Raw genomic sequence first — 72,089 nt, 5'->3', positions numbered from 1 at the left:
ATTTACATATATATAATTTTAAGCATTTCAAATACTAAATGATATTTTTAAAATCCCTATAAAACGACCTATATGCTACATCTATTTATTATCTTATGTAACAATTACATTTGACAAATTAATTTTGGGGGAATAATTTTTTTAAGATTTTATTTATTTATCTGACAGACAGAAATCACAAATAGGCAGAGGCAGGCCGAGAGAGAGGAGGAAGCACAGGCTCTGCGCTGAGCAGAGAGCCTGATGTGGGGCTCAATCCCATGGCCCTGGGATCATGACCCGAGCCAAAGACAGAGGTTTTAACCCATTGAGTCACCCAGGTCCCTGGGGGAATAATTTTAACTCAATAAAATATTTTCACTCTTTCACTTCATATTTTATATCCAAAAGCAAATATTTCTTTACACTAGAATTTATCCATTCTGCCATTTTGCCAGTTGTCCTAACCATATACAAATGAGTCGTCATCTCCTTGCAGAACAATTAACAAGATAAAATTAATAAATCTTAGAATTTAACTTAAAATTCTAGTACTATGGTAGACACTAGGGAAGATTTTCTCAACTCTTTCAGAATCACTAACTCTTTTTTAAAAATATAATGAAAGATATTGAACCTCTTGTATGGAGAAAAACTACAATATATTAATACATTAAAAATTTGTATACAGTATAGTGGATTCCCAGATTGAGTGACAGCAGTCCCTTCAGTAGAGTACCACTTATTCAGTAGTGGGATTCAATTTAAGAAAAAAAAATTTGTGTTAATGCACATGATTTTCTAAATTTTGAATAGATCTAACAGATATCCCTATTCTTCAGTGAGGGAGAATCTGTTTTAAAGCTCTTGGCCTACAGAGGAGGAGCTAAGACGGTGGAGTAGTAGGAGGACCTTAGGCTTGACTCATTCTTCAAACATAGCTATCTAAATATTAAATCATTCTGAATACCCAAGAAATCAATCTGATGATTGACAGAACAAACTGTCCAGCTAGAGGGAGCCAAGGGCCACATTGTGAAAGGTAGGAGGTGCAGAGATATGGTTTTGGGGCAGAAATAGGTTGCTGGTACTATAGAGGAGAGGGAGCTCTGGTTGCGAAGATGAGAAAGAGAGAGAGAGAAGAGTGCACAGGGGCTCACACAAGAACACATCCCCAAAGCTATTGACTGGGAAAATAAGAGGGGCTGATTTTCATGAGATTTTGCAACCAGTGGGGTTCAAAGATTGAAGTTTTAGAGGTCCCCATTGTGTCCTCCCCTGGAGGGTCCTGCAGTCCTTCTGTAGAGAGGGCAAGCTGATAGCCCCTGGGCAGATGACATGATCTGAGAATTGTCTAAGACACACTGAAAGAGGCTGTTCCCTCTTCTTGGAGCACATCTCAGAGAGGTGGCATTGCCTCTCCAGAGACAAAAGAGCTGGGACATTTCCCTCCCCCAACCCTCAACATAGGCACAGAGACAATTGCTGAGGAGAGCTAACCCAGACACTGGTTGTTTAGTCCTCTATGCTCCATGTCACACACTCCTGTACCCTGGTGCATCCACCCTTCCAGGGTCAAAAATGCATGTCCCAGCATGGTGAGATCATCCCCCAGAAGACCAGCAGAGGTCCGCGCCACACCAGTTTCCTGAAGTTTGGGAGATTTTATATATATATATATATATATATATATATATATATATATATCTCAGGCGACTATCCAACAAGAAGATCAAACAATTATAAATAATTATGCTCCCAACATGGGAGCACCCAAATATATAAAACAATTAATAACAAACATAAAAGGAACTCATTGATAATAATACAATAATAGTAGGGGATTTTAATATCCCACTTACATTGATGGACAGATCATCTAAGCAGAAAATCAACAAGAAAACAATGGCTTTGAATGACACATTTGGACCAGATGGGCTTAACAGATATATTCAGATATATTCAGGACATTTCATATTAAAGCAGCAGAATACACATTCTTTTCAAGTGCACATGGACCATTCTCCAGAAGAGATCATATACTAGGTCACAAATCAGGCCTCAAAAAGTACAAAAAGATTGAGATCATACCATGCATTATTTTCTGACAACACTATGAAACTTGAAATCAAACACAAGAAAAAATTTGGAAAAAAAATTTTGGAAAGACCACAAATATGTACAGGTTAAGGAACATCCTTAATCAATGGATTAACCAAGAAATTAAAGAAATATAAAAATACAGGGAAACAAATGAAAATGAAAACAGTCCAAAACTTTTGGGATGTAGCAAAAGTGGTCCTAAGCGGGAAGTATATAGCAATACAGGCCTACCTGAAATAAGTAACCTAATCTTATACCTAAAGAAGCTAGAGGGTAGATCTTAGAGATTTACTGCATAACATAGAGCCTATAGTTAACAACACTACTGTACACTTAAAAATCTGCTATGAAGGTGGATCTTATGTTGTGCTATCACAAGTTAATTAACTAATTAATTTAAGGGTGTTAGGAAACTTTTGAAAGTGTTGGGTAGGTTTGTGATGAGGATTTCATGGGTATATACATATCTTTAAACTCATCAAGTTGCATGCATTAAATATGCACAGCTTTTTATATGTCAACCATACCATAATAAAGTTGTTTAAAAAATACAGTTCTTGGTTTGAGACATCGGCTTGGAGAAATTAAATGTTGGCTCACAGATGAGTATAGGCTCATTCATTCTACTGTGCCTCATTGCGTGACTTGAATATATTTTGTTCCTAGTGTCAATACTGGATTAATTTTATTTATCATGTTCAAAGATAGGACTTTTCAAAGATATTCATCTTGTATATATTAATATGTGATTTATGTAAAAGAATATGCACTTAAATACCATGAGAGAAGGGAGAATTAATTTGCATCCATCGCACCTACAACAAATAGTTAAGGTTACTTTTAGATATATTGTCTCATGTATTTGTTCAAGTATTTGACAATAAAAACAGCACGTTGTATTTAACTGCTTTTTAGAAAGGATAAAGGGAGGAATTTAGCTATTCCTGGGAAAAGTTATATGAATAAAGATATGATTATTTGTTAACACATAGAAGTGCTTAAAAGTGAATGTGTGCTTTAAAGAGAAGCATATCAGTTTTGGTATATGTCTTAAATTCCTGTAATGTTCTTTACTTGTAAAATAAAATATATACATTAAATAGTTCGTTCATCAATAAAGCAAGATTATATCTAACTGTTAACAGAGTCCAAGTCATGAAGAGAAATAGAAAAACATGAATTTTCTGTATTTCCATATTATATGAAAAAATTCTTACTTCTAAAAAGGGATTAAATGTCAGATGAGAGGTAAAGTCAGTAATTTTATTCTTGGAGAAATTACTGTGTTATGCTAAGAAGATATGTTTTGAAAGAGCATAGTTTCTGTGCTTCTATGGGCTTCCATTTTTTAAGGCTATTTTTCATGGAATTGAGCTACTGATACAATTTTACTACCTGATACTGTTTTGACATTCATGGGACAAATATTTCAAATAGGACATTTTATTTTGAAAGGATAGACAGCTAAAAAAAAAGAGTATGCAGTCCTTTCTCTTCTTTTCACAATAATCACAACTTGGCCTTTGATCTGACTTGAGACCCTTTATCCTTCTCTACAACACAGTGGGAGGAGGCTTATTCTGCTGGAATTAAGTAGGCCAAGATGCATTGTGGGATTGTAATAATCACTTCTATCTCTCCTAATGTGGAGTTTTTAGATACCAACTATTTGGTAAAGACAGATGTGTAATACATTTTCTGGATTTTTTCTCCATTTTTCTGCGAGTTTACATATTATTTTTTTCTTTAAAAGCTCTAAAAATTTCATGTCAGTGAACAGGAACAGAATATTTTACAGAAAAATTTCAAAGAGTTTTTTTTTTTTTGTAAAAATGCACCCCTAGTGATGAAGTGTTTGTGCCAGGAATGATAAGGGTAGTTTCTCTATTGTTCACACAGCAGGCTGTCATCTTTTGTTTCTTAATAGGGAAAGGTCTTATCCTCAGCAATGCTGCATGAGTTTTTTCAGTTACTTGGCAACAATAATAAAAAAAAGACACAAGCAGTAAAGGACCCAACATCAACATCATGATGAATAGTTGTGCCTCAGCTAGTTTTAATGGCCATACGGAGACATTAAATTCCTTGCTTTCAAGAATTAAACCAATGCATATGATCAGGTTGAGCCATGATATGTACAGCAATGTGAAACATTTTAGCTGTTGTATGTGAATTAGTATGTAGAAAAAAGTGAATAAATATGAGGCATTCACTTGAATAAACAAACAAAGCACCCCTGGAATGCACAAGAAAGACACAGATTTTTCTGATTTAAATATCAGAATATGTATATTTTGGCACATCCTTATGATCACTTCCAGCTGATATTACAAAGCTACCTACTCTACATCATACTGCATGTATGATGATGTCTGTTGGTAAAGAATTAATAAATATAAATAAATACTCAATTAATAAATGCTGCCATTAAAAGACAAATAGTAAAAATCAATCAGAATATGGAAGAAATCCAACATGGGATATGAACACTAACAAATGAAACTACCTCTAGTAAAAAGCAATAACATAACCATACTGAATATAAGGGGGAAAAGAACTAACCTAAATAACTTCAGAAAACAATTACTTGACTGGGTACAAAAAGACAAATACTAAAAGAATTATGTACAAATGATGTTACATAGTCAGTAAATGCGTTTCTCACACAGGTATTGATAAGACATTCTGAAACTAATTTATGTGTATCCTGGAATTGAACAAATAAGTAAATAGGTAATAAATAATAAAACTAAGATTCATTACTGGTGGAGAAAGAAATTATAAGTAAAGAAAGTGGGGAAATTAATATGATTCCTGTGGTGTTGAATTGGAATCTGAGGTATCAGTATAAATTCATTATATACACATACACACAGTTAAAAATAGATATATGTGTATACATGGGTTAATATACAAATATTTCCTAACCCTGTCTACACAGAGGGCCTGGAAGCAACTGCATTCCAGTAGAACTTTGCATACCTAGTACCAACATCTTGCTTTCTGAGCCTCATTCTTCTATAAAAGGAAACAGGGATCCATACCTTTACGACTGGAACAGGGAAAATCAAGCTGAGTTTGGAGTATTTTTATGGAACCAAAAAAAAAGTTCTCAAAAGATATGGGAAAGGGAAAGCTACTGAAATTTTATGGAACAAAAAAAAAGTTCTCAAAAGATACGGAAAAGGAATGTTAACTGAAAGAACACAGCATTAGGAAAAGGAGCTCCTAATGGCCAAAGTTTTGAACAACAAAATAAATAATGCTAGTATTGGATTATAACCCAAAGAATAAAAACCTATTTAGGAGTTTATAAGAATATAAATAAATACTTGATTAAATATATAGATAGAAGAGATATAACAGTTACTCTTTGTATAGCTGTGTAAAGAGGGGAAATGAAACACTATTAGGCAAGTACCACAGTGGTGATGATTGCATACCTGATCTACTAATTGGAGCTAGAATCAGTGGGTTTGTAGAGAGAACATATTTGTATAAAGTATCTCCTCACTATACTTGTTGATTGCAGGAAAAATTATGGTAATTTAACAGTGGAAATGTCCACCAGAAACCACCTTGATCAGATGGTCAAGGTCAATGTCACCAGTAACACTGAAATAGGTTGTGATATGTGATACTGTGATATATTGTAATGAAATAGACATGGCACCATTTCTATCATTTCTCTTTCCAAGGAAGTAATGCCTTAATCTAATAATGAGAAGATATCAGATAAGCCCAAACTAATGGACATTCAGCAAAATAACTGTTCAGTATTCTTTGGAGTTGTCAGTGTTATGAAAACAAGAAAAGACTGAGGAACTATTGCAGAATGTAGGACTCCAAGGAGAAATAACAACTAAAGGCAATGTGGAACAATGATTAGGATCCTTAAAAAAGATAGTAATGGAAAAAAGGGTTAAGTTTGAATGAGGTAGTTCATTTGGTTAATGCTATTAGGACAGTGCTAATTTCCTGGTTCTGGCAGTTTCATGGTGGTTATCTAAGATGTTAACATTGGAGGAGGCTGGGTGAGGGATGTATTGAAACTCTCTGTACTATGTGGCTTTTCTATAAGTCTAAAAGTAGTTCGAAATGAATTTTTTTAAAATTGACATTATGCAGTGGCTAACTGAACATAATAAAAATAAATAAATAAATAAATTGCCATTATTAAAAAAATCAGGAGAACTTCCACTTGTATTGCTGTAAACAACTTTTAAAATAGGCAGAATATATAAAGTGACAGGAAAATAGTGCAAAATTATGACCCCTGAAAGTAGGAAAATGGGTGAGGTGGATTGCAAAATTACCCTCTATTTCTGCTCAGAGACAGTGTCTAGACTGTGGTGTTAGGAGGATAAGCCAAAACAGAGCATAGTGGCCTTATTGAACTGGACACAGTAATCAGAGTTTGAGAATAGTGAAGCTGCTGAAATTTGCAAGGCAAGTTGTTGGAGAGAATAGAGCTAGGTTAATGCTCCAGAAATATATAGAAGACCTCTTGGGTCTTTCATTGAACACTAAGCTGCTTTTATGAAGGGCAGGGTTCTGTGAGGCTGGGCAAAGAAAAACTACCAGTGGAATTTAAAATATACTAGAGAGCAGTGAGCTTAACAACTAACTCCTGGAAGACAAACATGGCTGGAAAACTTTTAAATATTGAATAGAGAGAGGGGACAGCCGTCTTTGAACACCCAAAGTAATTCAGTAATCTTAGACAAGTCTAGGCTGTAGAAATAGGACTAATATAGTTTGAGAATAATGGCTACCATAAACTATCATAAAACTTGAAGATAGGCCTCAAAAGGAACAATATGATGGATAAATGAATTAACTTCTTGCCTGAACTTCTTATTAAGGAAAATAATAAATCTAGGCCTTCAGAATTTAGTATTTATAATGCCCAAGATACAATAAAAAACTAGGTATGTGAGGAAGCAGGCAAATATGATCCATAATGGGGAAAATATAACTTATAATCAGGAAAAATATCAGAGATCAATAAAATGACAGACAAGAACATTATTTTTTTTAATATTTTATTTATTCATTTGACAGAGAGAGAGATCACAAGTAGGCAGAGGAGCAGGCAGAGAGAGAGGGGGAAGCAGGCTCCCTGCCGAGCAGAAAGCCCAATGCAGGTCTTGACCCCAGGACCCCAATATCACGACCTGAACTGAAGGCAGAGGCTTAACCCACTGAGTCCCCCAGCCGCTCTAGGACTTTAAAACATCTCTTGTAAGTGTGTCCAAGGACTTAAAGGAAAACACAAATATATTTAAGGAACAACTAAATATTTCAATAGAGAAACTGAATCTAAAAGAAGAAACAAAATCATTCCATAGATACAAAGTAATTCTTATTAAAATTACAGCTGATTTTCATAAAAATCAACAAGCTGATTCCAAAATTTATATGGAAAGTAAGAGAAAATACATTAGCCAATAAATCTTGAAGAAGGAAAACAAAGTTATTGTACTTATATTGTTTGGCTTCAATATTTATGATAAAGATTCAGTAGGGAAGTCTGTGATTGCCCTAAAGACAGGCAAAGAAATTAGTGAAACAGAGTAGGAAATCCAGAACTAGAATCACATTTGTATGATCAATTAATATTCAACCAAAGTAACAAATAAATTTAATGGGGACATGAAAATCTTTTCAACAAATGGTTTTGAAATAACTGGGTGAACACAAACCTTGGCCACTACCTAACTCAATACAAAAAATTAATTTGTGTTGGATTATAAACCTAAAACTTATAGGTAAAATTAAAGTTTCTGTGAAAATAGTCAGACAAAGACAACTACCATATGATTTCACTCATATGTGTAATTTAAGAAACAAAACAAAGATCAAAGGGGAAAAAAAAAGACAGAGAGGCAGACCAAGAAACAGATTCTTCGCTATAGAGAATAAACTGATAGTAACAGAGGGATGGTGGGTGGGGAGATGGGCTAAATAGATGATAGAGTATTTAAGAGTACACTTGAATGAGCACAGGGTGATGTATTGGAAATGATAAATCACCATATTGTCCACTTGAAACTAATATAACACTGTATGTTAACTAACTGAAATTAAAATTAAAAACTTTTTTAAAAAGCTTCTAGAAGACAATATAGGAGAATATCTTCACAGGCTGGAAGTAGCCAAAGAATGTTTAGACAAAAGTCAGAAAATACTAACAATAAAAGAAAAATATGATAAAACAAAATTCAACAAAATAAAAATAAAAAATAAAAAGTAAAATAAATAAATAAATAAATAAATAAATAAAAAGGAAAAAAAATAAATAAATCTGCCAAACAAAAGATATCATTAAGAAAATTAATGCATAATGGGTGCCTGGGTGGCTCAGTGGGTTAAGCCTCTGCCTTCAGCTCAGGTCATGATCTCAGGGTCCTGGGATCGAGCCCCACATCAGGTTCTCTGCTCAGCAGGGAGCCTACTTCCCCCTCTCTCTCTGGCTGCCTCTCTGTCTACTTGTGATGTCTCTCTCTCTGTCAAATAAAGAAATAAAATCTAAAAAAAATTAATGCATAAGCAAGCCAGCAACTTATGTAAGTTAAGAACAACACATATATTTGACAATAGACTTATATCCAGAATATGTAAACAACTTCAAAAACTCAATAATAAAAATAACTCATAAAAGTGGGCAAAAAAATTGTACAGACACAAAGGAAGATAATTAAATAGCCAATATAAGCCCTTGAAAAAGTGTATTCAAGTGCATCAGGAACATTGAAATCAAAACCACAATAAGACAAGACCATCTAACCACTAGAATGGCTAAAAATAAAAGGATTGATGCCATAAAATATTAGGAAAGATGTGAAGTACCCCAAAATATGTGTCCATTGTTTGTTTGAGAGCAAAATATTGTAATCATTTTGGAAATTGTTCTAATAGTCTTTCATAAAATTAAACATATGCCTATCTTATGGCCCAGAAATTCCACTTGTAAAACTTCACCCAAGAGAATTGTAAACACATCTACAAAAAAAGACTTCTTTATGAGTGTTCATAGTACATCTATTCCATCATGAAACTGAAAACAACCCAAATGACTATCTCTTCATAAATGTGTATACAAATTTTGAATATTTATACCATGGACTACTACTCAATAAAGAAATATTAATCATAAGGAAAGAAGAAAACCTCTTTTACCTGTTACAGCATGGAAAAAACTCAAAAACATGCTAAGTGAAAAGAGTTGGACACAAAATAACATACTGTATGGTTCCACTTACATGAAATTTTTAAAGGGTCACATTCTGCTCCCAGTCATGATTAGTAGCAAGGACTTTATTTATCCTCCTGCCAGAAACAAGAAGAACAACAAGAACAAAAAAGATGAAAATGAAGAAGAATGAGCACTAAGGTTTGGGAAACATAAGAAGTGAGCCCTATGATTGCCCCACCTTACCACCTTAAGAGAATTTCCAGGCCTTAGTGCAAGCTGTGGAAACTCAGGGAGAGTTTGCCATGGCCCTGAGTTGAAGGGGTGGAGTTTGGAATTAGGGAAGGCCAAAGTGTGTAGAATCCATAATACGAAGTGCCAGGGAAATGAGAGCCACATATGTCCCAGAGCTTACACAGGACTCACAGTAGTTCCTGTTCCCATCAGTCAGAGTGGAAAACCACAGAATTCATAAGCGATCAATAGAGTGCTCAGAAGTGTTTTGCCTCAATAGGCAAATGCTAAATGCTACTTTGGTCCTCACTAAAAAAGTTTACAAGCAGGATCCAAAAGAATCCTAGAAGAGTTTTCTAGCACCCAGATTTCCTGTCAGTACTTAGTGAACCCCAAAGTTGTTTGAGTTTCAGGGCCCACAGCCCTGAGAGGGATGAAGGAGTACTGAGTGGGTGGGACAGTGGGCTTATAGCCCCTTTTGTACACACATTTTTCTGCCTTCAAATCATGAATTGGATATCTGGGAAAGGCTTAAATTGGAATAAGAGGTCCTATGTCTAAAATTTTTACAGCCACTGTATAACAGTTTAAATACAGATTATGTCATGGAACCCTGGCCTTCAAAGATCTGTGCTCTCTGGACTTCATGGTCCCTCTCATATACTCTGGTCATTGCACTCTCCCCAAGTCCTCCTGAAGTTCCTGACTAGATGAGGGAGCTCTGTCTGGACCCACTCCCTGGCATCTGATCATTCTGATCAGATTCTTCTTCCTCAAAGTAAAGGGAAAAATCTTATTGTCATTTCAAAATTTTAAAGCATGCCCAGAGGAATTCTGGTATTCAAGGCATCACTGAAAAAATCCCGCTTTCTATGGATGAGAGATTAAGTTAATTTTCTGCTCAACCTACTTAGAAAACAGGGAAATTAAAATAACCATGAGACAATATATTTTTACATAAAAGTTTGGCCAAAATTTAAAAAGCTGATTAAATAAATACCTGTGAGTGTATAAATTATTTACAGGCATTAAAGGTGAGAAAATGAATCAGCCCAGTTTTATTAGAACAGAATTTTAGCAATATTTATAAAAATTTATAATCATCACATTTTTTCACTTTAATCCAGTTTACAATGTTCTATGTCTTTCCTTTAGGAAAACGTGTATTTGCCCAAAAATTAATGCTCAGTGATGTTAATATCATTTCTAGTAATCATAACAATGTATGGGAAATAATTTATGTGTCTATCAGGAATAAAATAGTTAAGTTCAATATAGCACATGTGCAGTTTAGAATACTTGGAGGAGTTAAAAGAGTGATGTGGACCTATATCTGGTCTATGGAAAGATCTGGCATTCATTTCAGTCAGTGACAAGGGCAAGAGGCAAAACAATATATACACTGTTATTATGTATATTAAAAACTCACAATGTATTTTATAGCACATCTAGATAAGGAAGAGTCTAGAATAGATTTTAAAATAACACACAAATTTTTAATTGTGGTTACTTCCGAAAAGAGGGATGAATTTTGGATGGATATAGTATGGAAGAGGAATTGTTATTTATCCATATTGTTAGAACTTGGGGGCACTAAGAGTATTTGCACTACTGCCTAAAGCCAAAGTCAGTGGAAGAATGTTGACTTTTCTTATCAAAGATAGCACAGCTGCCCTGGAACCATTTTCCACATACTAGAAGAACTCCTGGGTTTTTAGAAATTCTGTCTATGCACATGTTTGTTTAGAAAGTGATTTCCATGAACTTTTTCTCATCTACTACTTATTGCAGGAGGTTTTGGTTTGACCAACAAGGTAAAGTCACTTATTGTTGAATGTGGTCAGTGACCAATCTCAAATAATTCAGGCCATTAAAACTCTACTGCAAATATCATGGTGGTTGATGGCTGGATAGTATTCCATTGTATATATATACCACATCTTCTTTATCCATTAATCTGTTGATGGACATGTAGGTTATTTCCATAGTTTGGCTATCGTGGACATTGCTGCTGTAAGCATTCATGTGCATGTGCTCCTTTGGATCACTAAATTTGTATCTTTATAGTAAATACCCAGTAGTGTGATTGCTGGGTCATAGGGTAGCTCTATTTTCAACTTTTTGAGGAACCTCCATACTGTTTTCCAGAGTGGCTGTGACCAGCTTGCATTCCCACCAACAGTGAGGGAGGGTCTCCCTTTCTACACATCCTCACCAACATCTGCCATTTCCTGACTAGTTAATTTTAGCCATTTTGGCTGGTGTGAGGTAGTTTGCAATGATGTGGATGGAACTAAAGAGTATTATGCTAGGCAAAATAAGTCAATCAGAGAAAGATAATTATCATATGATCTCTCTGATATGAGGAATTCGAAAGGCAGGGTGGGGGTTCATGGGGGAAAGGGAGGGAAAAAAATGAAACAAGATGAGACTGGGGAGGGAGACAAACTATAAGAGACTCTTAATCTCAGAAAACAAACCGAGGGTTGCTGGGGGTCAGGGGGTAGGGATAGGATGGCTGGGTTACGGACATTGGGGAGGGTATGTGCTATGATAAGTGCTGTCTGTGACTTGTGTAAGACTGATGATTCACAGACCTGTACCCCTGAAGCAAACAATACATTATATGTTAATTTTTTAAAAAAAGGAAAAATGAAAAAAAGGTATCATGGTGGTTTCTAAAACCTCCTCTCTAACTTCAGGATTATATCCCAAGAAACACTAAACTCTGTGCCAAATCAGACTGTAGTCACCAGCAGATTTGAAAACACTTGGAGGATGTGATGGAGGCACCTAGAGGAGATGAGAAGTTGTCTAAACCTCATTGTCAAAATTATTCAGAAGGACAATTGCTGTCAGAGGGGAGTCTGGGAGAGGGATGGGAGATGCAAGGAACTGGAATGCTCTAAGTCAGGGAAAGGCAGGGGATAGTGGCTGTCTGTTCCACCAGGAACAGGTCCTGCCTCCAGAAGAGGACAAGAGAGGAAAGCTAGTCTGAAGGTCAGATCCCAGTTTGGTCATGAGGGGCACTGGGGAAGTCCCAAGGGAAAGAGTTGTCATGCAGGAAAGTACCAGGACTAGGCACAAGTGCTGAGACCAGGGCAGAGCCAGCTCTCGAGAGACCCTGGGATGAGGGGCAGGAGGATCCTAGGAAAATGAACCCCATGAACAACCCCTAAATTGTGCTTGATTTTAATTTGCACCTTCCTTCTTTAGACCTGCTTTTAGTACTTCGGCCACAGGGTCCTTCTTTCATTGCTTCAAAGCCATCATGGAATAGTGAGAAGAGAAGGTAATTAAGAGACAAGAGTTTGAACTCATGCTGGGAGGAACGAAACAGTGTGGGCTCTACTGGAATCAGACCATACCTTCAGTCCCAATCCAATCGCTTATTGTGTGAACTCAACACATTACCAAGCCCTGTCTTCTAGAACTGTTGGAATGTGTACAATGTATGTGAAACATATGGCACAGTGAGTGGTATGCACTGAAACTTTAGAGAATGGCAATTACTGTTATGATTTTTTGACCCCAGATACCACCAAACTTCCTGCTGAAATTTTTGGGTTTTATTTTGTTTTGTTGTTTTAGCCTAGGAGATGTCTGAGACTATTCAGTGCTGTAAGATACTGTGCACCGAGTCAGCCAAAAATTGTGCTTAACAAGAAAAAATACCTTATTAAATAATCCCACTTAGAGCATATATTATTTAATTTGGATGTTGGGGAATCTTCCCCATCTGGATGCAACTCAAAGCTCCTAAAATGTGTGTCAAGAACCAACTCTCTTACTAGCTTGATTGGTGCAAATAAAAAATCCAATTAACAACAACAACAAAAAAATCAACTTGCCTCTCCCTCCCAGTTACCCTTTGATCCAAATCACCCCTATTTTCATTCATTTAACCCCTACCAAAATCAAACCCTCCCTTATAGTTTGCTAAATTTTACTCAGGATAGCCTGGTTAAATGTCCTTTGAATGGAGCCGGCTCTGTTTCTCCCAGCACATGGCAAAGAGTGAGAGCACTGTGGTTTCCTGGCATCTAGCCTCAAGGAAGCATTACCCTTATTTATGAGGAACTCTCTGGCAATGATATGGATAAAATACCTAATTTCTGCCATCTGTTCATCTGCACTGGGACCAGAGCATGGGGCACCTGCAATCCCTCCCCAGGTAGAGATTTGCATCTGATTTATTCATGATCCTAAAGTGTCTGCTAAAAGCAGTTCTTCGTCAAGACTTAGTTTCTCAACTCTGGGGTCTGGTCCTTGTTCACCACCCTCATACCCTCCCCTGACCCACCACCCATCTTAACTTAAACTTCCCTCCCACAGAAGGATTTGAAGTTTCCCAAGGCTCCAAATTGTCTTGCCTCAGGACATTTACACTTGACAGCCCTCTCCAGGACCAGCTCCTCCTTTCCAAACTAATCCTTCTTTGCACTTTTTTTTTGGGGGGGAGGTCTCACCATCTTCCTTTTTTGGGTGGTGGCTTGGTCTTCTTTTTCTTACCATCCCCTAGACTACTGTGATGCACTCCAAAGAGAAGATGTTCAGTTAATGTTTGAGGAATAAAAAAAATTTTTTAGAAAGGCCGGTAAGCAATTTATTAGGTTCATTTTCTCTTACATTCTTCAATAAATGAAGCAATTTCAGGTATATAACTTTTATTTTACACAACAGCAGAAGACAAAGAATAAGGAGAAAACAAAAATTGGCTTTTACTTTTTTCTCTATTTTTTGATCCCAGCTATTTTGTTGCTAATTTCCTTCACATTTTAAGGAAATAGCTATTCCAATGCTATGTTCTCTTGTTCCAGGTCATTAAATAAGATGGAAGATTACCCAGTTTGTTTGATAAAATAGCACAACTCTTACTCTTGAACCTCATAAATAGCATTAAATATGTAACTAATATTATTCATACACTTATATTATGAAGCTAATTAAACTTTTTAAAAAGAAACATTGGAAAACTTTGAACAGCAAAAGACAAATTATAAATTATTCATGTAGAACAAATGATATGCACTATGTTCCCTCTAGCACTACCTAAGCCCTCACACTACTTCAAACACAAAGTGAGGAAAGTGCTTCAGGTTTCACTATAGGTGGAAGAAGCTGCCAAAATTGACCCTGGGGCTCACGTTAGCCAGGGCACTGGTACGAAGCAGAGCTGCAAATCTGGCTCGGGTTCGCTCTTCCTCATCTCGCAAAGCTTCTTCATACCAGGATGGGAAGGCACTGGGGACTGTATCGTGGATCTTGGCCAAAAACTCAAGGACTTTCATCTTGCTGGTCTCGGCGTGGGCTCTTGGGCCCCACAGGAACTCGAAGCGTGGAGGATCACTGTTGGCCACCTGCTGGTACTGCAGGTACCTTTCCTGCACCAAATCTTGGGTGATGAGCTTCTTGGGATCCCCATAGATGAGGTGCTTCCTTTCAGCATATATCCCCATCACATTAAGTACTTCCCAGATATCCTCTTCAGTGGCGCAGTTGCCCTTCATGAAGATCACACAAAGAATAGTCATCAAAAGGCCTGTCTTGGGCATGATCTCTTCACCTCTCAGCCTGTCATCATAGGTGCTCTGAAATTTGCTGACAAGGGCGTAGCAGTGCCTGGTAGGGTCGACTTCCTTCAGATCAATGCCAAAGGCCAGCACCATTAGCTCAGAGGCTTTCCTGAGGATCTCATGAAAGTGCTCCTTGTGCTTCCTGATGACATACTTCATCATGTCTTCCTTTGTTATGGGCTCCCTTATGTTGTACTTGCGCAACAGGAATTGCACCAAAAGAATTGCCTTGTCATCTAGCAGGGTTCTACGGTAATGATCCGTGCTGGGTTGTGCCTGAGAAGTACTTGGTCTTTCCTCGTCTTGGCTCTGAGCACCTTCATCAGATCTTGTGTGTGAAACACCTGCAGAAATAGTAGTGGATGGAGCTGTGTGGGGCCCCTGGGATTTTCTGCCTGACCCAGCAGCTAAAGAGCTCTGAGCATTACCACCAAAAGGAGGAAAGGGGAAAGTGAGGGGCTGTTCTTCAGCTGCTGTAGTGGCCTGAGCATCCTGGACACCCTGAGCTTCACTCTGGGCCTGACGGCGTTTCTCACGGGCACGAAGCTTACTCTTCTGCCCCCGAGGCATGGTGACACTGGTTAGAGGCAGTAGACAGTAGTGTGGGCAGGAGGGCAGGCAATGAGGGCACCTAGAGAAGGGAGAATGAGATAGTGTGTGCACCTTCACCAGGGACAGTCCACCTTGTCTTTAACCAAAGCCGCTTTTACGGGCTTCCATGAGAGCACTGCTCTAGGACCCCACAAGCCTCCTTTTCTTTTCTAATCCGTCTGTCCCCTGGGAACCTTGCAGAAGTAGAGTGTGCCTTAGGCTGCAGCTTCCAGCCCTGTCTGGGTCAACTTGGGACTGAGAGCAAGGGCTGAGAAGTTACACGGTCTGTGTGGTTGCCTCTGTGTTGCAATGGAGAAGTCTCTCAGCTCACATTTAGGATCAGCCTGTCAGCAGTTGACAGCCCCGCTGACACCCCCCGCCCCGCGTCCCCGCCCTCCGCAGCTCTGAAGCTAAACTCCTTAGGCCAATGGTCTTACCACCCTTAGATTCTTGCCGAGCAAGTGAGGGAAAGCTTTAGTCGGCCACTTCTGCTGCAACTTTCCAGAGCTGACAATAGGAGTAAGGTTTTATGGGATCCCCATGGTACTGGATGATTGGGGTTTTCAGTGCTCACTCATGTGCTCACTCCAGTTAGACCAAGACCCCCCACCTCCCAAAGTTTGACAGCCCTGCCCGGGGCCTCCCTGGGTAGAGTGCAGGGGTAGGGGTTGTGCGGGGTTGAGAATACCCTCAGTCCTCACTCAGGGTCCTCTCCGTGACTCCGAATAAAGCCTGGGATGTTTCAGTCTGTTGATCAGGGTCCACCAGCCTCAGATCAAAGTCTTCATTCTCTGAGACCCTCAGACGGAATTGAGGGGGCGTTGGGCCTAACAGCCAAACCTCGGGCCTCTTAGCACGGGGACAGATCGGGGCAGAATTCTGTGAGGTTTTCTTTGTTCTGGGCGGGGCATGTTCCAGCAGTTCTAAGTAAGGTTCCTGACCTTGACTCTCAGCATTGCCTGTCTCTTCTCCAGACCTGAAGCTGCCCTTCTCAGACCTAAGATCCTGGAGGTGGAGGCGGGTCCGTACCTCACGCTGACAGCTCTGCCTCTGCTTCCCAGCGGTGGAAGTAGGGGTGGGACTATGTGAGGGCTTCTCTGTTCTGGGGTGTGTTGTCCTTTCTGCCCTGAGGGTGGAGGCAGGGAGTAAGGTGTCCTCCTCTTGGCGGATTCTTTAAAGGCTGCCTGGAAAATACAAAATCTCTGAAAGCTCTAAGCTGTTTCCCTAATGCAAACCTTGCAGAAAATTCATGAGTCCCAGGCTAGATAAGAGATGGGGAAGCTGCAGTGTAAGGCAGCGTCCTAGGACGCCTAGTAGGCTCTAAGAGAAAAACACAGCGGCGCCTAGTGTTTGTTTGCAAGCCAAACTTAAACTTGGGAACCTTCTACTCTAAAAGATCTGTTTTCTGAGGAAGAGCTGCATGATTTTGTGAGATTCAATTCTTTCCATGTTGTCTAAAATTGCTCAGTCCAGTGCTGTAACTTTTATTTTATTTTTGATCCTCATTCATAATAAATATACATCTTTAACAAGTGTATGTATGTAGGTATTTTTTCATGAAAGAGTACCTACCCTTATTGTGATTCATTCTTATATTCCTTATATTTGATTATAATATTATTTTTTTAAAAGCCAGTCCTTACCCTTTAAAGAGGTTTCAGGTGGTTATTGTACAGCCTCTGGACTCATACTGTTTTAAACAATCCCAAACTTTGATGCTGTCCTAATATTAACCTCATGGTCGTAGCCATTCAGCCTCGGGAAAACAGCTTTAGCTCCCTTCACTAAAGCAGGAGAAATTCATTATATCGGGACACCCTGGAAGAATCAAAGACTCAACTTAAAATCTTTCCTCTGACCAATCCTATCTTGTGGTTACAGATCAGTTCCAACTTCAGGGCATGCCCCTACCTGCTGACATACAGATTCTAGTTCAACATGGATAGTCTCTTTCAGGAACTTCTCAGCTGTGTTGTTTTGCTGTTGTAAGACTTTTTTTTTTTTTTTTTCATTCTCTCTTTTATAGTTTCTCTAGGGTTGATTTTAGGAAACAGCAGCCTGAGTCTGGTATCATCTTCGAAGTTGTATGTGAGGCACTGTATTAGCATGCTCAGGCTGCCGTAATGAATTACCATAGACTGTGTGCTTTAACAACAAATTTAGTTTTCTTGGGTCACCTGAGTGGCTCAGTCAGTTAAGCATCTGCGTTCAGCTCAGGTCATGATTCCAGGGTCCTGGGATTGAGCCCCACATCAGGCTCTCTGCTCAGCGGGGATTCTGTTTCTCCCTCTGCCACTTTTCCTGTTTGTACACTCCCTCTCACTCACTCTCTATGTCAAATAACTAAATAAAATCTTTTTAAAAAATTATTTTCTCAAAGTTTTAAAGGTAAATAGTTCTAGATAGAGGTGAGAATAGATTCAGTTTCTAGTAAGAGCTCTCTTCCTGGTTTTGCAGTTGGGTACCTTCTTGCTTTGTCCTCACATGGACTTTTTTCAAAATGCATGGAAAGAGAATGATCACTGGTGTGTTTTCCTCTTCTTATAAGAATATCAACTCTAGGGGCACCTGGGTGGCTCAGTGGGTTAAAGCTTCTGCCTTCGGCTCGGGTCATGATCCCAGGGTCCTGGGATTGAGCCCCACATCGGGCTCTCTGCTCAGCGGGGAGTCTGCTTCCTCCTCTCTCTCTGCCAACCTCTCTGTCTACTTGTGATCTCTGTCAAATAAATAAATAAAATCTTAAAATAAAAAAGAATATCAACTCTAAAAAAAAACCATATCAAATCTATTAGACTAGGGCTTCACCTTTATTATTTAACCTTACTAACCTTCCTAAAGTATCTCCAAATATAGTCACATTGAGGATTAAGTCTTCAACATATGAATTGGAGTATCAGGAAAATTGCACAATTCAGTTGATAGCCGTTCATATTTAAGTCTGTAAATAATTTAAGGAGAATTAACATCTTTACCATATTCTTTTTCTTGTGAATAAACATAATGTGCTCTACTATTTATTTGGGATTTTTTTTTCTCTAAGTGTATCAGTACATATTTATAGTTGCCTCCAAAAATATTGTGTACATTTTTGTTAGATTTCCTTTTAGGTAAATTTTGAATATTGCTGTTGTTGGTTTTGGGATATTTTCTATTAATTATCTTAATTAGTTATTGATTTTGTGTGGCTAGGCACCCAGTTTTGGTAATCTGTTATACAAGGAGTATCTTATTCCTTTGAATATTTTGTGCACTGATTCCTTTGGATTTTCTAATTAAGGATCTATTGTCACCATTTATTATCTCAATCATTTCAATATTCCTTTTTCTTATTTATTTTGCCACTCTTATTCCTCTTGTTGTATATTTCAGTCCACCTTTACACAATAGATACAGTACCATAACATCTACCTCTTTGTCCTGTCTTTGATGAGAATGCTTCTGACATTTCACATTTATGTGTAGTTTGCTGTAGATTTTAGGAAATAAAAATTCTCTTTGAATGTTATTTTGCTAAAATTTTTTCCTTAAATTGGTGGTAAACATTTTTTTCAAAGGCCTTTTATCAACCCTTAGACATGATCAAAAGCATTTTTTACTCAATTAATGTAGAGAAATTCCAATTGGCAGGTTTTTTCTAATATTTTAATATCTTTGCATTTCTTGAACTCAGCCAGCTTATTCACTACTGTAATGGATTTGCTATAAATTTATTTAGGATAGATGCCTCTACATGACTGAACTTGACTCAAGTGACTTTTTTCTTTGAGTGTCCTTATCTGGTCTTTGTATCAAGATCAGCACATCTGTTAGAAGGAGTTTAGTTATTTGCTCTTTTTGTATAATTTAGAAGAGTTTATGTAAGGTGTCCATTAGTTTTTCCCTGACCATTTGGTACAACTAGACTCCAAATCTGACTGGTCTTGGAATATTTTGAGGGGGGCTGGGACATAGACTAGAGTTTCAGTTTGTATTATTTGACTGGACTTCTCTATTTCTATTTGGAACAATTTAGTAGTTTTGTTTCTCCAGGAACTAGTCCATTTAACTTGGACTTTAAAATTTAAAAACATGATATAGTTTTCTTTATTGTGGTGAGAAAAACACAACATTTGATCTACTTTCTTTTTTAAAATTTTTATTTATTTTTTAAAATTTTTTCAGTGTTCTAGAATTCATTGTTTATGCACCACACCCAGTGCTCCATGCAATATGTGCCCTCCATAATACCCACCACTAGGATCACCCAACCTCCCACCCCAAGTCCCTCCAAAACCCTGATTGTTTTTCAGAGTCTCTTAACAAAATTTTTAGTGTGTGCAATCCTACTTCTGGATATTTATGCAAAGGAATTAAAGTCAGGATCTTGAAGAGATATTTGCACCCCCACATTCATTGTGGTATTATTCATGATAGCCAGAATGTGGAAGCAACCTAAATGTTTAGCAACAGATGAATGGATAAAGAAAATGTGTTATAAGGACATATTTCTAATAAACATTTTCACTAGAGAAATTATTAAGGGTATCCAACAGTATGGAGAGGAGTATAATGAACTCAATATACCTGACACTCAGTGTCAATAATCACCAATAGTTAGAGGTAAAAGTTCAATCAGATTAGCATTCATAAGTTTTTAGTTGCTTTATTTGCAAGGTCACTTCAGAAGTGACATTGTGCAATTCTGTTAGGAAGACCATGTGTATGTCTCTCTCTCTTTTTTTTTTTTTTTGTTTGGTGATGTTGGCAGACACTTTTGATCATTACCTTTATTCATTAATCCATTGGGAGCTGTGGAATGGTAATTCTATAATTCTATCATTCCTTGTGAGTTTTTCATCTGAAAAACTTCTACAGGAAGAACCTTTCCTTCCTGGTCCACCATGTGGTTACCTTGAGGTATTGGCAAAACATATGGTGTTCTCATATCAAATCTCTTCTGCACCTATATTTTAGACAATTTACTTAACATTACTTTTTCCTGGTGCTTTTTTTGTAATTGAAATTGTAAAAATTGTGTCTTCCATATGTTTTTTAAAGAAATGGCTTAGGTTAGTTGGCTTTACTATTTTCTATTTACTTATTTGTACATTTATGCCTATTATTTTTTGTCTTCTACTTATTTCATTCTTTAAATAATAATTGACATACAATATTGTATTACTTTCAGGGGTACAATATAGTGATTTAGTATTTATATACATTACAAAATGGTCACCACAATAAGTCTAGTTACTATCTGTCACCAGACACAGTTGTTACAATATTATTGGCTATATTCCTTATACCATATATTAAATCCCCATGGTTTATTTGTTTTATAACTAGAAGATTGTACCTCTTAATCCCCTTCAACTATTTCATCCATCCCATCTGCCCCTCCCCTCTCTGGCAACCATCAGTTTACCCATATCTATGCATCTATTTGTGTTTCTTTTTTTTTGTTGTTTTGTTTTTCTTTTTTATTTTTTAGATTTCACACATAAGTAGGGTCATTTGGCATTTGTCTTTTTTTGAATTATTTCACTTATAGTAATACCCTCTAAGTCTATTTGTGTTGTCACAAATGGCAAGACTCCATTCTTTTTATGACTAATATTGCACTGTGTGTGTGTGTGTGTGTACCACATCTTGCTTATTCAGTCATCTATCAGTGGACCCTTAGGTTTCTTCCACATCTTGGGTATTGTAAGTACCACTGTGATGAACATAGGAATGCATGTTTTTTAATTAGTGTCTTCATTATTTTTGATAAATACCTAAAAGTGGAATTGCTGGTTATATGGTAGTTTTATTTTTAAGTTTTTGAGGAGCCTCCATATTGTTTTTCATAGTAGCTGCACCATTTTATTTTTGTACCAACAGTGCATGAGGGTTCACTCTTCTCCATGTTATCACCAACACTTGCTATTTATTTTCTTTTTGATTCTAGCAGTTCTGACACGTGTAAAGTGATATCTCATTTTGGTTTTGATTTGCACTCCCTTGATGATTGATGGTGTTGAATATCATCTCATATGCCTTTTGGCAATCTGCCCATTTTTTAATTGGATTTTTTTTTGCTTTCTAGTTATAAATGTATTTTATATATTTTGTGTACTAACCCCTTAACAGATAGATCATTTGCAGATTCTTATACCATTCAATAAGTTGTCTTTTCATTTATTTATTTATTTATTGCTATGCATAAGCTTTTTATTTATTTTTTTTAATATTTTATTCATTTATTTGACAGAGAGAGATCACAAGTAGGCAGAGAGGCAGGCAGAGAGAGAGGAAGGGAAGCAGGCTCCCTGCTGAGCAGAGAGCCCAATGTGGGACTCGATCCCAGGACCCTGAGATCATGACCCGAGCCGAAGGCAGCGGCTTAACCCACTGAGCCACCCAGGCGCCCCGCTATGCATAAGCTTTTTAGTTTAATGTTGTCCCATTTGTTTATTTTAATTTTGTCTAAGGAAATAGATCAAAAATAATAACCTTAAGACTATGGCCAAAGAGGGGCACCTGGGTGGCTTGGTGGGTTAAGCCTCTGTCTTCGGCTCAGGTCATGGTCTCAGGGTCCTGGGGATAGAGCCCCGCATAGGGCTCTCTGCTCAGTGGGGAGCCTGCTTCCCTTCCTCTCTCTTTCTGCCTGCTTCTCTGAATACTTGTGATCTCTCTCTGTCAAATAAATAAATAAAATCCTTAAAAAAAAAAAAAAAGACTATGGCCAAAGAGTTTATTGCCTATGTCTTCTTCTAGGAGGTTTTTGGTTTCAGGACTTAAATTTAAGTTTTATGTCCACTTTAAGTTTATTTTTGTATGTAGTGTAAGAAGTAACCCAGTTTCATTCTTTTGCATGTGGCTGTCCAGTATTTCCAACACCGTTTATTGAAGAGACTGTCCTTTCTGCATTGTATATTCTGGCTTCCTTTTTTAAAATTTAAATTCAATTAGCCAATATATAGTACAGCATTAGTTTCAAATGTAGTGTTTAATAATTCATCAGTTGCATATAACACCCAGTGCTCATCACATCACATGCCCTCCTTAATGACCATCACCCAGTCACACCATTTCCCCACCCACCTCCCCTTTAGCAACCCTCAGTTTGCTTCCCAGAGTTAAGAGTCTCTTATGGTGTGTCTCCAAGTCTGATTTCTTCCCATTCAGTTTTCCCTCCCTTCCGTTATGACCCTTTGCACTGTTTCTTATATTCCATATATGAGTGAAACCATATGATAATTGTCTTTCTCCAACTGACTTATTTCACTTAGCATAATACCCTCTAGTTCCATCCACATCAATGTAAATTGTAGGTATTCATCTGTTCTATGGCAGAGTAATATTCCATTGTATATATGAACCACCTCTTCTTTATCCATTCATCTACTGAAGGATATCTCAGCTCCTTCCACAGTTTGGCTATTGTGGACATTGCTGCTATAAATCTTGGGGTGCATGTGCCCCTTTGTTTTACTACACCTGGATCTTTGGGATAAATACCCAGTATTGCAATTGCTGGGTCATAGGGTAACTCTATTTTTAATTTCTTGAGGAAGGACCATACTGTTTTCCAGAGTGGCTATACCAGATTGCATCCCCACCAACAGTGTGAGAGGGTTTCCCTTTCTCCATATCCTCGCCGACATTTGTTTTCTGTCTTGTTAATTTTAGCCATCCTAACTGGTGTGAGGTGGTATCCCATTGTGGTTTTGATTTGTATTTCACTGATACTGAGTGATGTTGAGCATGTCTTATAGATTTTGGATATTAGCCCTTTAACTGATATGCCATTTGCAAATATCTGCTCCTATTCGGTAGGTTTCCTTTTAGTTTTGTTGACTGTCTTTTTGTTGTGCAAAAGCTTTTAATCTTGATGAAGTCCCAGTAGTTCATTTTTGCTTTTGTTTCCTTTGCCTTTAAACATGTGTCTAGCAAGAAGTTGCTGCATCTGAGGCTGAAGAGATTGCTTCCTGTTTTCTCTAGGATTTCAATGGACTACTGTCTCACATTTTGGTTTTTCATCAGTTTTGTGTCTATTTTTATGTATGATGTAAGAGAATGGTTCAGTTTCATTCTTCTGCATGTGGCAGTCCAATTTTCCCAGTACCATTTATTGGAGAGACTGTTCTTTTTCCATTGGATATTCTTTCCTGCTTTGTCAAAGATTAGTTGGCCATAGAGTTGGGAGTCCATTTCTGGGTTCTTTATTCTGTTCCATTGATCATGTTTCTGTTTTTGTGCCAGTACCTTGCTATCTTGATGATCACAGCTTTGTAATACAGCTTGAAGTCCTTGCGATAGGAACAGCTTTGGTTTTCTTTTTCAACTTTCCTCTACCTATTTGGGTTTTTTTTTTTTTTTTGGTTCCATACAAATTTTAGGATTATTTATTCCAGCTCTGTGAAAAACACCGATGATATTTTTATAGGGATTTCACTAAAGGTGTAGATTGCTCTGGGTAGCATAGACATTTTAACAATATTCATTCTTCCAATCCATGAGCATGAAATGTTTTTCCATTTCTTTGTGTCTTCCTCAATTTCTTTCATAAGTGTTCTGTAGTTTTTAGAGTACAGATCCTTTACTTCTTCAGTTGGGTTTATTCCAAGGTATCTTATGGTTTTTGGTACAGTTGTAAATGGGTTGGATTCCTTATTTTGTCTTTCTTCAATCTTGTTGTTAGTGTATAGAAATGCAACTGACTTCTGTGCATTGATTTTGTATCTTACCACATTGCTGAATTGTATAAATTCTAGAGATTTTGGGGTGGAGTCTTTTGGGTTTTCCACATAAAGTATCATGTCATCTGCAAAGAGTGAAAATTTGACTTCTTTGCCAGTTTGAGTGCCTTTTATTTCTTTTTGTTACCTGACTGTTGACACTAGGACTTCTAGTATTATGTTGAACAACAGTGGTAAGTGTGGGCATCCCTGTCATGTTCCTGACCTTAGGAGAAAAGGTATCAGTTTCTCCTCATTGAGAATGATATTAGTTGTGGGATTTTCACATATGTTTTTTATGATATTGAGGTATCTTCCCTCTATCCCTACACTGTGGAGAGTTTTAATGAAGAAAGGATGCTGTACTTTGTCAAGTGCATTTTCTGCATTAATTGAGAGGGTCATATAGTTCTTGTCTTTTCTTTTATTAATGTAATCTATCACATTGACTGATTGGTGAATGTTGAACCACACACACTTGCATCCCAGCAATAAATCCCACTTAGTCATGGTGAATAATCCTTTTAACATACTGTTGGATCCTATTGGCTAATATCTTGGTGAGTATTTTGACATTCATGCTCATGAGGGATATTGGTCTGTAATTTTCCTTTTTGGTGTGGTCTTTGCCTGGTTTTGGGATCAAGGTAATGCCAGCCTCATATAATTATTTTGGAAGTACCCCCTTCATCTCTATTTTTTTGAAACAGCTTCAGTAGAAGAGGTATTATTTCTTCTCTAAATATTTGGTAGAATTACCTTGGGAAGCCATCTGGCCCTGGACTCTAGTTTTGTGGGAAGTTTTTGATTACTGTTTCAAATTCCTTGCTGGTTATTGGTCTGTTCAGATTATCTGTTTCTTCCTGTTTCAGTTTTGGCAGATTATTACTTTCCAGGAATGCATCTATTGCTTCCATATTGCCTAATTTGTTGGCATATAGTTGCTTATGATATGTTCTTAAAATTGTTTATATTTCCTTGGTTTTGGTCATGATCTCTTTCATTCATAATTTTATTAATTTTTATTCTTTCTCTTTTCTTTTTAATAAGTCTGGCTAGGGGTTTATCAATCTTATTAATTCTCTTCAAAGAACCAGTTCCTAGTTTGTTGTTGTTGTTGTTGTTTGTTTGTTTGTTTGTTTTTTCAGTTCCTAGTTTTGTTGTTCTGTTCTACTCTTCTTCTGGTTTCTGTTTCATTTATTTCTACTCTAACCTTTATTATTTCTCTTTTCCTGTTTGGTTTAGGCCTTATTTGCTGTTCGTTCTCCAGCACCTTTCTCCTTTAGGTGAAAGATTAATTTATGTATTTGAGATTTTTCTAATTTTTTGTGAGAGATTTGTATTGCCATGTACTTCCCTCTTAGGACCACTTTTGCTGTATCCCAAATGTTTTGTACAGTCATGTTTTCATTTTCATTAGTTTCCATAAATTTTTAAAAATTGTTCTTTTATTTCCTGATTGACCCATTCATTATTTAGTAGGATGCTCTTTAACCTCCAAGTGTTTGAGTTCCTCCCAAATTTTGTCTTGTGATTGAGTTCAAGTTTCAAAGCACTGTGGTCTGAAAATATTTGGGGAATAATCCTAGTGTTTTGATATTGGTTGAGACCTGATCTGTGACCCAGTATGTGATCTCTTCTGGAGAAATTTCCATTTTCACTTGAGAAGAATGTGTATTCTGTTGCTTTAGGATGAAATGCTTTGTATATATTTGTGAAGTGTATCTGGTTCAGTTTGTCATTCAAAGCCCTTCTTTTCCTTTTGATCTGCTTAGATGATCTGTCCTCCATTGCTGTGAGTGGGGTGTTGAAGTCCCCTGCTATTAATGTAATATTATCAATGTGTTTCTGATATAATTGGCTGCTCCCAAATTAGTAGTATAAATGTTTATAATTGCTAGATCTTCTTATTGAGTAGACCCTTTAAGTATTATATAGTGTCCCTCTACATCTCTTACTACAGTCTTTGGTTTTTAAATGTAATTTTTCTAATATGAGGATCACTACCCCAGCTTTCTTTTGAGGTCCATTAGCATGGTAAATAGTTCTCCACCCCCTTGCTTTCAGTTTGAAGGTGTCTTTAGGTCTAAAACAAGTCTCTTAAAGATAGTCTATGGATGGGTCTTGCTTTTTTATTTAATCCCATACCCTGTGTCTTTTGATTAGAACATTCAGCCAATTTCCATTCATAGTAATTATTGAAAATAATAATTTAGTGCCATTTCATTGCCTGTAAGGTCCCTGTTTCTGTAGTTTGTCTGTTTCTTTCTGGTTTGTGTTACTCTTGGGCTCTCTCTTCACTTACAGTATCCACCTTAAAGTTTCTTGCAGTGCTGACTTGGTGGTCACATATTTTGATTTCTTTCTGTCCTGGAAGGTCTTTATATCTCCTTCCATTCCATATGAGAACCTTGCTAGATAAAGTATTTTTGCCTGCTATTTTTCTCATTTAGTACCCTAAATATATCATGCCAGCCCTTTCTGGCCTGCTAGGTTTCTGTGAATAGGTCTTATGTCAGTCTAATGTTTCCACCTCTGTAGGTTAGGAAACTTTTGTCTCAAGCTTCTTTCAGTATTTTCTCTTTATCTCTGATATTTGGAAACTTCACTGTTATATGTCAGGTTGTTGATCTATTTTATTGATTTGGGGAATGGTCCTGTCTACCTCTTAAACATGAATGCCTGTTTCCTTCCCCAGATTAGGGAAGTTCTCAGCCACGATTTACTCAAGTATACCTTCTGACACTCTCTTTTCACCCTCAGGCACCTTAATAGTTCTGATATTGGTTTATTTTATGGCTTCACTGATTTCTCAAACTTCTCCTCATGATCTATTATTTGTTTTTCCTCTCTTTTCCTCAGCTTTCTTCCTTTCCATCAATTTGTCTTCTATGTAACTTACTCTCTCTTCTGCTTCATTTACCCTACCTTTAGAGCATCCAGTTTAGACTGCATCTCATTTTAAATTTTGGCCTGTCTAGGTCTCATTGCTGTGCTAAGCAATTCTTTAGTGTCTTTTATGCTTTTTTCAAGCCCAGCTAGTAATTGTATAATTGTTATCCTGAATTCTGTCTCCAGAATTTTACTCATAGCCCTATCGATTAGATCTGTGGCAGACAGTATTACCTCTGGTTCCTTCTTTTATTGTGAATTCCTCCTTCTAGTGATTTTTCCCAGAGGAGAATAGATGAATGAGTGAACAGAATGAAAAATATCAACCATGACAAAAGCAAAGTAGCACACTAGAAAAATCCAAAGAGGTCAGAAACAAAAAAGAAAAAGAAGAAGAAAAAAGGGGGGGGGCCATAGGCAGAGAATATAATCTTACAGGGTAGACAAAACAGGGTAATCCACTTGGTCCTTAGTGTATTTTGATCTCTGTGTTAGAAGATATTAAATTCCAAAATTAGAAAAAAAGCAAGCTTGTATGTGTGTGTGTGTGTGTGTGTATACACACACAGAAAGATAAAATTGAATAGAGTGAAAGAAAGCCAAAAATGAAGAACATATATATAAAATATAAATGTAAAAAATAAAAGTTAAAAAAGACTTAAAGAGTTGATACGAAACTAGTTGAAAAGAGAAAAAAGAAAAAAAAAAGAAAAGGAAGATTGTAAACTAAAAGATAAATGAATCATGAGAAAAAAATCTAGAATTTTATATACTACTTTCTCCTACTGCTGGAATTTTACAGTCTTATGTGGTCTGTAAACTGTTCTTCTAGTCAGTTTTCTGAAGGAGGGGCTTGCTGCGCTGCTTCTCAAGTGTCTTTGCATGGGCAGAGTTGCCCCCCGCCCTTGCCTGGGGGCCAGGCTCAGCCCAAGCTGGTCCTCTGTGTGGCTTTTGTGCCCTGAAGGCTTTACACAACTCTTTAGACAATAAAAAATAATTTCCAGCCCCAAAGCCCAAAGACAGCAGTCCCCTCTTTTTAGTAAACCTCAGGGATAAACAGTTTTCACTTTTGTGTGTGCCAAACTGTGCAGACTCCTGTGGTGTGTGCCCATACCATCCTCCCAGGAGAAAGTGGAGTGTCCCGAGTTACTGCATTTTGTGGGGCCCTGGCATGGAAAGCAGTAGCCAGAACCTGTGCACACTTGCTCTTTCCCTCCTGAGGAAAGGTGGAAGGTCACCGAGTATTGTCTTTTACAAGGCACCCACCCTTAGAGCCATTACTGGGTCATGAGCCCTCCTGCTCCTCCCCTCTCAGAGGGAAGGTGGAGGGCCCCATGTTCCTGTCATTTGCATGGTCCCCACACAGAAAGCAGTCACCCAATTGAGCCACATCTAGTGGTTTATGGGAAATCAATCTGAGAGCCCCCTCTCAGGCTCACTGACCATAACAAGTTTCCCTGCTCCAGTGCTTGGGAACTCTACTGGCTCAGGCACCCCCACTATTTCTGTGACTCCAGGGATCCTGAGACCATGCTGTCCCACCTAGAATTCTGCCCCTTTTCACCACCTAAGCACCTTTCAGGCAGGGTTGTCTCTCACTGGAGTAGATTTCTGAGGGTTCCCATTTTGCCATCTGTGGCTATAAGCCAGCTTACTGAGGCTCCCTCCCCTGCTATTTATCTTCCACTATGTTCCCTCAGATTCACTTCTTTGCACCTCCTACATTGCAGGAAGTGGTCACTTTTCTACTTGTAGAGTTCCAGATACTCCTTTCTCACATCTCAGATTGAATTAATGGATGTTCAGAATGATTTGATAGTTATCTATCAAAGATGAAATGAGATGAACAAGATGTACAAGATGAAATGAGATCCCCTACTCTTCTGCCATCTTGCCTCCTTCCTATTCTTGCCTCCTTTGTCTAGATTAATTGGCTACATAAGTGTGGGTTTATTTCTGGGCTCTCTACTCTGTTTCATTGATCTATGTGTCTGTTTTTGTGTTAGTAACATACTGTCTTGATTCCTTTAGCTTTGTAGTGTATGTTGAAATCTAAGCATGTGCTGCTTCCAGGGTTGTTCTTCTTTCTCAAGATTGTTGGCTGGGGCGCCTGGGTGGCTCAGTGGGTTAAGCCGCTGCCTTCGGCTCAGGTCATGATCTCAGGGTCCTGGGATCGAGTCCCGCATCGGGCTCTCTGCTCAGCAGGGAGCCTGTTTCCTCCTCTCTCTCTCTCTCTGCCTGCCTCTCTGCCTACTTGTGATCTCTCTCTGTCAAATAAATAAATAAAAATCTTTAAAAAAAAAAAAAAAGGTTGTTGGCTGTTTGGTGTCTTTTATGGTTCCATACAAATTTTAGGAATATTAGTTCTGGTTCTCTGAAAAATGCCATTGGTATTTTTATAGAGATTGCATTGAATCTATAGATTACTTTGAGTTATATGGACAGTTTAACAATATTAAATATTTTTAAAAAGATTTTGTTTATTTATTTTTTTGACAGAAAAAGATATCAGGAGAAAGAGAGCACAAGCAGGGAGAGAGCCCGACTTAGGGCTCAATCCCAGGACCCTTGTATCATGACCTGAGCCTAAGGCAGACACTTAACTAACTGAGTCAACTCACCCAGGCGCCCAGTAGTATTAATTCTTACAACCTATGAGCACAGTACATATTATTTGTGTCGGCTTTAATCTTCTTCATCAATGCATTATAGTTTTCAGAGTATAGGTCTTTCACCTCTTTGGTTAAATTTAGTCTTCAGTATTTTACTCTTCTTGATGCAATTATAAGTGGGATTGCTTTCTTAATTTCTGTCTTTGATAATTTATTATTGGTGCATGGAAATACAACAGATTTCTTTTTTATTGATTTTGTATCCTACAACTTCACTGAATTCATTTATTTGTTCTCATGGTTTTTTGGTGGTGTTTTCAGGGTTTTCTGTATGTAGCATCATATCGTCTATAGTGGCAGTTTTAATTCTTCCTTTCCAATTTGGATGCCGTTTTTTTTTTTTTTTCCTGCATAACTGCTGTTATTAAGACTTAAAATACTACGTTAAATAAAAGTGATGAGAGTGAGCATCCTTATTTCTGGTCTTAGAGGAAAAGTTTTCAGTTTCTCACCATTTAAGTATGATGTTACCTATAGGTTTGTTATACATGAGCTTTATAATGTTGAGGTACATACCCTCTATACCTACTTTGTTGAGAGTTTTTATCATAAATGGATGTTGAATTTTGTCAAATGCTTTTTGGGGGGGGCATCTGTTGAGATGATCATATGATTTTTATCTTTCATTTTGTTAATATGGTGTATTCTTTAGATTTAATATGCTATTCATTCTCTACCTTCTTGAATTGCTTAGATGATATAAACATTTCTTATTTCCTAATAGCTCTATTTAAGATTATAATCATCCCTCTTCATACCACTTAGGCTCATATCACAGGTAATGTTACAGAGCTTTCTATGTAGTCTTAAAAATTTTATAACTTAAATATAGTATATATATATATATATATATATATATATATATATGCACCATGTGCTAGAAAGTAAATATAATTGCCAAGAGACATAGATAATTCCCTATATATTTACCCCAGAAGAAATTTAATGTGATAATATATTGGTTACTCAAGGGATGAAAAAGTCACATAGGGAAAGAACAAGAAACCCAATATTTAACAATTTGAGAATGTCACTCTCAACTCTTAGCTCCTGGAGTCTAGGAGTCTAGTCTGTGTCAGCAGGATATAGAATGATAGTGGGCCAGTACCATGGGTACTAGAGCCAAGAGAATATGGCATTGAAGGAGAAGCCACCTGATGCAGAGAGAGACAGAGAGACAGAGAGACAGAGAGATGGAGCGAGAAAAAAAAAAAAAAAAAACAACAATTCTAAATGCTCCTTCCCTTCAGGGCTAAAACCTTTTTTAGTACCTTTATTTTGGCCTGAAATGTGACGGCAGACAAATGTTAAAGAGGCTAGGATTTATAGATTCAACCCATATGTAATAGAGAATAGAGCAGGGGAAGGGTGAGGAACAGTTCTGAAGGCAAACAGATCTAGGACTAACATATAATATTGATATTAACAGATTAAATGAGAAAAATCTTATCTAAGTTGATACAGGAAAATATTTTATAAAAGGCAGAACTCATTCATGATATTAAAAAAGGTATGTTATCAGATTAGATAAAGAACATCTACCAAAAACAAAGCAAAGCAAAGCAAAACAAAAAACTGAAACAGAAAATTACACATAATGTGGAAATGTTAAAAGATTTTACTAGGAAAGGTGCCTGGGTAGCTCAGCCAGTGGAGTGTCCAGCTCTTGATTTTGGATCTGGTCATGATTTGAAGGTCCTGAGATTGAGCCCCATGTCAGGCTCCATGCTGAGTGTGGATTTCAAGATTAAGATTCTCTCTCCTCTGTCTGCCCCACTTCCCTCTCTCTCCCACCCTGTTTGTGCACACACATCCATTCTCTCCCTAAAAAATAAATAAATAAATAAATAAAGCTTTTACTTGGAAAGTGAAAAATAGATAAGAATATACATGTTATCGACATTTTAATAAAAATTTTACATAGTACAACAGTGGGAATCATAAGAAATCTAAAGGATAGGGACCAGAAAATAGGAATCAACAGCTTTTATAATTGGCACACAATTAGGCTGTGTATGATGAAAATCCAAATGAACTAAAGATAAGATATTCAATCACCTAAGTGAGTTTGTTATTATAAGAAATGCTAAATCCAGTCAGGCTGAAATCAAAAGCATACAAAACCATATAGTAATTAGAAACCATATAAAACCATATAAAAAATAAATAACCAGTAAACATAGGTAATTATTAAAGCCAACATTATTGTATTCTTGGTATCATCACTTCTGTTTGACATAGAACTAGGAGTCCTAGTCAGTGCAATAACACAGGAAAAAGAAATTAAAAGAAAAGAAATAAAAATCATGCGGATTGAAATCAGTGAAATAAAGAAGTTTCCTACTTGCAGGTGACTGATTATTAAAAAATAATCCCAGGTAATCTAAGGGAAAAAAGAAGAATAATCCTCCCCAAATCATTTAATTAATAAGTTATTTTAACAATGTCTCGGGAAAAAAGCAAGGTCACAGAATACAATAATATTTTTACATACTAACAATAAATAATTAGAACACAAAATTAAAATGCACAGTACACTTACAATAGCTGAAAATTATGTACTTAGGTTTAGGTCAGAGAAAACATGTACTGATCTTTAAGGTAAGAAGCATAAAATGCGAATGGAAGAAGTCAAAGATTTAAATAAATAGAAGTACTATATCCATGTATTAAAAGAATCAACATAGTAAAGATGGCAATTTTCTTCAAACTGAACTGAAAATTTAATAACTCTACTTTGAAAACTTCAACTGATGTTTTATCAATATACACAAGCTGATTCTAAAATCTATATGGAAAAACAAAGGAACTAGAATAGCTAAAACAGTTTTTGAAAAGGAGAATAGAGATGGAGGAATTATACCACTTGATGGCAAGACTAAATGTATAGCTAGAATTATCAAGACGCAGATAAATTGAACAAAATACAGTCTAGAAATAGAATCACACCAATACAGCCAAATGATTTTGGGTAACATAGCAAAAGCAATTCATTAGAGAAATAGTTGTTTATTCAACAAATGATGTTGTAAAAATTAGACTATTGTAGGATTTTTTAAAAAGTGAACTTTGGCCTAAACCTCATACTTTACATAAAAATTATTTAAGATGGATCAAAATTCTAACCATAAAACTTTTAGAAAAAAATCACAAGAGAAAATCTTGCTCACCTAGAAGTCAATGAAGAGGTTTTAAATCTGTACCCCAAACCAAGATATATAAAAATAATAATGGATAAATTAAACTTGATCAAAATTAAAATTAAAAAGTTTGGTCTGGGAATGACATTGCTAAAAGAATAAGACAAGTCACAGTCTGAAAGAAAATATTTGCAAGTCACATATCCAACAACAGACTTGTAAAGGCAAAAACTCTTTAAACTCAATGTTAAGGAAGAAAAAGTCAAAATTTTTAAAAGGGCATAGATTTTGAATACATGCATCACCACAGACGATATAAGGATGGCAAATAAGCAGATTAGAAGATGTTCAACATCCACAGGGTGTTTTATGTAAGTGAAGAATCACTAAATTCTACTCCTGAAACTAATGTTACACTGTATATTAATTAACTGGAATTTAAATAAAAACTTGTAAAAAAGATATTCAACATCATTATCCTTTGGGTAAATGTAAATTAGTGGGAATGTAAAATGTTCCAGGCTCTCTGAAAAATAATCCAGCAGTTTCCCATATGTTTAAACATGTACTTATCATATGATCCAGCAGGCCCCTCCTGAGTATTTATACTGGAGAAATGAAACCTGTTGATAGTAGTTTTATTTGTAATAGGCAAAAACTGGAAACAATCCAAATATTCTTCAACAGGGAAATGAATAAACAGACTGTGATATACACCCATTCAGTAGAACACAACCCAGCAATAAAAAGGAACAGGTTATCAATAAGAGTAAGAACTTGGGGTGCCTGGGTGGCTCAGTGGGTCTGCCTTTGGCTCAGGTCATGATCTTAGGGTCCTGAGATCGAGCCCCGCATCGGGCTCTCTGCTCAGTGGGGAGCCTGCTTCCTCCTCTCTCTCTGCCTGCCTCTCTGCCTACTTGTGATCTCTGTCTGTCAAATAAATAAATCTTTTAAAAAAATAAGAATAAGAACTTGGATGGATCTCAAAAGTATGTTGCTGGTGAAAAATACCAGTATCCAAAGGTTACTCTAAGCAGGGAGGCTCGTTGGTTTACGGGTATGATTCTCACTTTGGGTGCCAGAGGACCAAAGGTTACTCTATTATTCCATTTATATAAAATTCTTAAAGTTATAAAATTAAGTAATGGAAAAAACATCAGTGGTTTCCAGGGGTAAGGTGGGGGAGAGGACATTATTATAAATATGCATACCAAGGCATTTGTTTGGAGGGTTTGAAACAGTCTATATAGTGATTGTATTGTGATCATGGTTAGAAAAATTAATACATATGGCAAAATTTCATAAACTATACATACATCAAATGAAACAAAACAAGGCAATAACAACAAAATGACTGTTTGGATGTTAAAACTGGTTAAATGTAAAATGGATTTTAGATTAGTTAATATTATACTGATATAACTTCCCAGGTTCTGATGATTGTACTATCATTGTCTAACTTGATATATTCAGAGGAATATGAGGAAAAGTACACAAGAACTCTCTGTACTATGTTTGTAATTCCTATATGAGTCTAAAATAATTTCAAAATAAGTGGCTTAAGGACTTCTGGTTTTAGCTCCAACATATGAAGAGCTTAGAAGTCATCACCTCTGTCATATTTACAGTAAGAAATAGCTAGAAAAATTGAAAATCATCAACTTTCCTTGGATCCAACAGGGAATTGAGGTCACAGAGATCACAGGACAGCCACATTCAGAGAGATACAATGATCTGCTTACCTAGAGCAGAAGATGCTACAAGTTCTACAGATAGAACCAATTAATTCACTAGTAATGTTCGCAAATAGCTGGAGGCTGAATGCCCATACTGTGAGACTGCAAAACTCCCAGAGGCTGTAATTATAGAGGGGACTCCAAACTTGCAGGCTTTCCCTCCAGGCACTACACCATATGTGCACAGTGAGGATCCCAGAAAATCCACTAGTGGCTCTGGCAGGGAGAAGGGAAGAACAACTATTGTGTGATCTTCCCAGATCCTACATAACAAAGACCTACTCTCCAGGGTGGTACAGAAACCTTATCCTACTAGGGGAAAGACTTTCTACCCCACTCCATCTTCCTCCAGCCTTTCTGTCTCACCTAAGAAAAATAAAACAAGACATAATCAACAAAAGATAGTTCTGCAAAGAAACAGAGAGTGAATGATGCAGCCAGGCAAGGAAGTAGGGGGTGCAGGTAGGTGGGCAGGGAGCTATATTACTGGAAGAGGGACAAATATTTGTGGTGGTCATACATCCTTGAAGCAGGCTGAAATATTTAGATTTAATTAGAAGATTATAGAACAATTCTCCTACACCTCATAGTCCCACCACAGTAACACCCTCCAGTATAACGATAGTGGATTACAGCTGAAAGATGCGAAACACAGATGCTCCCTGAGGACCAATGCAAAGAGAAGCCCTAAAGCAAAGGCAAGAAACAAAAATGAGACACTAGAGGAACTGGAAGCCTCTGGTACCTATAGCTATAATAAGAAACATTAAATACAGGCCAACTCCCAGCCATGTTAATATAAATACACAAAAAGCATGTTTCCTTCAGTACCTAATACTGCTACATATCTGTCTTTCAAAAAAAAAATTAAAAGATATACCATAAAGCAAGAAAGAACATTGTCTGAAAAGACAAAAAAGAACATCAAAACCAGAGAGACATGGTACAGATTTTTAAATCATTAGACAAAGAATTTAATAAACATTATTACTATTTTAAGGGTTTTAATTGGACAAACAGACAACATGCAAAACCAAATAGATTGTGTCATTAAAAGAATGGAATCGGAGGGGTTTGATGTGGCAGGGGGGTGGGAGGTTGGGGTACCAGGTGGTGGGTATTATAGAGGGCATGGATTGCATGGAGCACTGGGTGTGATGAAAAAATAATGAATACTGTTATGCTGAAAATAAATTAAAAATAAATTTAAAAAATTCATCAGCTAGCCAAATTAAAAAAAAAAAGAATGGAATCTCTAAGTAAGAATCAAAGCTAAATGCTAGAAATTAAGAAAAAATGTAATAGACATGAAATGTGCCTTTAACAGGCTCATTAGAAGATGTGAACAGTTACAGAAACAATCAGCAAACCTGAATATATGTGGAAAGCAACCTCTCAAAGTGAATTAAAAAGAGAAGGAAAGAACAAACAAACAAACAAAATACCCAAGAACCATGGAACATTATTAAAAGGAATAATATACAAATAATTGTCATGCCAAAAGGAGAAGAAAGAATGAGGGTAGAAACCATATTTGAAACAATAAGCCAATGACTTTCTAACATTAGTGGCAGACAGCAAATCATAAATGCAGGGATCTCAGAGAACACCAAGATAAATACTAAAACAAACAAACTACACCTAGACATATCATATTTAGACTGCAGAAAACCAAAGACATAAAGAAAATCTTGAAGAAAGCCAGAGGGTTGGTAAACACCTTCCAATAGAGGAAGAAAAATAAAATTATAGTAAATTTATCATTAGAAAACATGCAAGCAAGAAGGGAGTGAAATGAAATCCTTAAAATATTGAAAGAAGAATGTCAATCTAGAATTCTATATCCAACAAAATTGTCCTTCAAAAGTGAAGGAGAAATAAAAAAAACTTTCTCAATCAAAATATGAGTTAATTCACTGTCAGTAGACCTACTATGTAAGATATGCAGAAGAAAATTATAGATCAGAAACTTGGATGAATATATAAAAAAGAAACCATCAGAGAAAGAATAAATGAAGGTAAAATCTTTAACTTTACTCAGTCCTAATTTTTAAAAATTGCTCGTTTAGGGGCGCCTGGGTGGCTCAGTGGGTTAAGCCGCTGCCTTCGGCTCAGGTCATGATCTCAGGGTCCTGGGATCGAGTCCCGCATCGGGCTCTCTGCTCGGCGGGGAGCCTGCTTCCCTCTCTCTCTCTCTGCCTGCCTCTCCATCTACTTGTGATTTCTCTCTGTCAAATAAATAAATAAAATCTTAAAAAAAAATTTAAACAAAAAAAAATAAATAAATAGAATAAAAAATAAATAAAAATTGCTCGTTTAAGCAACAATAGTAATAGTAGATTAGATTATTACAGCACAGTAAGTGAAATGATTGAAAGCAATGTCACAAAAGGCAACAAATTGAAAGTACTCTGTCAAAAGGATTCTATACTGCATGTGAAACAGTATAGTGCTTTCTGAAGGTGGACTTAGATTCATTTAAAATGTATATTAAAAAACCCTAGGAAAACCACTGAAAAGGCTAAAAAAAAGCATATGTGATACATCAAGAGAAGAAATAAAATAGAATCACATAAAATGCTCAGTTAATACCAGAGAGCACCATAAAGGTGATATAAAAAAGAACAAATTCAACAGATGGAAAACAGCTACACAAGTAGTAGATTTTAGTACAATTATATCAATAATCACTTTAAATGTGATGGGTATTAAGGAAGGCATGTATTGCATGGTGCCCTGGGTGTTATACGCAAACAATGAAGCACAGAACACTACATCAAAAATTTATGATATACTGTATGGTGACTAACATAACATATTAAATAAAATAAAATAACTCCTCCAAAACAAATAAATAAAATAAATGTGAATACCACCAGTTAAAGGACAGAAATTGTCAGAATGGATAAGAGAATTTTTAAAGACTCAACTAAGTTCTGTCAACAGGAAACCTATTTTGTGTATTGAAACTCTTAACAGTTTAAAAGTAAATACAAGAAGGATTCTAAGATAGTGAAACTCCTTTGTATGATACTATAATGGCAGATATATGATACTATGCATCTGTCAAAATCTAAAGGGTCCATAAAATATAGAGAATGGATGTAAACTATGAACTTTAATTAATAATGATGTATTAATATTTGTTCATTAATTATAAAAAATGTACCACACTGATGAAAGATGTCAGTAATGGGGGAAAACTGTGGGTATGTGTTGGGGTGGGAGTATACGGGAACTAGAACTTAAGGCTCAATTTTACTGTAAACTTAAAACTGTTCTAAAAAATAACTCCTATTAATTTTTTTTAAAAAAGCAAATAAAATCCACATAAATGGTGGACATATAACCAGCTTAGTGTAAATTAACTAAATTTGTATTGTAACTGAACTAAAGCACTGCTGGATCCCCTGCTAATTCTTTAATTTGTCTTATTTTTAGTACATTGATTCCCATATTCTGGATATTGCCCACAACCCAATTTAGCAGCTCTAATCTATCTGCCACACTCCCCTGTTCAACTTCCAGGAGTTACTTTAGAACATGCAAGATCAGACCAACATGCTGGGGGGTCATGGTGGGTGACATCTAGTCAGTATTCCACTATGGTATCTTTTTAAAGGAAGTATCCGATGGCCTCCTCACTACAGGCAAGGGTCAGCTGCATAAAATGGAAGAGTTTTTACACTCTTAGATGATGTGATGGATTAACTTGTTAGCAGCATACTTCTTAGCCATCTGGTAGATAGCTTTATCCTTAACTGACCAAGTTTCAGAATGTGCATGGGGTGCCTGGGTGGCTCAGTGGATTAAGCCTCTGCTTTCAGCTCAGGTCATGATCTCAGGGTACTGGGATCAAGCCCGACATCGGGCTCTCTGCTCAACGGGGAGACTGCTCCCCCACCCCTCTCTGCCTGCCTCTCTGCCTACTTGTGATATCTGTTTGTCAAGTAAATAAGTAAAATCTTTAAAAAAAAAATAAGACCAAAGTGCAGAGAAGGACAGGACCAACCTTGAAGCCTAGGAACCTAAGCATAAAACACATTAAACTTGTCCCTTTTACTAGTGCATAATGCAGACCAATAGATGACATCTATTATATTGAAATGAACCTATTAGGAAATCTGAATTGAGGAAGCAGGAAGCTAGAAAATGCAATATCAACTGTGCTCATCTCCAGATGAATAAAGAACTTTAAAGTTTGGGTAATTAACAGATAAATTCTGTTGTTTACTTGGATGGCAAGAAAAGATTGCTAGAAATTGCCACATTTTCATCCATATCTTCATTCATAAAACACTACTAAACAAACCTTAACAAATTTAAAAGAATATAAATCAAAGTATGTTCTTAGGTGATGACAGAATTACATTACAAATCAATAACAGAAAGATAGGTGGGAAGTTCCCAAATATTTGCGAATTTAAACAACATACTTGTGGATAACCCATGAGTCAAAGAAATCTCAAAATAAATTTTAAAATATTTTGAAATAAATGGCAATACAAATTACCAAAATCTGTAAATTGTTACTAAAAGAGGGTTTAGCAAGAAATACAGAGGATTAAATGCATGTATTAGAGAAAAAAAAGAGAAAGATGTAAAATAAATAACTTAAATTTCCCCCTCAGGAAACTAGAGAAATAAGAGAAAATTAAACCTAAAATGAGCAGAAGAAAGGAAATAATTTAACAATTAGACCATAAATGATATTTAAAATAGGTCAATACAATCCTCAATGACATCAGTAAAATTGGAAGTCTCTAGCCAGAATAACCAAGAAAGAAAAAAGAGAAGATATAAACTACCAATACCAGGAATGAAAAAAGGGTCACTACTACTGATTCCAGAGATATTGAAAGGATAAAATTGGATTAGTATGAACAACTCTTTTTTCAAGCCAAAGCCGAAGTCAGATGCTTATCCCACTGAGCCATCCAGGCACCCCTGAATTATAATTCTATCTGTACAAATTTGAGAACAGATGAAATGGGTCAATTCCTTGAATGTCACAAACTACCTAAACTCATTTAAGTTGAAACAGATAATGTGAAGAGCCTTTTATCTATTAAGTAAATTGAATTAATAGTTTAAAAGCTTAAAAAATGATTCACTAGGCCTAAATGTTTCATTGATGAATTACATCAAACATTTAAGGGTAAAATAATACAAATAATCTGTAATCTTTTTCAGAAAACAGAAGAATAGAGAAAGAAGTATTCATTTTATTAGGCTAACATCATTCTAAGCCCAAAGCCAGATAAATACATTACTAGAAAACTACAGACAAACATTTCCCATGAACATTGACAGGAAAAAAATCTTAACAGAATAATGGCAAATAAAAGCCAGCAGTACGTAAAAAGAATAATGCACCAAGTGGGGCTCATTTCCCAAACTTTAAGCCAAATTCAACATTTGTAAATCAATTAGTGTATTTCATCATATAACAGACTGAATAAGAAAATAAATGTAATCATATCAGTAGATGTAGAACAGCAATTTGAAAATTTTAATGCCCATTTATGATAAAAAAAAAAAAACTTTAAAAACTAGGATTAGAAGGGAACTTCCTTAGATGAAGGGTATATAGAAAACATGTAGCTAACATTGTACTGAATGATCACAGAGTGAATTCTTTCACCCTAAGATTGGAAATGAAACAAGAATGTCTCCTCATTAATCCTATTCAGTATCATAATGCAAGTCACAGTTAGTGTAAGACAAGCATTAACAAATAAATAAAATAAAAATTTTAATTTTTGTGGAAGAAATGATTCTCTATGTCAAAGGAATAGCACAGAGGACATTAGGGGAAGGAAGTGAAAACTGAATGGAGGGAAATCAGAGGGGGAGATGAATCATGAGAGACTATGGACTCTGGGAAACAATCTGAGGGTTTCAGAGAGGAGGGGGTGGGGGCATGAGTTAGCCTGGTGATGCGTACTAAGGAGGGCACATGTTGTAATGAGCACTGGGTGTTATACACAATGAATCATGGAACACTACATCAAAAACTAATGATGTTTTTCAGAGTCCATAGTCTCTCATGGTTCACCTCCCCTTCCAATTTCCCCCAACTCCCTTCTGGATTTTGAAGGGGCGGGGGGTGAGAGGTTGGGGTACCAGGTGGTGGGTATTATAGAGGGCACATCAGATTGCAGGGAGCACTGGGTGTGGTGCAAAAATAATGAATACTGTTATGCTGAAAATAAATAAAAAACAAAACATAAAAAACTAATGATGTACTGTATGGTGACTAACATAACATAATAAAAAAAAAAATCTCAAAAATCTACAAAAAAAAAACTTCTTGGAACTAATACCCATGTATAATTCCTTTACTATATATGAGCAACAAACAATTGAAATTAGAAATTTTAAAAGGCAAAAATCATTTACAGTTGCACAAAAAATGAAATGCTTAGATAAATCTAACAAAATATATACCAGACCCATTTGCAGAAAACTATAAAGCACTTACCAAACAGGATCTAAATAAATGGAGAAACTATTCCCTTTCATGAATTGGTAGATTCACTATTAAGATGTCAATTATTTCCAATTTGGTCTATAGATTTAATGCAATCATAATGAAAATCTCAGAAATTTTTTTCTCAGCAACTTTTTGTAGATATCCGCAAACTAACTCTGATATTTATATGGAGTAGCAAAGGTCCTAGAATAGCCAACACAACATTGAAAAAAAAGAACAAAGTTTGAAGATTCACACTATTCAATATTCACCCTATTTCAAGGCTCTACATAAAGCTATAGTAATCAAGACAACATAGTGTTGGTGAAAAAATAGACAAATAGATCATTTTGAGAGCCTCAAAATAGACCCACACAAATATAGTCAACTAACTTTTGACAAAGATACAAAGGCATATAAATGAAAAAGAACATTTTTTTTTTCGCCAAAATGCGCTAGAACAATTGGACTTCTATATGGGAAAAATGAACTTAGATTAGACACAAACCTCACACCTTACATAAAATCTAACTCAAAATAGATTATAGATCTAAATGTAAAATGCAAAACTATGCAACTTCTAGATGAAAAACCATGCAACTTTCTAGATGAAAAACCATGCAACTTTCTAGATGAAAATCTGTGGCTTTGGGTGTGATAACGAGTTTCAGACACAGTACCAAAATCACAATCAATAAAAGAAAAATGATAGATTAGACTTTTTAGAAAAGTTTTGCTCTGCGGAAAACAGTCTAAAAAAGAATGAAAAAATAAGCTGTGAATATTTATATATCACACATCTAATAAATGACTTATTTGGAAAGAACTCTTGTAAGATAAGCGATCAGTAGTGGTGTGAATAGTGTTTCTAAAAAAGTATGTCCATTTCCTAGTCTCTGAAACCTGTGAATGTGATACTATTTGGAAAAAGTCTTTGCAAATGTAATTAAGTTTAGGATCTCAATATGTGATCATCATGCATTTATCTTTCTCAGGGAGAACTGAAACAAAACTAGAGAGGAAGGCTGTGTGAAGACAGGTATGGAGGCAGAGATTGAAGCTGTGCATTTACAACCCAAGGAACACCAAGAATTGCTTAATAGCTACTGGGAGGTAAGAAAAAAGCATGGAATATATTCTCCCTCAGAGCCTTTAGGGGGAACCAAGTCTTCTGGCAGTTCGATTTCAGACTCTGCCCTCCATAATCGTGAGGAAATAAATGTCTTTTCTCTTCAAGCCACCCAATTTGTGTTTATTACAGTTGCCCTAGGAAAATAATACACAACCGCATTTCTAAAGTAGGGAAAATACCTGAACAAAAATATATCAAGGAAGATATAGAGATGGCAAACAAGCATATGAAAGGATGCACAGCACAATTTGGCATTAAGGAAATGTCAAGTAAAACAGCAATTAGTTATAAGTACGTACCTATTAGAAAGGCCCAAATATCAATTACTAGCAAGGATGCAATTAGATCTCTCAACATATTGATGTTGAAAATGGAAAATGGGGCGTGCCTGGGTAGCTCAGTCTTTAAGCATCTGTCTTCTGCTCAGGTCATGATCCCAGGGTCCTGGGATCAAGTCCTGCATCAGGCTCCCTGCTCTGTGGGAAGCCTGCCTCTCCCTCTCCTACCCCCCTTGCTTGTATTCCCTCTCTTGCTGTCTCTTTCTGTCAATTAAATAAATAAATAAAATCTTTTTAAAAATGGAAAATGGTGCAGTGGTTTTGGAAACAGTTTAGCTTTCATTATAAAGATAAAGATAGTGTTGGGGCTCCTGGGTGGCGCAGTCAGTTAAGCATCAGACTCTTGGTTTCCACTCAGGTCGTCATCTTGAGATCCTAAAATCAAGCACTGGGCTGGGCTCCTGTGCTTAGCGTGGATTCTGCTTGAGATTCTCTCTCCCTCTCCCTTCTGCCCCTCCAGCTCATGTGTACACACGAACTCTCTCTCTCTCTAGAATAAATATTTTTAAAAAGGTAAACATAGTTTGATTATATGATCCAGAAATTGCCCTCCTAGATGTTTCTCCAACTGATTTAAAAAACATATCAGCATGCACATAAATGCTTACAACAACATTATTCATAATCACCAAAAAGCAAGCTGCCTTTAATAGGTGAGTGAATAAATAATCTATTTCACATACACATAGTAGAATACTATTCAGCAATAAAACCTAGTAAGTTATCAATTAATGAGATAACATGGATGAATCTTAAACGCATGTTGCTAAGCAAAAGAAGACAGTCCACAAATGTTGCATGATGTTTGACTCCATTTATATGACATTATGGAATAGATACACCTAAAGAGACAAAAAACATATCAGTAGTTCCTAGGGTTTTCTTTGCAGGGAGCAGGGGAATGGTTGAAAAATTGACACACAGGATTTTTTTAGGATGGTGAGACTACCCTGTATGATATTCTAATGATGGATGTGTGACACCATGCATTTTTCTAAATCTCATAGAATAAAATTAAAGCACAGAGATTAAGCACAAAGAGTTAATCTTAATGTATGCAAATAAAAGTCAGTTCAGATATCTAGGTATTACGGGATGAATGCAGACTGTGACCAAATCATTCTAGTGGTATTACAAATGTGTGAAGTAATATCAATGAATAGGATCGGGGAAGAGAGGTGCTCACATAAATAACTTTGAAAATGAGTGGATGATGTATGATGAAGAAAAAATAACTGTATACAGGTACTATATTCCAGTTAGCAAAATTGTTTCTCAGAAGGGTTTGGGTTAATAATCTGAAATCAATAAACCTGTATACTGGGATTGAATGAATAAGTATATGAATGGTGGATAGTTGGAGTCAATTTTCTCACAGAGGTAAGCAAAGGGGGAGCATAGAATGAATTGTGAGATACTAGATTAGAGTTTGGAGATATCAATGTAACTCATGTTTAGCTTAGTATAGGTACAGATGGACAAATAAAGAAATAATTATAGATATATATGCATACATGGGTTAGTATACAGACATTTTCCAAACTCTATCTTCTCAGAAGGCTTAGATGCATAAAATTCTAGTAGTAATGGAATAATTTGAGCAGGAAAATAAATAATGTAATATTGGCTTCTAACCCAAGTATAAAATAAATAGCCATGAATCCATGATTCTATAAATAGGTGGCTTAATAAATAAATAAATCTGGGATAACAGACAAATTGTATGTATAGACTAATTACAAAAAAAAAATTCATGTAGCTAATCTACCCTCGAGGAGATGGAAACTCCCCACTCTTTGAGTGTAGGCTGAGCATGATGACTTTTTTTCCCCAAGGAGTCCTGTATTGAAAGGAAGGGGAAAGAGTAGCTTTACAGTAGAGAAACTTTACAGATACTACCTCGGTAGCTAGCTGATATCATCAGTTAAGTCATGTTTATGGTATGTAATACCATAGATAGATGAATGTATTGATAGATACATGTAATGATAGAATGTAATGAAAATAGTACCTTACTACCGAGGCCTTCCCTCCAAGAAATCATAGTGCCAGTCTAATCTTGAGAAAAACATCAAACACATCCCAGTTGAGGGACAGTACAAAATACCTTCCCCAAACTGTCAAGGTCATAAAAAATAAGGAAAGTGACAATCTGTCACCGCCTAAAGGAGCCTAGGAGAAATGATGACTAAATATAATGTGATATCATGGGTGGGATCTTGGGCCAGAAAACAGATATTAGGGAAAAAATAAAGGAAATCTGTATGAAGTATGGACTTTAGTTAATAATAATGTATAGATATTGGTTCATTAGTTGTGACAAATGTATCATATTAATATAAGATTCTAAGAATAAGGGAGAGTGAGTACAAGGCATAAAGGAACTCTGTACCATCTTTGCAACTTTTCTAGAAATATAAAACTAATTTATAAGTTTATTTAAAAATAAATGATTTTAAAGAAATGCGAATATGGCAATTTGTGGTATACTTACCTAGTGTCCACCAATGTTCAAGTCTCTCATTCAGCCGCCCTTCCTGGAGCCTGCCAGCAGGGGTTGGGCTCTGTGGAGATTCCTCTGTTCTGTTGTGGGTGGTTTCTTTAGACTTCATTTGGAGTTCTTGTGTTTACTTCTGTTAGAACCTGGGCTTCCTTCCTCTGCTGGCCTGAGGTCAATACCCTGGTCTAAAACTCTCAGCAGCCAGAAACACACAGGGAGAATTTAGAGGTGCTAAATCAGGTTGCACCTGCCTAGGTCTACCAGGGTTGGAAGCAGAGTTGGTATTCTGTGGGATACCCTTCAAATCTGGAGTGGGTGGTCCCCTCAAACATCACTCAAGGTCTTTACCTTACCTCATGGCAGGGCCTGGGCTCCCCCTCCATTGGCTGACCTGACTTCTCTGCACTCACAACAAAGCCTTCACTACTCTGAGACACCAGAGGCAGAGGTAAAGGGATGCCAATTCCTGAGACCCCTGCATAGAGCCTGCCAGGGCTGACAGTAAGGGTGGGACTCTAAGCTGGTCCCTCTGTTTTTCAGGAGAAAATATCCTCAGTCCTCACTCAGATTTCCAAACTTGACTCCTAGACTCCTAACTTGACTCCAGGGACTCCCTTTTCTGCTGAACCAAGTCAGCTAGCTTTAGATCAAAGCCAACCCCCGGCCCGCCTATATGTCCTTCCCCCACCCCAATCTCAGGAGTGTGCAGTGAAGCAGTGCTTGTGCTTAACAGCTATAACCAGTGTTCCCAATGCAGACAGCAGAGGCAAGGCTCTATGTGGGCAGTCTGTTCTCTGATGGGCATTTCCTCCAGACTTTCCTCCTGCTTCTCACCTTTACTTCTGTTTGGGCCTGGGATCCTTCTCTCTGCTAGCTTGAGATTGCTACTCTGGTCCAATAACATCAGTTTTCATTGAAAGTTCGTAATATTTACTACAGAAATGAAAATGTTGAAAATAGGCAATACAGAATTGTACTTTTTTAATTCAGTCAAGCCAGAGTTATTATAATAATAAAGAGCTTTAAGCACTACATAGCACCATCACCTCCAGTCAATTTAACAAGGACCGGCACTATTTGCAGTGATTCTCTCCATCCCTTCCATAAAGCTTTTACACACCTGGGTTCAGCTCTCTGCCCCTAGAACGTATATGGTGGCAACATAAACCAGCAGACCGAGCCATAGGACATTCTTGCTCTGCAAGAAACAGGGGAGGCAGTCTAAGTTGACTTAGCATCTAGATCATTTTTTTAATGGTCTAGCCTCGACTTCAGTGCTGGAAGGGTGCTGTAGACAGGAGAAGAAATAACCTTCTCCATCAGGCATCAAGACAGCTCTTGGCCCTGGTATACTGGAGAGGATGCACAGAATCATGAAAGTAGTGAAGAGATACAGGCTTCCCAAAATTCATTAATATTATCACTGGGTGTTGCATGGGAACTAACTATATTCTGACTGAGAGTGGGCAGGAGGGATTCTAAGGCACAGAGGGGTATCAAGTATGCCTCTGGTTCTGTCATCCTAAAGATCCACCCACTCAAATAGCTGCACAATTTTAGGCTGGTAATAAAGATACATAGATATTCCAAGCCTTTTCCTGGAAGTTGTCCAGGACCCTCCAAGATTCCACATGCTTTCTCCTTCTGGTCCCCTTTCCATTATACACTGAGCTGTAAATTCACAACCCAGACTGCCAGCCTGTCCTAGGCTATCTGGGTTTTGTTTAGTATGTGGTCTCTCTCAGGGGCTCTAGAAATTTCTTTACCCTTCAGACCTCCTGATACTCCTCACTAGCTGACAGCATCCTGTCTAGACTATTTTCTGAGACCTAGTCATTCTGACCAAATCCTTGCTTCTTATAGTAAGTGGAAAAAATTTTAGCAACAGAATTTTGAAACACTTACTCACAGATACCCCAGTACTCAAGATACCTGGCAAAATATTGTCCTTACTATGGATGGGGAATTAATTATTAAAGAATTATTTTTTGAAGTATATAACTAGAAAACATGGAAATTCCAAATAAAATAATGGTGAGGATTTATTTTGTCACAAAAGATTGATCAGCATTTAAAACTGATTTGAATGCCTGTGAGAGTTTAGGATATTTGTGTACATTAATATGTGAGAGTATAAAATGGTACAGCATTATTGAAACAGAATATTAACAAACTCATAAAAATTTGTAGTATCACACTACTTCCACTTTAACCCAATGTTTACTTTTCTACCTTTCCTATAAGAGATCATCCATATTTGTCCAATATTTTATATTTAATAATGTTGATATCAGTTTTATTAGTTATAGCAACAAATGAAAAGCAACTTATGTGTCCATCAGGAGGAGACTGATTAAATTAATTGTGGCATATCTGCACATTAGAATTTTGGGGACTAGTTAAGAGTCAGGTGGATCTATATGTGCTCTCACAGAAAGATCCTGCATTTATTTTATTAGGGACATGGGCAAGAGAAAAAACAATATGTGTACCATTATCCAAGTACCTTAAAAATCCTCAGATTGTATTTTCCCAGTATGTTTATGTAAGAAAAAGCCCAGACTATATTTTAAAATAATATATGCAACATTTTAAAACTGTGGTTACTTCTGGGGAGTGCTGAATTTTGGAAGATATAGTAAGGAAAGGGCTTTCTGATTTATCCATATTTTTAGAATTTCTTTAGCACCAAGAATATGTGCACTGCATGGAGTACTGGGTGTGGTGCATAAACAATGAATCTTGGAAAACTGAAAAAATAAAATAAAATTTTAAAAAATAAATAAATCCTGTTAAGCTAAAAAAAAAAAAAAAGAATATGTGCACTATTTTGTATTTAGTATATTTAAGAAAGGCTAAAAATAGAAAAAGTAGCTGTGTGATATTCAGATGAAGTAACTACTATCTAATGTAATGGAAGGAACTTGAAATCTGGATGACTTAACACTACAAAAGTTTACTTCTCATACACATAAGGCCTGATGGGCTGCAGGATCTTTCCTGTCTGGTGACTCAGGGATAGAGTCTGCTTACACAGCATGGATCAACCTCTCAACACAGGATCTCCTTGATTCTGCTGTATGGGACAGAAAGCTTAAAAGTGGCGTACTGACTCTCAAATGCCTTGGTCTGCAAATGACAACCATTGTTTCTGTTCATATTTCAGTGGCAAGGGTAGTCACAAAACCTTTTTCCAATACAAATACATTTGACAATATAGTGTACCCCTGAGCCCATGAAGGGGAGAAAGACACGATGTGGAAGAACACTTAGAGTCTCTCTATAAACAGTTACAGAGTAGGTCATCAGTAGAGTACAACACTTAGAATTTGTATGATAAAAGCCCTCTTCATTCTCGGAGAAGTTTCCAAGAAGGCCAAAATTGCCTAGCAACACTTCAAATCTTTCGAAGTGCCTACTATGTGACGGGTGTTCAAATACAGAATCACAGCATTTTTCTAAAGGACACTGGAAATCTCAGCAGGGATGCATCATCCTTCTTCACTCTATATAGCACCTTCCTGCCGTGACCTTTTCAATAACCTCTACAGTCCCAATACTGTGAGAATTTTCTTCTTCCTTTTGCTCCATGGGCATATCATAATTTGAGTTTCTGCTATACACCACTTGATGAACATGACTGAACACTTGTACGGGTGTCCTTGGGCACACTGAAAACCAGGATTTTCCCCTGCAGCACGTACAGACAAAAGTCAGTAAAATGATGGCCTTTTCTTATTAAAGCTGGCATGTGTCCCGGGAGACTTCTTCCACCTTGGAGGTAAACTGAGTAATTGCTCCATGAAGATACCCATACCCTTATCTCCGAAACCTGTGAATTTGTTGTTATACTTTGTAGATGTAGTGAGGTTATGAAAATGACTTTAAAATAAGGCGATTACACTGCATTATCAGAGTGGGCCCAATCGAATGACGTGAGCCCTTGTAAACAGAGAACTTTCTCTGACTGGATACAGAAAAAATGCAGCAGAGTTGGGGAGGGGCAGTTAGAGAGATTCCAAAGGTGAGAAGGATGCAATAGTTTATTGCTGATTCAAAGTAGATGGGCTCAGGACTGGAGGCCTAGAAAAACTCTGTCAGCTTTGGCTGACAGTCAGAAAAAAATAAAAATTAAAAATAAAAATAGGAGCACCTGGGTGGCTCAGTGGGTTAGGCCTCTGCCTTCAGCTTGGGCCATGATTTCGGGGTCCTGGGATCGAGCCCCATGTTGGGCTCTCTGCTCGGCTGGGAGCCTGCTTCCCCCTCTCTCTCTGCCTGCCTCTCTGCCTTCTTGTGATCTCTCTCTGTCAAATAAATTTTTAAAAATCTTTAAAAAAATAAAAATAAAAACAAAAAACAAGGCCTCAGTATTATTTCCACAAAGAACTGCACCTGCCAACAACCTGCATGATCTTGGAAGGAGATTCTTCCCAGAACTCACGAGGAGAGGCCTACCAGCTGAAAGCTTGACTCTGGGCTGCAAAAATCCGAGCGCAGAATCTAGCAAACCCATCCCAGCATTTACACGTACAGAAATGTAGATAATACCTACTGAGATAACAAACATGTGCTGTTGTAAAGCAGCAAATTTGTGGTGATTTGTTACAGCAGCCATAGAAAACTACTATAAATTCCTGAAAAACTACAGGGTCTGTTAGAATCCATCATCTGCCAATGGAAGCTACATAGTGATTTCCCTTCCTTCCTCATCTACAATGTAAGAGGGAGGCTTTGGTTTTTGACCACTCAGTGCAGCTTACTGTTCAGTGTGTGAATTCAGTGGCCAGTCTCAAATAATTCATTAGCTTTAATTTTCCTTTATTTCTATTTTTTATTCTTCTTAATATCTCCTAACTTCATGAATATATTTTTGCTCCAAGATATTATAGCCACTATATTCTGTGTCAAATTAGAGTCTACCTATCAGCAGGCATGGAACACTGGGTGTGGTGCATAAGCAATGAATTTTGGAACACTGAAAAAAAATTAATTTTTTTAAAAAAATAGACTTTTGTGAATGTGGTGGAGGTATCCAGGGTGGGGGTGAGGGGTAAAGGAGTGTCTAAACCTCACTGTCAAAATTACAGGGGAAGGCAATTGCTGTGAGAGGAAGAGCCAGGAGGAGAGATGGAAGCTGTAGGGAGTTGGAATGCTCTGAGTCAGGGGAGGCCGAGGGACAGCAGCTGTCTCTTCCACCAGAATCAGGTGTAGCCTCCAGAGGAGGACAACAGAGGAGAGCTGGTCATCAGGTCAGATCCTAGATTGGACTCAAAGGCCCAGCGGGGAAGTCCCAGTGGAGGGAGCTGTCATGCAGGAAAGTGCCGGGACTGGGGACTCCACACAAGTGCTGAGACCAGGGCAGAGCCAGCTCTCAAGGGACCCTGGGGTGAGGGGCAGGAGGATCCTAGGAAAATGAACCCCATGAAAACCCCCAAATTGTGTTTGATTTTCATTTGCACCTTCCTTCTTTAAACCTGCTTTTAGTACTTCGGCCACAGGGTCCTTCTTTCATTGCCAGAGAGCCATCATGGAATAGTGAGAAAAGAAAGTAATTAAGAGACAGAAGGTTGGCTTCAGGCTGCAACAGCGTGGGCTCCAGAGGAATTCAGACCAGGGCTTTATTCTCAGGGTTGTGTTTTCTGAAACATGTGAAGTCATGAAAATTTCAGAGATATGTGTGCCTCAGGTTTCTCGTCTGCAAAATGGGCTTAATGTAGTCAGCTTGCTCTCTGGCTCAGTGATACCTTGTGAGATCAAAAACTGTTGGAATGCAATTTATGTAAGGCACCTGGTACAAGGAATGGCTTTTTGGATATTTAATAATTACCAGTTATTACTATTAAAATTCTGACATCAAATGCTATCAACCTCCCATCTTGGAATTTTAAAATATATTTTTATCCTGGATATGTCAGAGAATATACATAGCAATACAAAGCTCTAATACATAGCACACCAAATCAGCCAAGATACTTTCAACCAAATAAAAGTAAGTTACCCACTAAGGAACATTTTGAGGATTTTTATCGTGAGCTGGGAAAATCTTCCCCCGCTGTATGCATAGAATGTTCATAGAAAATGTGTCAAGGGCTACCTAGTTCACTCTCATCAAAACATCTATCTCTTTTTTTTTTTTTTTTTTGAGTTTACCAATTTACACACAAGATAACTTAATTTAAATACCCTATTAAAAGAGTGAGCTCTTAAAAAAAAAAAAAGTTGGGCGCCTGGGTGGCTCAGTGGATTAAGCCACTGCCTTCGGCTCAGGTCATGATCTCAGTGTCCTGGGATCGAGCCCCGCATCGGGCTCTTTGCTCAGCGGGAGCCTGCTTCTCTCTCTCTCTCTCTGCCTGACTCTCTGCCTACTTGTGATTTCTCTCTCTCTGTCAAATAAATAATAAATAAAATCTTTAAAAAAAAAAAAAAAAAGTTAAAAGAGTGAGCTCTGTCTTTGACAGTACAAGTCAAAGATTGCCAGCAAAATGGCTTCTGAGAATCACAGGTTAAGGCGTAATTAATTACCCTTATTTCTCAGAGACTCCCTGGAAACAATCTACATAAAATATCTAGTTTGTGCACTGTGTTCACCTATACTGAGACAAGAGCACAGGGCACCTTTCATTTCTGTCCCATTTCTGGCTAATTCGTGATCTTAAAAAGTAATTTCTAGAAATAGTTTTCCAAACTATTTTAATATTTTTAATATTTTATTTGAGAGAGAGAGTGAGGGAGAGAGAGCATGAGTGGAATGTAGCAGAGCAGAGAGAGAGAGGGAGAAGCAGTCTGGTTATTTTCATAACCTCACTACATCTACAAAGTATAACAACAAATTCACAGGTTTCGGAGATAAGGGTATGGGTATCTTCATGGAGCAATTACTCAGTGTACCTCCAAGGTGGAAAAAGTCTCCCGGGAGACATGCCAGCTTTGATAAGAAAAGAAAAATTAACAGGCCATCATTTTACTGACTTTTGTCTGTATGTGCTGCAGGGGAAAATCCTGGTTTTCAGGGTGCCCAAAGACACCTGGTATGGGGCTCGATTCCAGGGTCCTGGGATCGTGACCTGAGCTGCAAAGGCAGAAGGTTAACTGACTGAGCTAGGCATCCCCACACCAGGCTTTAGCCTCTTAACTCTGGACACAGCTTCTGAGGGTTTGGCCCTTGCCTCACTCCCACAGCAGCTTCATCTGATCCACCACCCAGCTTCAGGTAAAGCTGACTCACACCAAAGGACTTGCAGTTTTCCAAGACCCCAGACCCACGAACCTCGGGGTGCTTACACTTGACTTCTCACATCTGGATCCTCCCATGTCCTCTCCTTCTATTCACATGTCCTTAGGTCTTAGGGTGTATCCCATCCTCTTTCTTACTTGACAGCTGTTTCTACACTCTAAAACCCTATGGGCACGGTGGGTGGGTCTTGTTTATTCTGACACTCCCAGTACTAGCAGGAAGCCTCCCCAAAATGCTGAAGGAATATCTAAGAAATAAACGAGACAGTGTGCAAGAGGTCTAATTTATTGTGCTACAATTAATCCTACATTCTTAAGTAATCTATATGTATATGTACACAGGCAGTATCATTTAGTTTTAAAAAAACTAAAAGTGAAAAGAAAATGCAATATTTGGCCATCTTTTACTTTTTCTCTATTTCTTGACCCCAAGTATCTTACTGCTGAATTCTTTTACATTTCCAAGGAAATGCCTAATCCACTGACATGTTATCACAGTCCAAATTAGTAAATAAGATGAGGAATTTCACAATTTGGTTTACAAAATAATAATCTCTTACTCTTAAATCTCATGTACAGCACAAAATTTGAAAATGTTATTCATAACCTTGGTTTTTTGAAGCTAATAAACCTTCTATCGAAAGAAAAAACAATTAAAAATTAACATATAGAATGAGAACATAAACATGCTATGTAGTCTGTTTTCTCTGCCCCACCCTGACCTTCCACTAAAGAGAACATGTATTTTTTTTTTAACAACAAAATGAAGAATCTGTCTCACATTTTACTAGGGGTGGGAGGAGCTGCTAGCCGTGGCCCTGGAACGGGCACTGGCCATGGCCTTGGAGCGTGCATTAGCCCTGGCAGCAATAAGAGCCTTGGCTGCAGCTCTGGCTTGGGCTCGTTCTTCCTCATCCCTCAAAGCCTCTTCATAATAGGATGGAAAGGCAGAGGGGATGGTATCATGGATCTTGGCCAAAAACTCAAGAACTCTCATCTTGCTGGTCTCAGCGTGGGCTCTGGGACCCCACAGGAACTCATAGCGTGGAGGATCACTGTTGACCACCTGCCTATACTCCAGGTAATTTTCTTTCACCAAATCTCTGGTGATGAGCTTCCTGGGCTCCCCATAGATGAAGTGCTTCCTCCCAGGATATAACCCCATCATATTCAGCACTTCCCAGACTTGCTCCTCAGTGGCACAGTTGCCCTTTGTGAAGATCACGCCCAGAACGGTCATCAGCAGACCAGTCTCAGGCACACTACTCTCATTACTCAGCCTCCCATCATAGCTTGGTTCCAATTTGTTGACGAGCACATAGATGTGCCTATTGGGATCCACCTCCTTCATGTCGAGGCCAAAGACCAGCTCTAAGTGATCAGAGGCTTTCCTGAGGATCACATGGAAGTAATTCCTGTAGATCTGAATTACATTTCTAAGCATATCTGCCTTGGTAATGGGCTCTTTGGTTTGATACTTATATAGCAGGTAGTATACCAATATAAACACCTTCTCCCCCAGAGGGCTTCTATGGAAGGGCTCAGTGGCTATTGGATTCTGGAAGGATCTTGGCCTTCCCTGTACTTCATTGGTGCCTTCATTTGATCTCATGTATGACACAGCTGCAGCAGTAGTGGCGGTGAATGTGGCTGTCCGAGGACCCTGGGGATTGAAAATGATTCAGCTAGTGAGCTCTAAAGGAATGTCTTCCAAATGAGGGGAGGAAGAGGAGTGCAACTGAGCAGCGGCTTGAGCACTTACCAGATCCTGTGAACCTTCTCGGGCCTGTCGGCGTCTCTCACGGGCCCGGAGCTTACTCTTCTGACCCCGAGGCATGATGACTCTGTTCAGGTGCAGCAGAGATGTGGACAGGTGAACCAGTAACCTGGAAGAAAGAGGATAAGATGGTGTGTGCCCATTCACAGGGCGATGCTGTCTTGGCTTTATAAATGACTACCTCTGCAGGTTTTCTTACGTGCACTGCTCAAGGAATTCACAATGTTCATTTTCTCTTCTCAGCTTGTTTCCTAAAAACCTTGTGAAAGTAACGAGAGTTCACCTTAAACTGCTACCTGCCTGATCTGCCTAGGGCCTTCTAGGGTGACAGCAAGGCCTAGAATAGCCAGGCTCTATGGAGGCCTCTCTGTTTGGGGTAGGTGTGTTTCTCTCATTTCACTTCCAGGACTATCATTTTGGTTTCTGGCCACTTCTGATTTCCCTTTATTGCTTTCAGGCTGACCTCATTTCAATACTTCCTCTCCCTTTGATTCCATAGGAGAAATTGAGGGAGACTTCAACTGACTATATCTTCTCAAGGATGACAATACAGAAAGAGCTCAGAAGGACTGTCTCCATCCTGGGGTAATTAGGGTCCTTACTGTTCATTCAGGGTCCTCACCTCATCTTCTGCTAGGGCTTGGTACTCTTCCCTCTCCTGGTGTGAGACCACATTTTAAGACAAGGCCCTTATATTTTTAAAAATTACTTAAGAGGTCATTAGGGAGCCCTTAGTCTGACATATCTGCCTGATACCTTCAGGGTTTATAGCATGGTTGGCACTCTGTGCAGACCTGCTTTGATATGAAGTCAGTGGTTTTCTCAGAACTCAGTCAAGGTCTTTCTCACTACTCTTGTTAGAACCTGTAACCTCTTTCTGCTTTTCCGAGGTTGATGCTCCAGTCCAATGGCCTCACCTCTCTAAGTTTTCACAAGGAGAATTCAATGGATGCTTCATCAGACAATTCCTGCCCAGGGCCTGTCAGAAATCTGTGTGACCCCTTACCTTTTGGGGTAAAGAGGGTTCCCTCAAACCTTTTGCACTACCTCTTGGCAGGACCTAGAAGTAGTTTCTTTCAAAAACCTAAAACAGCCCTCCTCACATGAAGCCATTCACTTTGAAATGCCAGATTTTGTAATTTAGGATGCTTTGCATCCAACCACTCTCACCTTCGCCCTCCCTAGGCTGGAGAACAGAATCAGAACTCTGAAAACCCATTTTTGGGGGTGGGAGGTCACTCGGACCTCACTCAGTGTCCTCACCTTTACTTCTGTTAGGACCTCAGACTCTTCTATTCACTGACCCGAGGCCAGAAACCCCACCCCAATGCCATCTCCTCTTTGAATCTACAAAGGAAGAATTTAGAAGGTACCACAGAGGATGTTCTTTGCCCCAGACTCACTGTTGCTGATGGCAGGGCCCAACTCTGTGCAGCCCACTCTTACGGGATAGTGGGTATCCTCATATCTCATGAAGGGACTTATCTTATCTCCTGACAGAGCCTGGGTCTTCTCCCTCTAACTTACACAGTCCCCTCTGCACCAATTCTTTCATTTCCCTGAGACCAGAGATAGAATTCTGGGTGTCTTATATCCGGCCACTCCCACCGGGGTCTCCCAGGCCTGGCCGGAGGGGCCCGGGTTCTGACTAGCCTTTCTCATCTGTTGTAGGTGGTTCCGTCAGAACTTAGGGTCCTCAACTAGCTCTGGAAGGCCCAGTGCCAACCCCTGATCTGATACCATCCACTCCCTGTCCAGAAAGGGAGAATTTAAGGGCACTACATGAGGTAATCCTCGTCGAGGATCTGCCGGGATTCTGCCAGCCGCCTCTCCCCCCCACCCCCCGCCTTTCTGGTGTGCACGGCCACGCGCGCATTCCTCAGACACGGAGTGGGGAATGGGGGGGGTGGTGTGCCCTCAAGTCTCATTCAGGGTTTTTACCCTAATTCCAGACGGAATGGAACTCTTCCCAAGAGTTCTCCTGCTCACCTGATACCACCAGCCCGAACAATACTTTCACTTCTCGGAGAAGCCAGAGACGGAAGTTGGGGGGAATCCACTTCCCACTTCCGGTTATTCCCATAGGGGCTGAAGGCAGGGGTGTGGCCTTTGGAGGTGAAGGGTGGAGTCTGTTTTGTGGGGGTGGAAGACTCTGGCGAAACTTACTCCGAGGTCTTTTGTTGTCTCCTGGGAGGTCTAGGACGTGACTCTTTCGTGATTTGAGTCAGTGAGCCTCAAGCCAAGACTTCGTCGTCGGGTATCCCACCTTCCAACCCTCCATTCCCAGTTGCCAGAGGGTGAAGTGAAGGAGCCCTTGAACCTAACAGCGAGTTATGGGCTTAGAAGTGCTGATAGCAGGGATGGGTCTGTATAGGTCCATTCTGTTATGGTGGAATGGCTCCCAAAGAACTCCCTCAGGATCTTAACTGTTACATCTTAGGGTCTGGGACCCTTCCCTCTAATGGCCTGAGGTTGTGGATATAAAAATTTCTGTAGATTGTGTGATAATTTTGAGAATGGTTAGTCCGAATCGTGTTTTTAATTTTTTTTATTAAATATTTTTAAAAACTTCAATTCAGTTGAGTCAGGGTTGTGGCAGTAATGGAGTTTTGGATTTCACATATAACCATCATTCCCAGCTTAACAAGAAAGTGTACCATCTCCAGTAGTTTTCTTTTCTTTTTTAAAGATTTTATTTATTTATTTAACAGAGAGAGAGAGAGCGCGCGCGCGAGATCACAAGTAGGCAGAGCATCAGGCAGAGATAGAGGGAGAAGCAGGCTCCCTGCTGAGCAGAGAGCCCGATGCGCGGCTCGATCCCAGGATCCTGGGATCATGACCTGAGCCAAAGGCAGAGGCTTAACCCACTGAGCCATCCAGGCACCCCTCTCCAGTAGTTTTCCATCCACCCTGTAAACGTTTGCATTGTGAGTCTACCCCCTACTCTAGTTAGTGTCTGGTAGCAACACAGACCACCAAACACAGCCAGAATACATCTGCCCTCTGGTGTGCAAAGAAGTCAGGAACTGCAGGAGGTAACCAGAGCTGGGGATAACACCTGGGTTGTTTTTCAAGGCATGTCTACACTCAGCCCTTTATTCCAAGGGCCACTGGGGTAATTAGCCTCCACGAATTCCCCCTTGCAGTTTTCCCTCCTTGCAGTTGCACAAGGGCACTGCCCTCATTGGTAATACTTGGTAATACTTGGCCTATTTTAAACATTCTGAATCACCACCAAGCCCACCTGTTTGCACAGCTTCAATATCAGTGGCACATGGCCATGTACATAGGGGAATAAATAGCCTTTTCCATCAGGTATCAAGATCTCTCATAACTTTGGTCACTGGCATGGATGCATGGAATGATTAGAGTAGTGGAGAGATGTAGCTTTCCCAGATTCCATCGGTAACATTACTTAATGGGTGACACAGGGGAGCTTTATTGTCTGACCCTGGTCAGGGGGCATTTTTTGGTGGGAGGGTTGGGAGATTGGTGGGGGTGGGAGTGGGAAAGGATGCCGGGCTTGCCTATGGTTCTTTTAACCTGAAGATCTACCCACTCATATCACTCTACAACTTTGGGCTGGCTGTGATGATTCAGAGATTTCCTAGCCTATCCATGTAAACTGTCTGGTACCCTCCACCCAGATTCTACACGTTCTCACCTTCTGGCAACTTTTCTATTTTTTTTAATAATTGTTTTTATTTTTTAAATTTATTTTCAGTGTACCAGAATTCATTGTTTATGCACTACACCCAGTGCTCCATGCAATATGTGCCCTCCATAATACTCACCACCAGACTCACCCAACTTCTCACACACCACCCCTTCAAAACCCTCAGACTGTTTTTCAGAGTCCATAGTCTCTCATGGTTCATCTCCCCCTCCAGTTTCCCCCAACTCCCTTCTGCTAAAGCCTTCATTCAGGTTCCTGACCACCAGCTGCCCTGGGTTCTCTGGACTGGTTTTACTTATATGTGATCTCTCTCATGGATCCTGAAAATTGCTCTACTTCCTCCACCCCTGGTCTTCCTGATATTTCTTCACTCACTGATGCTTTCCTGTCTAGGCCCATTTCCTGGTGCCTGGTCATTCTGGTAAATTGGAGCTTCTCGAAGTAAAGAGGAAAGTCTTATGGACATAGAATTTTAAACTATGCACTCAAAGGAATCCTAGCACTTAAGATATCACTATAGAAATCTTGCTTTATATAGGTGAATGATTAAATTAATTTTCTGCTTAATCTGTTTAGAAAATAGTGTAATACAATTTAAATGATCAGAGAGATAGTATATTTTTTATCAAAAGTTTGACCAAAATTCAAAAGATTGATAAAATAAAATGCCACTGAAAGCTGAATTTATTCACATATATAAATGTATGAAGAGATAAGTTGGTATAAAATTATTAGAACAGAATGTCATCAATATTTGTAAAACTTCACTGTTGTCAGATTCTTTCCCCTCTACTTGCCTTTTTCTACATCTCTCCATAATAAAACATCCACATTTGCCAAGAAATGATGTTCAGTTGTGTTGATATCAGTTCTCTTAATCATGAGAAACAATTCCCTGTGTCCATCAAGAGGAGAATATTTAAATTGATTATGGCACATAGGTGGTTTAGAATTCTAAAATTGACAGAGTGAGGTAGATCTATTTGTGCTCTCTTGGAAAAATCCTGCATGTATTTAATTCAGGGATGAGGACAAGAGGCAAGATGATATGTACACTGTTCCATGTGTATTTTTGAAACTCGCAGTGTATTTTGCTTTAAAAAAAAAAAGCTTATAGCAAAAGATAGTCCTTACATTGGTACATATAATAACATGGATTAGAAAAAAATAAGTACCCAACATTGAGGCAATGGTTAAGTGAATTGTGGTTTAAAGTCAATAAAATCAATCTAGTTTCTAAAAACTACAATTATAGAAAACAAAGTAAAACATGGCAAAAAATGGAGAATAAAATGAGAAGTAAGCAAAGAAGTAATAGAGAATTATATGTATCCTGTGATTTCAACAAAGTAAACATGTTCACATAGCAATACAGATTGAAAGGGGATATATGAAAATGGATATAAATGTCTCTGAATGATTGATGTACGGTTTTTTTCTTCAGAATTTTATTAAATAGTTCATATTGTTAGTGTAAAAGTTAGAATAGATTAAAAGGGTGTAGATATCCTTTTTTAAATTTAAAGTAATTTTTTATTATGCTATGTTAGTCACCATACAGTACATCATCAGTTTTTGATGTAGTGTTCCATGAGTCATTGTTCGCATATAACACCCAGTTCTCTATGCAATATGTGCCCTCCTTAATATCCATCACCGCTTATTGGTGGAACACATGGAATAGCATGGAGGACATTAGGAGAAGGAAGGGAAAATGAAGGAGAGGAATCAGAAGGGGAGATGAACCATGAGAGACTGTGGACTCCAGGAATCAAACTGAGGGTTTTAGAGGGGAGGGGGGTGGGGGGATGGCTGAGCCCAGTGATGGGTATTAAGGAAGGATAATGGATATCCTCCACAAATAAGTGAAACCATAAGACAATCATTACAGTGTATTTTTCTAACCCATGTATGTAAGAATAGGCCTAGAATCAGTCTTAAAATACTACACACAAGATTTTTTAATGCAGTTACCTCTAGGAAGGGATAAAATTTGAAAGAACATAGTAAGGAAGAATTATAATCTCTCCCTATTGTTAGATTTTTTTAAAGATTTTATTTATTTATTTGACAGAGAGAGAGAGGGAACACAAGCAGGGGGAGGGGGAGAGGAAGAAGCAGGCTTCCCACTGAGTAGGATCTCAATCCCAGGACCTTAAGATCTTGACCTGAGCTGAAGGCAGACGCTTAACAACTGAGGCACTCAGGCGCCCCAAGCCACCCAGGTGTCCCTATTAGAATTTTTTGGCAACAAGAACATATGCCCTATTTCCTTTGTCATTAAAATATTTAAATAAGAGAACAGAAATACTATCTGTGTAGTTTTCAGGTAAAGTAAATGAGATGTAATTGGAAAAATCTGATTGCAAATGGCTTAATATAACAAAATTTAAATTGTTTTGTACATAAAATTTGATGGGCGTTGGCAGGGTGTCTCCATTGTCAGGTGACCCTGGAATCCAGGGTGCTTCTATCATGAGCTTCCACATCTCAACATACGCTCCGCATGTTTGCTGTTCAGTGAAACAAAAAGCATAGAGTTGGCACACTAGTTCTCAAATACCTTTGGAGGTGAGAAGCATGCTTCTGCGCATACTACAGTGTCAAGGATAGTCACATGACCCTTTGTAGCCACCGGCAGGTACCTCCATATGAACCAAAGATAATGAGACATGAAGTGTCTTGAAGATCTGTAAACCTTCCCATTAATGGGTACATAATAGGTACTCAGAAAAGAGCAACTGTTCTAGTTTGTTATAGCATTAGCTCTCTTTGTTCCTGGAGGATTTTCCTGAGATCAGATTTCCTTGCAATTCAGCAACTTTTTCTAGTGCCCCTATGTGACTAATGTTTTCAAATACAGAACCACAGCAGTTTTCTAAAGGACACTGAAAATTTCAGCAGGGAGGTGTCACCCTTTTTCACTCTATAACACCTTTCTGAACTTTTACCAATAACCTCTATACTCTCAATACACGGAGAATTTTCTGATTCCTTTTGCTCAATGAAAAACCTCTAACTTGTGAGTCTTTGCTATCCACCACCAGAAGGACATGGCTGAACACTTGTTCAGGTATCTTTAAACACACTGAAAAAGTTTCAGAATTTTCATCTGGTGCAGGTATAGACAAGAGTCAGGTGTATGCTAACATTTTTTTTTCTTTCTTATCAAATCTGGCATATCTGCCAGGGAGACATCTTCTTCCTTGGAAGTGGACTGAATAATTGTTCCACAAGGATGCCCATACCTTTATCTTGAAAACTTGTCAATATGTTATGTTACATGGTAAAAGGCACTTTGCATATGTGATTAAAATTTTGTACTGTATTATCTGAGTGGGCCCAATCTAATGACATGAGCCCTTAGAAGCAGAGGACTTCGTTTGGCTGGAAGCAGAAGAGAAATGCAGCAGAGTGGGGGGCAGAAGAGTTTCCACATGAGAAAGAGTCAATATGCTGTTTCTGAAGCAGGGGCCCATATGCAAAAAGTGGAGAGAGACCTTGAGGAGCTATGGCAGTTCCAGCTAACATTCAGCAAGGAAACAGGGCTTCAGTCTTATAGTCACAAGGCACTGAATTCCTCATAGAACTAGATTTTGAAAGCAACCTGTGTATGTGTGGAATGAGATGCTTCTCAGTATCTCTCAGTAAGAACCAAGACTGACAGCTTGATTTGGGCTTTGTGTAACCCTGAACAAAGAAAACTGCACAGCTAACCCATATATATTACCTACAAAAATGTGAGATAAAGAGTGTGTGTTGTTCTAAGTACCTTGACTTACAGCAATTTGTCAGCAGTAGAAAATTACTACATCCTCATGGAAGGACACCTGAGATTTTAGGAATCTAGTCTCTGCCACGGTTGCTATATAATGATTTCTTCTGGCTTTCCTCATCTACCACTTAGGAGGAAGGTTTTTATTCTTGACCACTTTGTTAAGTTCACTTATCAACATATGGGTTCAGTGGCCAGTCTCAAGTAAATGATCAGATTAAATTCCTCTTTATTAAGAATTTCATCTGTTTTTCTAAAACCTCTTCCCTAACTTCAGGGTTATCTTACAAGAATCAGTAGATCCTGTGCCAAATCAGACTGCTCACAAGCTGACTTGGAAAAAACTTAGACGCACCCAGAGCAGATGAGCAGTCTAAACTTTACGGCCAAAGGTCAGGAATGGGACAGACAGTGGACATCTTCAAGGGTTTGGAATGTTCTAAGTTAGGGGAAACGCAGGTGATTCTGGGCTTTCTGTTTTACTGGGAACATCCTGAAATTGTTTTTAATTCTCATGTTCTTTTTTATTTGTTAAAGCTGGGCTTAATACATTGGCAAGAGGGTCCTTCATCTCAGTTGCCTGAAAGACATTGTGGAGCATTGAGAGTAGAAATGAATTAAGAGACAAAATATTTGCTTTATTCAAGAAGACATGAAATAGTTAGGAACTCTAAATGAATTCAGACCAGAAGTCCAGTCCCACTTCAGTCATTTATGACAGGGGAAGTCAGGAAAATTTCAAAGATCTGTAAGGTTTTTCAGCTAGAGAGGCCCTGATGTGTAGCATTCCTGGCATGTATATAATGTATGAAAACACTTGGCATAGTGTCTGGCATGTACTGAGTCTAATAATTTTCAGTTATTATTTTTTTTTAATCCAAGAGGTATGGGAGGATATGTAGCACTCTATGAGATAGCATATCAAATCAGCCAACATGATGCATAGCTAAATTGTAAAGCTAAATTGCTTGCTCTGCAAGTTTTCAGGATGTTACTTATTGCATGCTGGGGGGAGTCTTCCCCAGTTAAGTGGAACTTAAGGGTCCTTTGTGTCAAGAAGCACCTCCCTCCAACTGCCCTTTCATCCAGACCACTTTTGTTTTCCTTTATTTCAGTTCCATTAAAAATTTAGCCCTCACTTGGAGTTTGCCAAATTACACAAAACCTAATAAAATGAACTTTAATGTAGTGGGCTGTGTCTCTTCCAGGCCAGAGCTAATATCGTTAGCACAGTGGCTTCTGAACATAGCCATTTTGTATATCACTCCTATTTCTCAAAAACATAGTTTGTGTGCTGTGCTTAACTGCACTGGGAAAAGAACAGCAGGAAAGGATGCAGGACACCTTCCACTTCTGTCCCTGGTGGAGATTTCTCTCTGGTTAATTCATGATCTTAAAGTAATTGCGTGAAACAGTTTTCCATTCCAGGCTTTAGCCTCTTAACTCTGGACACAGCTTCTGAGGGTCCGGCCCTTGCCTCACTCCCACAGCAGCTTCATCTGATCCACCCTCCAGCTTCAGGTAAAAATAACTCATACCAAAGGACTTGCAGTTTCCCGAGGCCCCAGACCCACTAGCCTCAGGGTGCTTACACTTGACTTCTCACATCTGGATCCTCCCAGGTCCTCTCCTTTTCACTTGTCCTTAGGTCTTAGGGTGTATCCCACCCTCTTTCTTACTCCACAGCTGTTTCTACACTCTAAAACTCTATGGGTGGGTCCTGTTTATCCTGACACTCCTAGTACTAGCAGGAAGCCTCCCCAAAGGTAAGATGCTGAAGGAATGTCTGAGAAATAAATGAGACGGTATGCAAGAGGTCTAATTTATTATGATGTAATTAAGTCTACATGCTTGAATAAGCTAAGCACATCTAAGCATATCTCTTAAATTTACAGAACAGACCAAATAGTGATAAAGGAATACAAAGATGTATCATCTTTTTCTTTTTCTCTATTTCTTGATCCCAGGATTTACTGCTGACTTCTTTCACATTTCCAAGGAAGTGCCTAATCCACTACTACATTATCTTTTTCCAAGTAACTGAATAAAATGGAATAATTCCCAATTTGTTCTATAAAATAGTAAAATGCTTACTCTTAAAACTCATAAATGTCAATAAATGTGTGATTTACACCATTCACAAACTCAGATTCTGAAGCTAGTTAACCCTTCTATTAAACAGAACAATATTGCAGTGCCTGAGTGGCTTAGTCAGTTAAGTGACTCTTGATTTTGGCTCACGCATGACCTCAAGGTCATGAGATCAAGCCATGTCAGGCTCTGTGCTGGGCGTGGAACTTGCTTAAGATTCTCTCTCTCCCCTTGCGCCTCCCCACCATTCTCATCCTCTCTCTCTCAAAAAAACAAAAACAAAAACAAAACAAAAAAACACTTAGACAAATATCCAGATTATTATGTAAAACAGGAACACAAATGTGTCATGTACTCTCTTATCTCCAGGTTCACCCTGATCTTTCACTAATGAGAACATTAGCTGTTCTCTTCAAACACATAGTAATAACCTTCTTCAAACTTTACTTGGGGCAGGAGAAGCTGCTGGCCAGGGCCCTGGAGCGTGCACTTGCCATAGCAGCGGTACAAGCCTTGGCTACAACTCTGGCTCTAGCTCGCTCTTCCTCATCTCTCAAAGCCTCTTCATACCAGGTTGGGAAGGCACTTGGGACGGTATTATGGATCTTGGCCACAAACTCTAGGACTCTCATCTTGCTGGTCTCAGCGTGGGCTCTGGGACCCCACAGGAACTCATAGCGTGGAGGATCACTGTCGGCCACCTGCCGGTACTCCAGGTACTCTTCTTTCACCCAATCTTTGGTGATGAGCTTCCTGGGCTCCCCATAGATGAAGTTCTTCATTCCATCATATAACCCCATCATATTCAGCACTTCCCAGACTTGCTCCTCAGTGGCACAGTTGCCCTTTGTGAAGATCACACCCAGGACAGTCATCAACAGGCCAGTCTTGGGCACACCTCCATTCTCATTTACTCTCCCATTATAGCTGGATTCCAATTTGTTGACAAGAACATAGATGTTCCTGTTGGGATCCACTTCCTTCACGTCAAGGCCAAACACCAGCTCCAAGTGCTCAGAGGCTTTCCAGAGGATCTCATGGAAGTGATTCTTGTAAATCTGGATTACATTTTTCAGCATATCTGCCTTGGTAATGGACTCTTTCATTTGATACTTGTACAGCAGGTAGTATACCAACATAGCAACCTTCTTATCTATAGGGCCTCTGGGCCAGTGCTCAGTGGTATCTTTGGCCTGTGAGGCATTTGGCTTTTCCTCCACTTGCTTTTTGGCACCTTCATTAAATCTTGTGTTTGGAGCAGCTTCAGCAGTAGTGCTGGTGGAGTGGACTCTGCCAGTAATTTGAGGATTACTGTGTGCTCCTGTGGCAGGTGAGCTCTGGGGAGCATCTTTGAAATGAGGAGGTGGAGATGAAGAGGGCTTTTCTTTCTCTGGTACAGTAGCCTGAGCATCCACCAGATGCCCTGACTCTTCTCGAGCCTGGCGGCGTTTTTCACGGGCACGAAGCTTACTCTTCTGGCCCCGAGGCATGATGATTCTGGTCAGAGAAGCAGGCACGAGTGTGAAAAAGACTACAGATGATTCAGTGAACTGGAGGAAAGAGGATGAAATGGTGTGATATCCTCTATCAGGGAGATATTATCTTGGGCTTTATCAACAGCCATCCGTCCAGGTTTCCTTGAAGGCTCTACTCTAGGATCCTTCAAGGCTCCCCTTCTTGGATTAACCTTTACCCTGAGGACTCTGGAAGTAACCAGAGCTCACCTTGGGCTGAAGCCTCCCACTCGTACCTGAGTCCTACTGGAGCTGATACAGGATTTGGCAAACCTAGGCTCTATGGTGCCTCCCCTGTTGTGGAGTAGGGGTATTTCTCTTCACATTCAGTGTCATTACCTTTACTTCTTGCAGGACCTAAGGTCCTCTGCTTAACTGATTTGATGCTGACCCCTCAGTTCAAAGCCCTCACCTCCCTGACATCCTGGAGAAGGAACTGAAGGAGAACCACTTCTGAGCACCTCTGCCTAAGGGTGTCCTGAGATGACAGCAATGGCAAAGCTATGTGGACCTTCCCCATCTTAAGATAAATAGGGTTCTCACTCCTCACCTAGAGCCCTCACTTTGGCCTCTTGCAGGGCCTAGGACTCCTCTCTTGGCTGATCTCAGATCTATCCCCTCATAGCAAGACTCATATTTTTGAAAGGTTTGAGAAAGAGCTTAGGAAGGACTCAGTTTAACATACCTTAACCAGGAACCCCTTTGAGAGATGATATCACATGGAGTGCTCTGTGAAACAGCCTCTGTTCTGTGATGAGTGGTTTGCTCAATGCTCAGATTCCTTACCCTGGCTCCTCCCTTTGACTCTTGACTCTCAGGTATCCCTGCTTCCACTGACCTGAGGTCTATAAAATCACACCAAGGGTCTCATCCACCTGATATCCTGGGATTTGCAGTGGAGGGGGGGTTTGGTGGGGGAGGCGGTGGGGGAAAGGGGGAAGGGTGGAGAGTCAGAATGCAGTTCTCTCCAAGGTTTTCCAAGACTGACCACAGAGGAGGATCCTAACTCTGTATCCTCCCTGCCTCTGTTCTCACTTTGACCTCTAGAATGGCCTGAATCATCTCCTTTTAATTGGGCTCATCTCCCTGGGACCACTGAGGATAGAGAGACATCTTAGCCTCATAATCTTGCTAAGGATCCACCTGAGTTTAAGCATGGGAGACATTCTTTGGGACCCCTTTTGTCCTGAGGGAGGAATTCCCCTCAGTCCTTGATTAAGGTTATGAATTTCACGCAAAACCATTCCTCTAGGGGGTCACCTGGGTGGCTCAGCGCATTAAAGCCTCTGCCTTCGGCTCAGGTCATGATCTCAGGGTCCTGGGATCGAACCGCACATCGGGTTCTCTGCTCAGCAGCGAGCCTGCTTCCCCCTCCCCCTCTGCCTGCCTCTCTGCCTACTTGTGATCTCTGTCAAATAAATAAATAAATAAATAATCTTTTAAAAAATTAAAAAAAAAAAAAAAACCCATTCCTAGGACTCCCTCCGCTTACCTGAATAGAATAGCCTTAAACCAAGGCTTTTATGTACCCCTCTTCCCCCGACTAACCAAAAGGTGAAGCGACAGGCACCTGGGCCCTGCAGCCATACTAAGAGCCTCCCGGGGCTAACAGCAAGAGTGGGGCTCTTTAGGGCCTCCACTGTTCTAGGGAGGCTGTTTCTCTTAACATAAATAGGGGTGTTTGTCAACTCCTGGTAGAGCCTCGGACTCCTTCCTCTGATAACCTGAAGCAAACACCCGAGTCAAATATCTTCAGCTACTGGGGTTTCCCAGGGCTGACAGCAGGGGCCCGGATCTGAGGAGATGCCTCTGTTATGGGGGAGGGGAAGTTCCACTGAATTCACAGAAGGTCCTACATTGACCCCTCCGATACGAACACCCCGGGCCCAGGCTATTATTTCTCAGAGTTCTCAGAACAAGAATTCAGAGTATTACATCGGTTTATCTGTCCCCGGAATCTTCTAGAGCTGACAGCAGGGACAGGACCGTGTGGTCTTATGGCTTTCGATATAGGGGATTCCCTCAAACCTTACTCAATATTCTTATCTTACCTGGAGTTGAGCCTGTATTTCTCCCTGGGCTGCTCCGACGCTGTCCTTCTCGCAACAAGACCTCTCCTCCCACAGACCCCCAAAACGGAAGTCAGTGTGCATACATCCGGCTACTCCTGGGGGGCCCCCCCAGGGAGAGCGATAAGGAGCGCAACTTTGTGGTGCCCCCTCTGTTATGGTGTGAGTAGTACCGAAGGTCTTCTCGTGAAGTAGATCCTCATTTCGGCTCCTGGTTCACTGATTAAAGGCTCCTTAGAAAATATCACCTCCTCTTCGTAAACTGGGCAGTTTGTCAGCTTAAACTCTTGCAGATGGTGGGTCAGTGTTCCATCCAGGGTGTGAGATTGAGAAGCTGCAGCACAAGGTAGGGGGGCTAAGACAGATTCTGAGATCTCAGAGAAAATACATAGTGATGATAGGATTTCTTTACTAGTCAAACAGACTTCGGGGAACTTTTTGTTCAAAAAGATCTACTTGCTACAGGAAAGAGGCAGATCTGCATAACTTTGTGAGACCCAGGTATTTTGATGTATTTAATGTTGAACAGTGTAGTGAAATTCATTTTAGTTTTGATTCTCATTTATAATACATATAAACATATTTTAATAATTACTGCTTTGTACGACAAGACTGTTCATATTACTATAGTTATCTATACACCAGTTTTTTAAAGTCCTTATTTACTTAAATAATCCATAATCTTTTCCCTTGGATTTTCTAAATGATGATCATATTTGCAACAAATAATTTCTATTTCTTTTTACTATTCCTAACTTTTATTTATTTTTGTATTTTTATCCTCTGGCTATGCATTCTGATCCAGTTTACAGGTAGAATTGGTAACATACTACTGACTTGCTCCTTACGTTAATGGGGATGCTACTAACATTTCACATTTAATTTTGTTTGCTATAAGTTTTAGGAGATGGAAGTTCCCTTCCAATATTAGTTAGCTAAATGGTATCCTGCATTCACATGGAATTTTTTTTCAGAAGTTTTTTCTTTACTTCAGTACATGATCAAATGCCTTTTAAATCTTATCTGTTAATGTATTTTAGGCAGTTTTTTTCTAATGTGATATTGTTATATTTCTTAGATTCAGCCTCTTTTTTTCTATTTAATTCACTGCTATATTGAAACTTATATGAATTTATTTAGGATCTTTGCCTGTGTGGGTGAGCTTGGCTTAAGTGTTCTGTTTTCAAAGTGTCCTCAGCTGATTTTCTTATCAAGGAGAAGTAGACTAGGAAAGTAAGCTGAAAAATTGCCTATCTTTTTGTATGCTTTGGATGTGTTTACATGAGATGGTTGTTAATTTTTTGTTTGTTATTTGTTAGAACTTGTCCCTGACCACTTTGTCCTGAAACTTGAAAGTGACTGAAACTTGGAGGATGGTTTCAGTTTGTATTTCTTGTTAATAGTTATCTATTTCTGCTTGAACCTATTGAGTAATTAATATTTTTTTCTAAATAATTATCTATTATCACTTGGGGTTTTAAATTTAATGGCTATGTATATATTATATATAGTAGAAAGTTTCAAACATATATAAAAGTAGACTGAATAGTATAATAAAGCCAATATACTTCAATCATCCACACACGGCCTACCTGGTTACATTTCTACCCATATCTACTCTCATCTCTTCCACTGAAATTATAAGAAATAAATCCTAGATGTGAAGCCATTTCATCTTTAAATATTTAAGTATCTATTTCTAAAATATAGGTATCCTTTATGAAACATAATTGTTCAATTATACATATCCTACCTTAAAAGTAATACCATCAAATGTCCAGTTATTTTTCACATTTAAAAATGTGCCTATTTAAAAATGCTTTTTTCTTGAATCAGAATCAAAAGTCTATTCATTGTTATTGCTCTTTATGCACATTAATTTGTAGATACTACACCCCCCACATCCACATATTATCTATTTTCCTTGTCATTTTTTTGTTGTTGAAAAAAAAAAACTCATGTTTTGTCCAGTTTTATATGGCATGGGTTTTGCTGATTGCAACACTGGTATTCTTCTCCCTCTGTACTTCTTTAAATCAGGAGAAGTTTCATCAGATTAAAGTATAGTTTTTTACTCTCTCTTTTTTTGTTTGGAAAGACTTCCCATAGGTGATACTGTGAATTTCTATCATAAGGAACCTAATGTCTGTCTTCCTTTGTGTTCATGTTCACAATCTTTGAAGATTAGCATATTTATCCATTAATTAAAGGTTGCATAATGTTAATTTTGTATTTCTATCATTTTTTCTGAGTTTATTAGATGAAATACGTTTCTATGCAAAAAGCTATCCTTATTCACCATTTGGTAATTAGTGTGAATAATTACTTATAATTTTAAAATTATAAATATAATTTATACTTATAATTTTTTAATTCCGTTTGCACCTATATTGTATACAATATTATTTAACTAATATCACTTACTTGTGTTTCTTTTGTTTTTTGATGAAATTTATAAAACTGTCAGTTATATCAGTTATATCAGGCTTTTGGTAGTTGGCTCCACTGTCTTCTGATTCATCATTTCTGCACTTCATTATTTTCTACATTCTATTCTTTGGGTTCAGTATGGTATTTTTTCTCTAGTTTCTTGAAATTTTTGCATGTTGTAAATATTTCGATTTTTTGTTCATTGAGATTTTAATTTCAATAACTGTATTTTTATTTTATTTCTAGTTATTGTTTTTATTCTTTTTCAAATTAGCCTACTCTTTTTTCTTCTAATTTCTTGTTCTTATGGTCTCCATGTTTTCTCTTATCACTAATGGACTTTATTTTTTTAAACTTCTTTTTTTTTAATTTTATTTATTTATCAGAGAGAAAGAGGGGGGAGAGCGAGCACAGGCAGACAGAGAGGCAGGCAGAGGCAGAGGGAGAAGCAGGCTCCCTGCTGAGCAAGGAGCCCGATGTGGGACTTGGTCCCAGGACGCCAGGATCATGACCTGAGCCGAAGGCAGCTGCTTAACCAACTGGGCCACCCAGGCGTCCCTTTATTTTTTTTATTGAGGTATAATTGACATATAATATTAGTTTAGGTGAACAATATAATGATTCAATAGTTTCTTTATTGTGAAATGATCACCACAGTAAGTCTAGGTCACATCCATCACTACACATAGCTACAGTTTTGTTTTCCTTGTGATGAGAACTTTTAAGATCTGTCCTTTTAACAACTTTCAACTATGCAGCACAGTGTTATTAACTGTAGTCACCGTGCTGTACATAACATCTCTGAGACTTATTTATTTTATAACTAGAAATTTGTGCCTTTTGACAACCTTTGCCCATTTCACCCACCCCCTACCCCCTACTTTTGGCAACCACTAATCAGTTCTCTTTATCTTTGAGCTCTTTTTTTTTTTTTTTAAGATTCCACATACAAATCAGGCCATATAGTATTTGTCTTTCTCTGACTCACTTTACTTAGTGTAATGCACCTCAAGGTCCATCTTTGTTGTTGCAAATGGCAAGATTTTATTTTTATGGCTGAATAATATTCCACTGTGAATATATGTGTGTATATTTGTGTGTGTGTGTGTGTGTGTGTGTGTGTGTGTGTATCACATCTTTTTTCCCTTCATCCATTGATGGATCCTGAAGTTGTTTCCATATGTTAGCTATTATAAATAATGCTGCAGTGAATATAGGGCATATATCTTTTTGGATTAGTGTTTTTATTTTCTTGCAATAAATACCCAGAAGTGGGGTTGCTGGACCATATCGTAGTTCTGTTTTGAATTTTTTCAGTAACGTCCATATTGTTTTCCATAGTGGCTGCACTATTTTATTAATAAATATACTTAAGACTATAAATATCCTTCTGAGTACCACTTGGGCTGTTTTCCACAAGTAACTCTACAGAGTTTTAGGTGTAGTGCTGGAATTTTTTTGCAAGCTGAATATGTCTCTGCATTTTTTATCTTCTTAGAATTTTTTGAATACACAGACAATACTAGTGAGTGCAGAAAATTATTTTTGAGAAGAATGTGAAGAAGAGAGAAATAGAATTATTTAGAGAGGGGCACGTGGATGGCTCAGTGGGCTGAGCTTCTACCTTCAGTTCAGGTCTGATTCCAGAGTCCTGGGATCGAGCCCCACAGTGGGCTCTCTGCTCAGCAGGGAACCTGCTTCCTCCTCTCTCTCCGCCTGCCTTTCTACCTACTTGTGATCTCTCTCTCTGTCAAATAAATAAATAAAATCCTTTAAAAAAAAAGAATTATTTAGAGGAAGTGTCAGGGCCCTAGGGCTGTTTTGCTTTGTTTTGTTTTGGTTATATGTGATCCAAGAGACTTGAGTACATTTAATTGTTTGTGACTGAGCTGAATTTTTTCTAGGAATGAAAAGAGGATTCACAGAAAGTCAAATTAATTAGTATAATTAGCTAAGTGCAACTGTCAGAAATTATACAGGAAAACAGAAATTACTCTAATTCTATAACTCAGATGGAATTTAATGCGAGATATTGGTTATTCAGATGACGGAGAGGCCAAACCAGGTAGTCAGGCACACCAATACTTAGGAACTTTAGGAAGTCACTCCCATTTCTAGTGTAGAAGGAGAAACTGAAGAAGGAAGTAGTGTTACAGGAGACTGGGAATTGGCATCAACAGAATCTAAAACCATGGTTAACCAGTAAAATGGGAGTTAGAGCTAGAGTCACGGAGAAGATATAACCATTGAAGGAGAAGC

The 72,089-nt window shown here is 38.3% G+C and overlaps 3 protein-coding genes across 3 annotated transcripts; all 3 read right to left on the bottom strand.

Annotated features, from left to right (window-relative positions):
- Positions 1 to 14,616: 14,616 nt before the first annotated feature.
- Positions 14,617 to 15,668, bottom strand: LOC131820901 (melanoma-associated antigen B18-like). The gene is made up of 2 exons (XM_059156782.1): positions 15,516 to 15,668; positions 14,617 to 15,404 (listed from the first exon to the last, which is right to left on the bottom strand). Exons 1-2 carry the CDS (start codon positions 15,655 to 15,657, stop codon positions 14,617 to 14,619), a joined length of 930 nt encoding a protein of 309 aa, XP_059012765.1. The 5' UTR covers positions 15,658 to 15,668.
- A 37,123-nt stretch (positions 15,669 to 52,791) lies between these two features.
- On the bottom strand, positions 52,792 to 60,459 carry LOC131820899 (melanoma-associated antigen B10-like). Its single transcript, XM_059156781.1, has 4 exons — positions 60,451 to 60,459; positions 56,265 to 56,404; positions 54,261 to 54,384; positions 52,792 to 54,161 (listed from the first exon to the last, which is right to left on the bottom strand). Exons 1-4 carry the CDS (start codon positions 60,457 to 60,459, stop codon positions 53,286 to 53,288), a joined length of 1,149 nt encoding a protein of 382 aa, XP_059012764.1. The 3' UTR covers positions 52,792 to 53,285.
- Positions 60,460 to 63,975: 3,516 nt separating this feature from the next.
- On the bottom strand, positions 63,976 to 65,307 carry LOC131821697 (melanoma-associated antigen B10-like). Its single transcript, XM_059157961.1, has one exon. The coding sequence runs from the start codon at positions 65,305 to 65,307 to the stop codon at positions 64,261 to 64,263; it is 1,047 nt and encodes a 348-aa protein (XP_059013944.1). The 3' UTR covers positions 63,976 to 64,260.
- Between the last annotated feature and the right edge of the window lie 6,782 nt (positions 65,308 to 72,089).

Source organism: Mustela lutreola, chromosome X (genome assembly GCF_030435805.1).
Source record: "Mustela lutreola isolate mMusLut2 chromosome X, mMusLut2.pri, whole genome shotgun sequence".
Lineage (NCBI taxonomy): Eukaryota > Metazoa > Chordata > Mammalia > Carnivora > Mustelidae > Mustela > Mustela lutreola.
This window is presented reverse-complemented; position numbering and strand designations above follow the sequence as displayed.

Coding starts and splice junctions, on each gene's coding strand:
- LOC131820901 (XM_059156782.1), bottom strand. CDS start 15,657: ATGCCTCGGGGGCAGAAGAGTAAGCTTCGTGCCCGTGAGAAACGCCGT. Junction 15,405..15,515: donor CCCCTTTCCTCCTTTTGGTG/GTAATGCTCAGA, acceptor GATCTGATGAAG/GTGCTCAGAGCCAAGACGAG.
- LOC131820899 (XM_059156781.1), bottom strand. Junction 54,385..56,264: donor GTTCGGGCTGGTGGTATCAG/GTGAGCAGGAGA, acceptor TCTTTCTTCCAG/GTTACTGGTTCACCTGTCCA. Junction 54,162..54,260: donor GAGAAGGTTCACAGGATCTG/GTAAGTGCTCAA, acceptor TTCAATCCCCAG/GGTCCTCGGACAGCCACATT.
- LOC131821697 (XM_059157961.1), bottom strand. CDS start 65,307: ATGCCTCGGGGCCAGAAGAGTAAGCTTCGTGCCCGTGAAAAACGCCGC.